We start from the raw sequence: 72,089 nt of genomic DNA, 5'->3' as shown, positions 1-72,089 counted from the left end.
AGGGGAAGGGGAGGGGGGGAGTGCAGCACAGGGGAAGTAGACCAAAAAACAAATACACAGGTCAGCTGGTGGCAACTGCAAAGGTAAGTGCAGACAAGTGCTGGGAAGGGGGGGCTGTAGGGATAGAGAGACAGTACCGCAGTGCAGGGGTTGCCAGGGAGCCAGTGCAAGTGGAGAGTGGCTGGGACAGGGACCGAGGTCGGTGAGAGTGGCCCAGTTGCAGATCCAGTGCAGTTCCAGTGAAGAATTCCGCAAGGGAGAGGCAGAGAGAAAGCAGAAGCAAAGAGGAAGGTCTTGAGGTGCTTCCCGAACCGGAGATGGTTCCCCTCAAGTTCAAGTGAGGCAGGAAGGCTGTTCCAGAGGGAGGGCCCTGCCGCGGAGAGAGATCTACCCCCAGCTAGTTGATCTGAGAAGCGGATGACCCTGACATGCAAGGTGTGCATCACACACACCTGCACAACAGGCCATGGCCATCACTGTTATGTCACTCAAACCCTCCCAAACCACAACATGACATAGCAAGCAATACCCATACACCAACACAGCAACAATAAGGTAACCATTGCCATGTCCAAAATGTACAGTGGCATCAGACAATGATGCCTGACCAGGAATCAGATGAAATGACAGACCAACAACCTCCCACCCAAAATAAGTCATTTCCAAATGCATTACAAGAGTTGTAGACGTAACATAACAATGAATGCCTGTCTACATGCACATTGTGCATTGCAAAATCAACACTGCAGCTTCTGTGTGCTGTGTCATACTCCTGCAACACACTGCTCAGCGCACAGCACAGTGAACAGCCATTGTGTGTGATGCACACCCTGAGCATCACATCTAAGCGACGGACCACATCAAAAAGCAAATTAGGCATGTACAGGATCCATAATTGGTCACAGAACATGTGCTGCAGGGACAGAGTGGCCACCAGAAGGCAAACAGTGTACACGTGGATATGCAAGGGTGGGAGTACATGTAGTGCATCAGAGTGCAAGTGTGTGGGTCTGCAAGGACATGCACTCAACATATGCATGTGCACTTAAGTGACCATCAGTGTTCTCTACACATCACATGTGAACATTCACCATGTGTACACCACAGCATGTCAAATCACAACTATCCCCTCGCACCTGAAAGGTAAACACAACACATGAACAGGCATTGATCAGCAGAACACAACATGTACATAGGATACCACCATTACAATGTCAGAGTTCCCATCACACTGCAGGGCAAGGCAACTATCAACAACAACCACCCCCCCTCACAAATGATCATGACCCACTGAACAACTGCACCTGGGTCATGGAGCCTTCAACCCTCAATTCCACCTGGCCACAGGATCACCTTTACCCTTTGTCACCATCTCCCACCTTGTGTGTAAAAAGATGCCTGCACCCTCAGAATCCACACTCATTTCCAAAATCGCAAAATCCAAGGCATAAAAATGAACCCGAACACCCTCCAGTAGATGACTTGACGTAGCAGTACCTCACAAAGGCCAAGTACTACCACAATGATGCAACAACCAAGGTAGCACAGTAAAACAATGTCACAACAGGATGTGAACCATGTGTGGTACATAACATAGGATGATGCATCATGAACGGATGTGTATTGTCACAGGTCCCGTGTACAGGCGCGGGAGTGTCACGAAACAACCACCCCCACCGTGTCCCGGGTACCTGCAAGGTCAAACTCACACAGGCCCCTGAGACCCTGGTGGGGAAGGAGGTTCAGGGATATGCAGTCGGGACAGGTGTTGGCACACTGGATAACTGGAATGAGTGGCAGGAGAGGGGAGGAGGAATGACACATGAAGGCAGGGAATGCACGAAAATGTACTACCTGCATGAACACATACACAATCCAAACAAACTTGGACATCATTGTCATGGCCTTCTGTAGTCCAGGCTGAGGAGTGGTACGAACCAACCACCCCCTCTAGGGTTTTGGCGCCTGCAAGTTCGGGGCTAACACAGGCATCCGCACCCCAGCAGGGAAAGAGGGTTAGGGAACGTTGCTTGGATAGGTACGGGAAGCAGGAAAACCTGGTAGAGGGTACAGGGTTCAAAATTGCATAGGATTCCGGGTGATTAGGGGGAGAAAAACATACCAAATTGAATCACACATACATCCATGCATTAGTGCACCCCCCAGCAAGCCTATGCAGAGCAGTCTGAAAGAAAAACAACAAGACACTTAGCTCTGGTTTTGAGTGCTGGCCTCCTGCCTGTGCACTCTCAGGTCCGGTTACAGGAGCACTGCAATGCTGCAAAGAGAGCCACAGTCAACAACCTGTACGTGCCAATTACACAAAAACACACTACCAAACATGCCCCATAGCAACAAACTACTCTACAAACAGACAATCTGGTGTAGATGCTTCGTACCCATATATAACATTACCCCTGTGACGGGTCATACACAGTCAATGCAGTAAGTCAGCCGCCGGTGGGTGCGTGGCAAATGGAACACCAATGTATCACAATTCACACAACATGCAATGTTCCCTGGGTAAGCAGACAGACCCATATAGCAAGCCATGACTTCAGAGCAAGTTGCGTACCACCATGACCGAAACAAAGTTGGCAGTGCATTTATCATAAAGTACATAGAAATGAAATGCACTGCACCCGAGTATGTCCCTTGCTGTATGTCCCTGTGAGCTGCCCCTTTCCATGTCTCGGAAGGCTACATGGTTGATACAAGTGCCTCAATGGACCTTGGTGTACCGGAGGGCATGTGCCACTGCCCCTGCAGGTGTCCCAGACAACCTTACAATCAACAGCCATCAGTCCACCAACACATCTGAGCTGCATTGTGTGCTTCAACACCAATATTCGTCCAAGCTCACCCTCAGTGCTGTGACTAAGCCTGCATGTGCAACTCGCCTGGTGCAAGCTTTGCTGTGTTGTGGCCCCCCTGTGCTGCTCACCTTGCCTGGAGTTCCTTGGAACACGTCAGCAGTTCTAGGATGTAGGTCTGCAATCCCTGTGCCTCTGCTTGTGCACACATGTGCATGTGGGCACCATCAAACGTGTCCAGAATCCTGTCGTCCAATGGGCCATGTCTGCTGGCTAAGGTGCTCTGGAGGCTCATCCCCCTGCAGAAAGGGCATGAAACACATGATTAATGCTTCAAAGTCATCTGTGTTTGTCTCTTCAGGCATCTCATTACTTGACCATGTCAGAGAGTCACAGCATAAATCACACCATCAGTCCGTCTTTCACATCCAAAGTGTGTAACACTATCTACAGCATGAATTGCAACAAGCACGTGTACAGTAAAGATAAGAAACATACTACACAATGCATAGCAATGAATGTACACATTAATCATGAAACACCCCATCTAGCAAAAGCTAGACAGTGGACAATAATACCAAAATCATCCCCACTAGGGGTGTAAACACAAGTCACACAGCACCAGACATGCCACAGATATGACAGTCCAAGGCCCTTGTGTAAATGTTTGTGACACCGAACCATCCTTGCGAGCCCATGGATAAGGGAGGCAGGAGTGGCATATGTGAGTCAAGGACCCCAAGCAGCAAACACATACACAAGACAAGCCTGAAGGGCCCAGCTGGAACAGACAGTGGATGCCTTCAAAAGCCACAAAGCACCACACCGTCACATGAAAGCACAATAGATGGGCAATTTTAAACTATAGTAACTATTAACTAATTACACTAACTATGGAAAACCTACATTACCTAATTAAACTAACTATCAAACAGAAACTTAACTAACTAAACTAAAAGAAAAATCAAAAATGGCCACATACGACCCGGGGGGGGGGGAGGGGAGGCACCCAGGAGGGGGGAGGTACAGGGTGCTGCTCAACATCCACATGCGATGATCTTGAGCCAAAAAAAAAACCTCCATGGGCTCAACGCCTGCACAGCCCGACCTATGTGGGAGATAGATGGTCGTCCGAGTCTGGCTCATCCTGTAAAGGAGGAAGTGGCACACGCCTGGCCACGCCTACCCGCAGCTTGCCCCTCGTCGGCAGCAAGTCTGCCAGACGGGTGAGCCTGGTTCTGTGTGGCGATGTGACGTAGGTCTGCATGCAGAACCTCACGTGATACACGTGCTTCCTCTTGCAAGGTAGCACGTGTAACACGGAGTTCCTTCTGCAAGGCCTGGCTGGACAACCGCTGCACCTCCCGGCAAGCCTGTAGCTCAGCCGAGATGGTACGCTCAAGCTGTGCAAACCTCTCCTCTGCCTGCTGCCTCTGGGACATCATAAGGACACCCAGAGTGGATCTGAGGGAAGCATGCTCCTCCCTCAGGGCATCCATGTGCGCCTCTGCGTGAGCATCAATTGCTGGACGCAGAGACGACATTTCAGCCTGGCGTGCCCTGTCTGAGGCCGCCATGCCCAGCTGGAGAAGCACCTGCCTAGCAGGGGGGAGCACAGATCGGGCCACACGCTCCATGCTCTCAGCGATGTTCTCCATTGCTGCCCCCTGCCGTTCTGAATTGGCAGTCATGTCTTGCTCCCACTCAGTATACTGCGGTTGCGCGTGGCGACCACGTTGCCGGGCTTGACCCCTGCTGGACCCAAGGACCCGGGGTCCTCGCTGTGTTGGCACCGCCCACGGCTGCACGACTACATGCCCCCGTCGACGTGATGTCCCAGGCACATCAGTGACTGGTGTGAAGGGTGACCCTGCGTCCCGATCCACCACAGGCGGAGGAACCAAGACTGTCTGATCCCTCAGTGCAGGTGTCGCAGACAGAGGAGTGTCCACATCAGAATCACTCACCCCTGACACATGGACTTGATGCTCATCCAACTCAACATGGACGTCAGAGTCGTCATCAAGGCTGGACTCATAGGCAGCCAGAGACAAGATGGACTGCAGCACTTGGGGGGTTTTCGTGGCGTACCACCCCACGACCCCCACTAGTTCCGAGTTGATGTAGCGGTACCAACCCTGTGTCTGGCATGACAACACCATCCTCCGCCTCCATTGCATCATCACCTGAAAAATAGAGAGACAAAAGGTCACTACACATGTCAGAAGCACACAACACACACACACATCGACAGCAAACACATCAGGCAGACATGTGACACACAACATATAACCTGCCATGCATGCTGGGTCAACTTTGAATTGCTTCTGTGATCAGACCTGTTGAAAGGTGGCAGTTTCCATGGAAGTGGGTCTATGCAGTGCAAAAAATGTGTACGCCACTCACTACCTACATGTACAAGGACTCCATGGTGTGTGCCAGGAAATGTGAAGGCAGTGCAATGTCAAATTCAGACATCACGTGCATTGTGCATTCAATGTGTACCATATCTAGAAGCCAAACACCCCTCCACCCCAGTACCAAAGCAGGGATGCCTAGCATGGTATCAAAAGGCTGACCATACACCTGTGTATTGACAGGCAGTGTTGACTGGCATCAACAGCAGAATGTGATTCAAGTGACAACACTGCAAATGATGCAGGGACAGTAAGCAGGACACATGATGACAACTCTGGATTCCGCCCATGTGTGAAGAAGACACAACAACAGTCGGACAGAGTCATTGGCCATTGAACAGGCTGAGGCCTGTGAGCCACACAGATTGTCAGACCCTAAACATGTGTGCAACTCAGGACTGAGCCACAGTTGACATGGGAAGGCTGATGAGATGGCAGGCAATGTATGTAACCAAGGACTTGTATTACAGTGATCATCCAGTCAAGGACACATAGGGGCATGCGTGCAATGCACATGGAGCATGAATGGGCACTCATGTCCCTGCGGGAGACCTATGCACAGTACAAGTGAGATACCCTGTATCAAGTACTAAGGCTGTACCACACGGCATATGTTTGGCAGATTCTACGCTGGAAGTTACCATCTACACAGGACGCATGAACAAGAAAGTACACATTGACAAGATTGAAGAACACCAGTGCAAAGGTGGAACTGGGGTGCAGAGTGGCGGAGGAGGGGCAAGGGAGCATGCCTACATGGAGACCCCGCATGCAGGCAGAGGAGACATGCATGACGGAAGCATTGCATTACTTACACATCAGAACCATGTACACGTCACATGTAGCGGCAATCATGCACAACACATCCCACAAGTGAAACACACACGTCCTCAACAAACACGCATCAACACTCACTGGACTGGGCATCAAAGTCCAGCATCTCTCCCACTCCTTCGACCAATTCAGGTGGTATGAACTCTGCAACGAGTGCCTCATGCGGAGTGAGCTCTTCCTCCTCTGGTGCAGGCCCACCACCAGTCACCAGAGTCAAGTTGTAATTAGAGGCATGCTTAGCCTTAGTGCTGCGTTTGATGTCATTCCAACGCTTTTTGCACTCTTGCGCCATGCGCACCTCATGGCCGAATGAACTGACATGTTCCGCAACATGCTTCCAGTGGGTGTCACGTTGGGCAGCCGTAGTCTGACTATTGGCACCCACTAGCATGTCACGGCTGTGGCCCGCACGTAGTCCACGAGGAAGTCCAGTTCCTGCTTACAGAAAGGCTTCTTCCTCGACGTGCAGGAGGTCGTGGCTGTGTCTGGGGTCCCAGCCTGTGCTGCAGGTGCAACCTTCCTCCTCTTGGACTTTGGCGCAGACCCTGGCTGGCTAATGCTGCCCTGACTAGTATGGCCAGTGGGTTCGGTGGATTGAGCCAAGGGAGTGGCAGGTGGAGGGATGACCAAAGGCCTGACTTCTGTCAGTGGCAGCTGGGTGCCCACTAATGGACCCTGCGCAGCAACACCAGCTGTGGCTGGGTCATTGACTGCAACGGTCCTGGTTGGCAGACTCACAACCGCGGTGCTGTTGGGTGCATCTGCCCATGCACTTGCCAACACCCGGCTGTTCGGGGCAGCAGATGACATGACTGCCCCAGGGACATGTGTCTTGGTCTGAGCTGCCCGGCCTGCCCCTATGGTTTCCCCCCTGGTCTGTTGGAGATCTACCAAGGGCTCTTCAAGTGCCAACGCAGCCTGCGCTAGCAGACCCTCAGCCTGGGTGGCGGTGTCCACAGCTGCACCTGCAGCTACCACTACCCTTCGGCCCGTGGCAGTCGATGTAACGGACTGCCGGGTCACACGGGTGCCAGTGCCAGATGCAGAAGCTACATCCCCCGGAACCACAGGGGGTGGTGGCATGACTGCACCGACACATGGCACAACATTGTGCTCAAGTGGCGCACCCCTGCCTCTTCCCCCTCTGTGGCCGCCCCGGACACCCTGGAATCCCCCTACTCCCTGGTCACCATGGCCACGTCCCCGACCACGCCCGCCACGAGGAGGATGCGCAGCTGAGGCGCCCCTCACCTTTGGTGGCCTCCAAACCATGGCACAGATGTAGTAGTGCCGGCACAGATGGAGTGGTGCCAATGGGAGGTGTACACCACAATTGACCTGGGCAATTTGGGTGAAGGGTGTGGGAAGCAAGATGTTAACAGCCTCCCTGCACCTGCAAGGCTGTATGTGACCCCGGTGATGTAGTGACGGGTCACGCAACGCTCAGGCACCCCAAAACTGCAGTAAAACCGTGCACACAACCCTGCAGCCTACGTGCGTGGATTCAACCTCCCGCAATACGCGGTGGCACCCAGTAACACGAATAACACGTACGCGTGGGACACGCAGGCTACTATGACATCGAAAATGGGTGCGATACACAGGGGCACCCGCAGTGGGAAAAAGAGCATGTGCGACTCACCGTCTGACTAGCGCGATGCAGAAAAACACACGTAGCCAATACCCCCGCCAAAAGAAGAGATACGTCCTTGATAGCTGTGAAGTTGTGATGGCGTGCGAAACAACAGGAAGCAGCAACACACGTTGGTCTCCACGAAAGGCGCGTACAGCAAACTGCTGGGCCCGCTCACCTTTAACCCGTGCTGAGGGAAAAGCTTGCGCGCGTCAAGTCACTTACGCGCATGGGCCCTTTCCTCGTATTACACGCGAACGTGCAGTTTTCCACACGTGCTGAAATGGCCATGCACGCCTGTGCGCATCACCTCACAGGGGCGCTTGCGCTTGAGGGGCCTTCTGTCCAATGAAATTGCGTGTGCGCGCAGACGCGCTTGCGCGCTAAGGGCCTTTCCTCGAATCATACGGTGACGTGCCGAATTTTCACGTGCCAAATCACTCTGTATCAAGCTGGCCACGCGTAAGCACACGGAAGACCACGCTGCTGCCCAGAAGGCCGAACTACTGCCCCCCAGAGCCCCGAGCACGCTCCCACCTGCCATCTGCTGCTACCTGACTGCCTGCTGCCCACGTGCCCTGCCATTTGCTGCCTGCACATCAGCCAGGGGTGCTGTTGCTGTGACCACCCCTGCTGGAACCGAAGACTCCCAACTGGGATTCCATCGCTCCACAGCCCAGCCCCAGGACCCAGTTGCCCACCCACTCCTGCCTCTGGGGTTGTCATGTCGGGCACTGCAACATCTGGCACCACTGACAACCCTCGGCCAGAGAGGCAGAGGGGCACCAGCTTCAGTGCCACCGAAGTTGGTGTCCTGGTGGAGCAAGTCCTGGGGCAGTATGATGCCCTCTTCGGAAGTTCCCGCGCCGACAAGGAAGGACGGACTTGGATCTGGACTGACATTGTGACTGCCATCAACACGGAGGGGGTGGCAGTCCGCGACTTCCAACATGTCAAGAAGCGCTGGGAGGACTTCAGGTCCAGGACCCTGAACAAGGCCCGGCACCTCTTGAAGGCAGCGGATGCCAAGGGGCGCCGGGGCCACTTGTCAGAAGAGCAGATGAGGGTCCTGGAACGCATATCCCCAGTGCTCCACGTCCAGGTCCTTGAGAGGCAGACCTGTCTGGAGTCGAGCGGTAAGTGTACATGCATCCTGATTGTGAGCTGTGCGTATGGTGATGTTTCAGTAGTGTGCAAGTTGCACATCTGTTTGTATGGGGTCGAGTATGGGTGGGGGTGTACAGGGCTGTGGGGCTAACACATGCGAGGGCTGTAATGTGTGAGACATGGATGGTGCTTGTGTGTGTAGGCTTGCATGCCAAATGCAGTTGTGTGGGCACACATGTTTGGATGAATGTGTATGTAAGTAGACATGTCCGTGATGTCACGCATGTATGTTATTTTCAGCTGCATGTATCAGCACTGTGTACATGTGCATTTGTGTGTATTTGACAAGGGTGCAACAGTGATGCAACATGGATGCATGTGACAGCGGGATGTGGAAGCCTGATTGGCAGATGTGACATGGATGCCCATCTGAACACTGCGACTCTTGGCAGAGGTGTACACATGCATGCAAGTGTGGTGGTGTGTGTACATGTGTGGTGCACTTCCTGTGTTGCATGTGATGTCTGGCTCAGCTTTGCCTGCTCATGCTGTTGTATGTGTATGGATGGTGCTGGCAGTTGCGATATGTCTGTGGTATGGCTCATGTGTGCGAGTTGATATGACATGTGTGTTGGGGATTGTGATGGCATGTCTGAGGTTTGACAATGCCACTCATGTACAACTGTCATGTGTGTATGTGTCCATTGTACAGTGCCCTGATGCCTGTGTTCTATTTCTCCCTGTCTGCAGCGTCAACTGATGAAGAGGGCGGAGAAGGTGCAGTGGAGCACAGCGGCGGGGATCCCACCGCCAGCCGGAGACGCAAGGCCCGGCTCCCCTCCCATGTTGTCATCTCGTCGGGGAGTGAGGAGTCCGGTGCCGCATCCCAGGCCGCAGCTGCCGGGGGGAGGTCCAAGAGGCGGAGGTTGGAGTTGGACTCCTCGGCAGCAGAAGGGGCAGCTGGAACCCCACAGGGCCCAACGGGGGAAGATGGCACGGAGTCATCCAGGTTGGTGGGGGTTTGGTGGAGGAGGAGGCCGTGCAAGCAACAGAGACGGGGTCTGGAGGTGGGGATCCCACTGGTGCTAGTGGTGCAGTGCAGGACCAGGGACAGGAGGCAGCACAGGCGGCCGCGGAGGTGCCTGTGTGCAATCCTGTCCCTGATCCTGTCCCTGCATCATCTTGCACCAGCAGGGATGCCTACGTCCAGACCCGTTTTCAGGCAGGGGTTGAGCAAACGACAACTGGCCTTCCTCTGCCTGCGGACGTGGCTATCCGTGTCCGGGTTGAGCCTGTCCTGACTGGTGTGGCGTTGCGTCAACGGGCCATGCGAGGTGACCTGCAGTCTTTTCATGAGGAGACTGCACGTCATCTCGAATGGCTCATTGAGCACGTCAGCCTGCTGGGACAAGTCACCCAGGCCGGATTCCTCCGTTTGATGGGGCTTGCTACGACCCCCTCCTCAACTGAACCCCCTACGCGCCAGTCGTCCTCCGTGCCATCTTCCTACCCATCAGTCACCTGGGTGCCCTGTGGAGCTGCCTCTGACGGTGCGGCCAGGCTGGTGGAGGAGGCATCCCTGCCACAGTCGGGAGTCGGACGTCCAGCAGGGGTGGCCACATCAACGACTGCACCCCATCCGGCGGAGGATGTGCAGGCAGCAGGAGGCAGTGCACGGGCAGAGGCACAGCAGCACCAGCAACGTGGTGGGATCCATGAAGACTCGGGGCCTTCAACATCGGAGGGGCAGGCATCGGCCGGAGGGCAGGGGGACCCAGGACAGAGAGTGTCTTCCGTGTGGCAGTGGTTGGGCCACGCCATAGATGCGGAGCGGCAGCGGGCGGAAGAGGCACGGCTACCAATGGTCAGGGCGGAGAACTCCATGCGGAGGGCCCTGAGGCGGGCCGAGTGCCTCGAGGCAATCCGCAGGGGGTTGGAGGTGGACACGTCGACGGCCCTGCGGACCCTCGGGGCCATGGAGGAGGACCGCCTCCGGGACATTGAGCAGGAGTTCGATGATGCCCTGGCCCGGGACATCCAAAAGTGAGCCGTCAGACTAGCCCGCTGCCCTTGTACATAGTTATGTAGGTAGTGTTAGGTTTCCTTTGTTTTTTGATTTATTTTGGACCTTTTGGACATTGGCCACATTTTTGTATATAGTTCATTTTATTAGTTAGTGTAGTTAGATAGGTTTCATTTCTTTTGTTGGGATAATGGACCCTGGCTTGTTCGTCTGTACATAGTTCACTGTTGGATTTTATTTTTCTTTCACAATTTACCCATGGAGCAATGGCTTTCAATTATTATTTCCCATTGGATTTTCTTTTGTGGACAGTGACTTTGGACACCATTACTTTGGATTATGATTTTTGGTTTTGCTTTTTTTAACTGACATGGTGGGAGACATGGGTGGGGGCCTGGTGGAGGGTGCCCCTGCACTGCTGGGGGGTGGGGGTGGTGGGAGACATGGGTGGGGGCCTGGTGGAGGCAGCCCCTGCACTGCTGGGTGGTGGGGGTGGTGGGAGACATGGGTGGGGGCCTGGTGGAGGCTGCCCCTGCACTGCTGGGGGGTGGGGGTGGTGGGAGACATGGGTGAGGGCCTGGTGGAGGCTGCCCCTGCACTGCTGGGGGGTGGGTGTGGTGGGAGACATGGGTGGGGGCCTGGTGGAGGGTGCCCCTGCACTGCTGGGGGGTGGGGGTGGTGGGAGACATGGGTGGGGGCCTGGTGGAGGGTACCCCTGCACTGCTGGGGGGTGGGGGTGGTGGGAGACATGGGTGGGGGCCTGGTGGAGGCTGCCCCTGCACTGCTGGGGGGTGGGGGTGGTGGGAGACATGGGTGGGGGCCTGGTGGAGGCTGCCCCTGCACTGCTGGGGGATGGGGGTGGTGGGAGGCATGGGTGGGGGCCTGGTGGAGGCTGCCCCTGCACTGCTGGGGGGTGGGTGTGGTGGGAGACATGGGTGGGGGCCTGGTGGAGGGTGCCCCTACACTGCTGGGGGGTGGGGGTGGCGGGAGACATGGGTGGGGGCCTGGTGTAGGGTGCCCCTGCACTGCTGGGGGGTGGGGGTGGTGGGAGACATGGGTGGGGACCTGGTGGAGGGTGCCCCTGCACTGTTGGGGGGTGGGGGTGGTGGGAGACATGGGTGGGGGCCTGGTAGAGGCTGCCCCACAGTGCTGGGGGGTGGGGGTGGTGGGGAACATGAGTTGGACATGGGTGGGGGCCTGCTGGCAGGTGCCCCACAGTGCTGGGGGGTGGGGGTGGTGGGGAACATGAGTTGGACATGGTTGGGGGCCTGCTGGCAGGTGCCCCACAGTGCTGGGGGGTAGGGGTGGTAGGGAACATGAGTTGGACATGGGTGGGGGCCTGCTGGCAGGTGCCCCACAGTGCTGGGGGGTGGGGGTGGTGGGGAACATGAGTTGGTGGGCAGTTGTGCAAGTTGACATGTGGGTTGGCTGGGGGGCATGGCCATGGTGGATGGGGTGCCTGCAGGACATGTGCAGGGTAGGCCCCTGTGGTGTGAGCCACCTGAGGGGCCGTGGAGGGTGTAGAGGGAACACCTGGGAGGACCCACACGTGCAATTCACGTGTGGTGCTCCCCGCGCACCCCTGTAATACACGTACCCTGATAGAATCGCATGTGTGACTTCCCACGCACCCCTGACATGCACGTACCCTGCTGATATCGCGTGTGAAACTTTCCGCGCAACCCGAAATACACGTAGCCAGGACATTCGCGTGTGGAACTTCCCGCGCACCCCTGATATACACGTACCCTGCTGACTTCGCGTGTGTGACTTCCCACGCACCCCTGGAATACACGTACCCTGCTGATATCGTGTGTGTGACTTCCCACGCACCCCTGGAATACACATACCCTGCTGATATCGCGTGTGAAACTTTCCGCGCACCCCGAAATACACGTAGCCAGGACATTCGCGTGTGGAACTTCCCGTGCACCCCTGATATACACGTACCCTGCTGACTTTGCGTGTGTGACTTCCCACGCACCCCTGGAATACACGTACCCTGCTGATATTGCGTGTGTGACTTCCCACGCTCCCCTGGAATACACGTACCCTGCTGATATTTTGTGTGAAACTTTCCGCGCACCCCGAAATACACGTAGCCAGGACATTCGCGTGTGGAACTTCCCGCGCACCCCTGATATACACGTACCCTGCTGATTTCACGTGTGAAAATTCCAGCGCATCCCTGATGTACACGTACCCTGATGGAATCGCGTGTGGAAGTTCAAGCGCACCCCGTAATACACGTACCCTGCTGAAATCGCGTGTGGAAGTTCAGGCGCACCCCTGGAATACACGTACAATGCTGAAAATGTGTGTGAAACTTCCCGCGCATCCCGAAATACACGTAGCCTGGGCATTCGCGTGTGGAAATTCCCGCGCACCCCTGGAATACACGTACCCTGCTGATATCGCGTGTGAAACTTCCAGCGCACCCCGAAATACAAGTAGCCTGGACATTAGCGTGTGGAACTTCACACGCACCCCTGATATACACGTACCCTGCTGATTTCACGTGTGAAAATTCCCGCGCACCGCTGATGTATACGTACCCTGATGGAATCGCGTGTGGAAGTTCAAGCGCACCCCTGTAATACTCGTACCCTGCTGAAATCGCGTGTGGAAGTTCAGGCGCACCCCTGGAATACACATACCCTGCTGAAATCGTGTGTGGAACTTCCCACGCACCCCAAAATACACGTAGCCTGGACATTCGTGTGTGGAAATTCCCGCGCACCCCTGGAATACACATACCCTGGTGATATCGCGTGTGAAACATCCCGCTCACCCCGAAATACACGTAGCCTGGACATTTGCCTGTGGAACTTCCCACGCACCCCTGGAATACACGTACCCTGCTGAATTCACGTGTGAAAATTCCCGCGCACTCCTGATGTACACGTACCCTGATGGAATCGCGTGTGGAACTTTAAGCGCACCCCTGTAATACACGTACCCTGCTGAAATCGCGTGTGGAACTTCCCGCGCACCGCTGAAATACACGTACCCTGATGGAATCGCGTGTGAAACTTCCTGCGCACCCCTGAAATGCACGTACCCAGCTGAAATGACGTGAGGTACTTCCCGCGCACCCCAGTGATACACGTAGCCCGCTTGCCGTGCTGGTACATGGTTAGCGCAGCCCTTTGCGCTGGATTGGGGATTTTGATGGCTTTTCCCTGCGCGAGAGGCGTTCTTGGGGGCGTAACTGGCGCTGCTGCAGGGTCGCTGCGCCACTGTGCGCCACAGCTGGTTTTGGTAGCTGGAATCCATGAATACGCTGTGCGTGGAAATGGGTTTTGGCGCACGCGGCTGGTGCAGGGATTCACACGCGCACACTGTGCGCCAGCCGCGTGCGCCACTTGTGCGCTGAATTCTATGAATTACCCCCTTAATGTCAAATAAATGTACTTTACCAAATTTACCGTGTTGCTGTTTGATTTTAAAGTACAGTTTCATATTCCGAATTGTGGCGCGCTGTGTTGTGAGCTGATCTGTGTTGGTTTCCGGGTTCTGTGTGAAGTCGCGTAAAAGATGACTGGGCGCGTTTGCCTACGCAGCACAGTAACGTCACGGAGAGAGGCGGGGAATATGAATGTTTTGATAATGTCAGGCTCAGGGGCGGGGGATATGATTAAGTGCCGCAAAAGCAGGTCAGCCAGGGCGATGGGGGAAATGATAGGATTATCACAAAATGGCAGCTTCCTGGTGCCTGTTTTCGCGTGCGTTTAATGGACGAAAACTCAGGTAAGGTCCATAGGAAATTTTTCTAAAATCGAGCGACTTAGGCTTAAAAACACATGGCCGACCCGTAGTGGCAATACAAAATGTTGACCGAGCTTAACATTGTTCTGTTCAGCCGTGAAAGATGTGAGTACTGAACTTCTGGGAGATGAGATTAAGAAATATGGTTCAATGACAGCGGGTGATTGGTGTAGGGGGTAAACTGCAGAGAAAAAGATCCCAATCACTCTAGCATTGATCAAGCTGTTGACAATCATTGAGCAAAATGAAGCTACTGAACTCTGATTTACGGATGGAAGAAAGTCTATGAGGAAGGGTGGGAGTCCCTTGATCAAAGTTACCAACAGCGAACAGTTGATTTAACTAAAGATATGTCCAAGTGAAGAAGGACTGGTGAAAACTGTGAAAACGTAGTGTTCTAAACTGATGAGATGGCAAAAGGTTTTCGATGCTGTAAAACCATACAAAGCCGAATACATTTTTTAAAAAAAAAAAACATCTTAAATAGTAAACTAATTCATGAGCTATAAGGATGAAACACATCTGCTCTTAATGTCATGGAACAATTAACTCAACAAAATCTAAAATGTATGTCCTAAATTCCAACCCATCCAATCTGAAGTCAATTCAACGAGACCATGTTGAAAAAGGAAAGGCAACCCATACTGCATATCAGCTCCACAGACAAACTAAAAGTGCATGGCATGACACTTCCTATGTGTCAACAAGCAACAACACAACTAAATAGCTTAGAAAAAGGTGTCTGTGCCCCCATCCCTTCAAGCACACAGGTGTTGCCTGTTTTGCTTGATTCTTCTATGCTGCTCTCCCTCTGCCCTGTCTCCCCTCTGGCCTACTTCTGCAGGAGTCTGTGCTGATACATTCTGGTTTCACCATCACCGTCTTGTGGCCAATGCTGGATTTGACTTTTATGGACTTCAATGATTCACAGTGCGTCACCCTTTCTCAACTCTCATGTTGGATTTACTTTGCATCTTGTACTCATGGTTGCCCTGAATCATGCTGTTTCCATCTTCGTCTTGTATCCTGGCTAGCAGAATGATGTGTTCCTACTGACTTCTGCAATTGTATTCACTCTCCTCTCTTGATTCTTCACTCTTTTTGACTGCTTACTCTCTGTTCTCTCCTCCTCTCCCTTTTCCTATGTCCTCCCCTTACTTTCTTCTATGCACTTACTGTATAAGAATTGTCCCTGGACCTAGTTTGATAGCAACCTCGTCTGTATCCTCCCTCCTCCCCTTACTTGCCCCCCAGCACTATCTGAAATGTCTTCAGGCCTAGTATGATAGTCTCTTGTTTTGTTGTTACTTCCCTCGCTTTCTGCACCTCTCTCCCTCACCTTTTGTTTCTCTCCAGCTCTCCAGAAATGTTGTCAGGGCTAGTACGGTAGTCGCCAGTCTGTTTCCATTTCCTTCCCACTCTCTGCCGTTCCTTATCTATGTATTAGCTTTTGCACTATCTGAAATGTTGTCAGGCTGAGTATGATAGTTAATTTCACATCCTTACTGTTCATGGCCTGTAATAATGTAATTGTATTTTCCCTTGTTCCCTCCCTTGCCTTGAAGCGCTTTGAAACACATTGTGTGTAGGCGCTATATAAATAGACTATCATGTTATATCATATTTCCAACACAGCTGGATTGAAGAAAATATTCACTTTGTGTCTAAACTGCAGACTAATTGTAAAACGTAACTTTGACGTGGAACAAGGTTTAGTCAATGGAGCAATTGGTACAGTTGTTGCTTTCCAAACATATCCACATGATAAGAACATTCAGTTTGTCAGCATCCACTTTCACAAAATTGCAGAAGTTAAAAAGATTGGCTGGACAATAGCATGTTTCCTTCCTTTCAAAGACAAGTAAGTATGCAGAGAACAATTTTCTCTTGCATATGTTGGCACTATTCACAAATCGCAAGGTCTCACTCTAGATCAAGTATTGATTGACATGGCAGCACAGTTGTTAACCCCCTAACTGATGAGGTTTTCCCCTCCTATTGCTGAGCCCTTCTTTGGAGATGTTTATATGTCACCATTCAATCCCTTGTAACTCTTTTGTTAGATGTGATATCTTGACCAGATGTGTCTCCTTTTCTTCCCCCAAATAGATGGTCATAATGCCACCAAGGAATACTCGTATGGGGTGAGAGAAAATTAGAAGTGAGCACAATTTGTGTTTTATCATAAAATGACAAACAAAAGATGTACAAAGAAGCCTGTGTTTTTGTCCTTGTAAGATCTAGGAACAAATGGTTTGCTGTTCTGAATTTGACATTTTCCAGGATTTCAAGAACAGGTTGAGTGGAAACAAAAAAAACGTATTTGTATAAGGTTACTATCAGTTTTGTGAGAGGTAGGCAATTTATCCAATTTTTTCCAATAGGATATGCATAGACGGAGTGGAAGAGGAGGGTAAGAAAGCTGAGTGGGAAGACAGAAAGGAACACATTTCTGAAAAGTAGACAACATTCCAAGTCTAGGAAGGGGCCATTTGCAAAGGTCAGGCAACAACTACGTAGGCAAAACTATAGTTTGGGAAACAATTGGAAACATGACAGAAAAAAGGTATGTGCTGGAGATGTTTGGACCTGTAAGGTTATGGCTTCTGTGCATGTTCAGAAAGCAATTCACCCCTACCTTGCCCCTACTCTTCTAGTTAGGAAATCACAAATGTTTTTTTAATGTTTCACAAAACAAGCAGTACCACAAGCCAAAAATGGAGCCTTGGTTCATAGGATGTTTATGCAGATGGCTTAAACAGACGTACCTAGCATGTGAAAATATGGAAAACAAATGTTGTGAGGAATGGCAAGCATACATTTTTTGAAAGAGCACAGGCAGACCTTTTGAAGGATAGGTGACTTCTGCAGGTTACAAAAGCATACAATGCCTAAAGCAGTGACTAAATGTAGGTTACATTTGGGAAATGAAAGGGTTGTGTTGCAAAGAGCAGTAGCAAATGTATGAACACATTATCAAAAACAAGAGAAAACAACAAATGTCCTACCTTCCCACATTCCCACAGGTGTCCCAGTGAAAAAGGTACCTCACATGTGTGGGTACACCTACCTGGGTGCAAAGGGTGAAGGTTAAACCACTGGTACATCAAATGCCCTGGGGAAGACTGGAATTGACTTTGTGGATACCCCACATATTTAGACTTTGGGTGTCACAGCCACCGAGGAAAACAGGGAACAACATGCATTTTTGAAAAGAAGACACACGTGGGAATCCACATAGATCTGACTTGCACAAATCACCCTCGAATGTATTACCCACATCGCCCGGCAAAGTCCATAATTAAGGGGGGGAAACAAAATGTTCAGACATTGCCACCAGGAAAACATTGAAACACACCACCAACAACATATGTCCTATCTTCCCATATTCCCACAGGTGTCCTAACAAAAACGGTATATCATCCTTGACCATTCTGGAGCTCTGGCTGGTCTGCGTTACAGAATGTCCCTCCAGGAATTCATGGGGACCCTGCCAGTGCTTCCTGGAACTGCCTCTGTGCTTGAGGATGGTCAACCCACATGGGAGATGGGTGCTCAAGGCCAGGACCATCACCATGGACCATCCTGGAGCTCTAACTGGGCTGTGTTACAGAATGACCATCATGGGCTCCCTGGAACCACTGCTGGGCTTATGCACGGTCAACCCACATGAGGGACAGCTGTCCAAGTCAGGGACAGGATGGGGACCCTGCCGGTGCTCCCTGCGACTGATGCTGCACTTGGGGATGGTCGACCCACATGGGAGACAACCTCCCAAAAGACGGGAACATTACCCCCAACTGTCCTGGAGCTCTGGCTGGTCTGTGTTATAGGTTCTCTCTATAAGAAATGATGGGGACCATGCTTGGGCCCACTGAGACTGCCGCTGTGCTTGGAGACAGTAGCACCAAATGAAGAAATGGATGCCCAAGGCTGGGGACATCACTTCCAGCCGTCCTGGAGTTCTGGCTGGGCTGCATAACAGCTTTTCCCTCTTGGGAGGTATTGGCACACTGTCAACAGATTTTTGGAAGACTGTCAACTTGGCGAATCACTCACAATGTGAGATAGTGGGCACATCTGTGGAGTCCTGGACCTCAAATATCACAAACACTTTAGATAAAGATGCCAGTCAGTCTCTGAATAACCTGTGGGCCACAGCCAAATCGTTGTACAATGGTACTATTAGCCAGTTTGTCGAGCTGATTAGTAATAGCAAGGGTCTATGCGTACCGTGTCCCAATGGTATTTGTACAGAACGGATGAAACACATTCGTTTGAGATGGGCAGAAATTTTAAATCAACTCTTCAAGGGCTTAAATATCACAGGCCAATTACCAGGAACCTGGGAACAAAGCATTGTACTAGTGTACAAGCATGGTCCCCATACAGAGCTGGGCAGTTATAGAGTCCTTGCGATGCTGGGTGCTCCCGCAAATATTATTGCAAGGGTGCTCCAGAAGGAACTGGAGGACTGGCCAGAATCAAAACAGATCCTACCGTACAACCAATTAGGATTTCGAAAATATTGTTCCAAGGTTGATAACCTTATGTTGCTGACCACATTTTTGGAGTCTGCTTTGATGACATGCATGCAAGCTGTATAATGCGACATTTGTGGATTTCAGTGCTGCCTTTGACACAGTAAGCAGAGCCACGTTATGGAAGAAGCTAGATACATGGTGCTGTCAGCGAGGTTTACTTAACATCATCATTAGTCTATACAGAGAGACAGCAGTCAAAGTAAGAGTTAGCAGCCCGGGCATTTTAAAATCTGCAATTAATATATCTACCACATTGAAAGATGACTGTGTCCTTGCTATACGTTACTATTCAACCTATATATGGCTGACGTCAACCTAATGCTGACAAGAAAACACACTTATCACAGAGAATTGGAAATATTTCCTTTCATTGGATAGGATATGCAGACAACGTAGTGCTGCTAAACGTGACCCCAATTGTAACTACAGGGGTTACTGAACTTACTTCTATCATTTGCCATAGAACATGCCCTGGGCATCTATTTTAATAAAACCAAGACAATAGCTTTCATGGTACGCAAGAGCAGGCCTAAGAAAAAGTTTGGCTGGTCCCTGCAAGGGACCAACATTGAAGAAGGCAGAGAATATAAATATCTGGGGATTATCTGTGATTCACAACTAAATTGGTCCACACATATCAAGCTGATGGAGAGAGGTATGCATCAAAGCTGGGGGCAATTTCAAAATGTTCACTCCACTCGTGATATACCCTTGAGGCATTTAGTATTGTATATAAATTAAATTGCAACCAAAAATGATGTACAGTAGCATGGTCTGGGGATGGAAAAAAGACAAAGCATATTAGTTGTCTTTGTCCATGTGGCCCCTAATAAGTAGAAACCATATATCCACTAAATCACTGGTTAATAAACATGTTGTTATCTCTTATTATACAACGAAAATCACTGTAAACATACTGGTGGAAGACACATTTACTTACCAAAAGGGAAACAGGGAGATCCCACTAATTATAGATCATTAGCCCCTTTGGACATTGTCAAACATTTTCTCAACATTTCTGTTGAAAGAAGTGGTGTCATGGGCTGATAAAAATATACTCCTAAGTCCTTTTCAGACAAGTGAGAGAAGTTGGATCAGAAGCTACAGGCCTGGAGGAATGTTTCTATTGGGTAATTCAGAATTGAACTGAATTCCCTGACACATTGAAGAATAAAGCACACATAGAAGGTAACACTATAAGTGAGGTAACATGTACAGGGTAATTCATAGAATTTCGCAGAAAAGTGTCGCAAGCGGCTGGCGCAGAGCTTCCGCGTGCGATTGTCTGCGCCAGGCACGTGCGCTAAAACCGATTTCCGCGCACAGCGTATTCATGGATTTTAGGCTCCAAAACCAGCCGTGGCGCAGAGTATCGCAGCGACCCTGCAGCAGCGCCAGTAACGCCCCCAAGAACGCCCTCGAGCAAGGAAAAGCCATCAAAATCGCTAAATCATCGCAAAGGGCTGCGCTAACCCTGGACCAGTCTACAGGGCTGCCAAACAAGGAACGCAAAGCGGGTAACGTGCATATCAGGGGTACGCGTGAAGTTATACACGCGATTAGCCAGGGTACGTGTATTACAGGGGTACGCGGGAAGTTCTAAACGCGATTGGCCAGGGTACGTGTATTACAGGGGTACGCGTGAAGTTTAACACGCGATTAGCCAGGGCACGTGTATCACAGGGGTACGCAGGAATTATCACACGCGATTTGGCTGGGTACGTGTATTACAGGGGTACACGGGAAGTTCTACACGCGATTTGGCTGGGTACGTGTATTACAGGGGTGCGCGGGAATTCTCACATGCGATTTGGCCAGGTACGTGTATTACAGGGGTGCGCGGGAATTATCACACGCGATTTGGCTTGGTACGTGTATTACAGGGGTGCGTGGGAAGTTCTACACGCGATTGGCCAGGGTACGTGTATTACAGGGGTACGTGGGAATTATCACACGCGATTTGGCTGGGTACGTGTATTACAGGGGTACACGGGAAGTTCTACACGCGATTCGGCTGGGTACGTGTATTACAGGGGTGCGCGGGAATTCTCACATGCGATTTGGCCAGGAACGTGTATTACAGGGGTGTGCGGGAATTATCACACGCAATTAGGCTGGGTGGGTCCTCACAGGTGTTCCCTGTACACCCTCCACGGCCCCTGCAGGCAGCCCACAAAACAGGGGACTACCCTGCACACCTGCTCATGTCCCCCTGCACCCCCACCCCCCAGCAGTGCAGGGGCAGCCTCCACCAGGCCCCCAACCATGTCTCCCAACACCCCCACCCCCCAGCAGTGCAGGGGCAGCCTCCACCAGGCCCCCATTCATGTCTCCCACCACCCCCACCCCCCAGCCACCAGGGGCACCCTCCACCAGGCCCCCACCCATGTCTCCCACCACCCCCACCCCCCAGCCACCAGGGGCACCCTCCACCAGGCCCCCACCCATGTCCCCTATCACCCCCACCCCCCAGCAGTGCAGGGGCACCCTCCACCAGGCCCCCACTCATGTCCCCTATCACACCCACCCCCCAGCCACCAGGGGCATCCTCCACCAGGCCCCCACCCATGTCTCCCACCACCCCCACCCCCCAGCCACCAGGGGCACCCTCCACCAGGCCCCCACCCATGTCCCCTATCACCCCCACCCCCCAGCCACCAGGGGCACCCTCCACCAGGCCCCCACCCATGTCTCCCACCACCCCCACCCCCCAGCCACCAGGAGCACCCTCCACCAGGCCCCCACCCATGTCCCCTATCACCCCCACCCCCCAGCAGTGCAGGGGCACCCTCCACCAGGCCCCCACTCATGTCCCCTATAACCCCCACCCCCCAGCCACCAGGGGCACCCTCCACCAGGCCCCCACCCATGTCCCCTATCACCCCCACCCCCCAGCAGTGCAGGGGCACCCTCCACCAGGCCCCCACTCATGTCCCCTATCACCCCCACCCCCCAGCCACCAGGGGCACCCTCCACCAGGCCCCCACCCATGTCTCCCACCACCCCCACCCCCCAGCCACCAGGGGCACCCTCCACCAGGCCCCCACCCATGTCTCCCAACACCCCCACCCCCCAGCCACCAGGGGCACCCTCCACCAGGCCCCCACTCATGTCTCCTATCACCCCCACCCCCCAGCCACCAGGGGCACCCTCGACCAGGCCCCCACCCATGTCCCCTATCACCCCCACCCCCCAGCAGTGCAGGGGCACCCTCCACCAGGCCCCCACTCATGTCCCCTATCACCCCCACCCCCCGGCCATCAGGGGCACCCTCCACCAGGACCCCACCCATGTCTCCCACCACCCCCACCCCCCAGCCACCAGGGGCACCCTCCACCAGGCCCCCACCCATGTCTCCCAACACCCCCACCCCCCAGCCACCAGGGGCACCCTCCACCAGGCCCCCACTCATGTCTCCCACCACCCCCACCCCCCAGCAGTGTAGGGGCACCCTCCACCAGGCCCCCACCCATGTCCCCTATCACCCCCACCCCCCAGCAGTGCAGGGGCACCCTCCACCAGGCCCCCACTCATGTCCCCTATCACCCTCACCCCCCAGCAGTGCAGGGGCACCCTCCACCAGGCCCCCACCCATGTCCCCTATCACCCCCACCCCCCAGCAGTGCAGGGGCAGCAGGCAGTCAGGCAGCAGCAGGTGGGAGCGTGCTCGGGGCTCTGGGGGGCAGTAGTTCGGCCTTCCGGGCAGGAGCGTGGTATTCCGTGTGCGTACGCGTGGCCAGCTTGGTACGGAGTGATTTGGCACGTAAAAATCCTGCACGTCAGCGTGAAAACCGAAGAAAGGCCCTCAGCGCGTAAGCGCGTCTGTGACGTGACCCGCACGGGTGTTTCCCACACAGCACGTGATGACAGAGCACACATGGAAAGACTGCACGTCAGAGTGTAATCGCGTGTGATTGGTGGAAATGGCCCTACACGCAGAAGTGACAAAGCGTGTGATTGGTGGAAATGGCCCTACACGCAGAAGTGACAAAGCGTGTGATTGGTGGAAATGGCCCTACACGCAGAAGTGACAAAGCATGTAATTGGTGGAAATGGCCCTAGCGCGTACACGCCGCGTAAGTGACGCTGGACGTGTGGGCCTGTATAAAAGGTACGTGTAGAACACGTTTTCCTTGTACGTGCTTTTCGTGGAGAGCGAGTGGGTGAATTCTGTACTTCTTGTCGTTTCACACGCGATTTACTTCACGGCATTTCAAGTTCGTATTCCCTGTTACCTCTGACAGCTTTTTCTCTTTTTTCGCTTTTACTGGTTTACCTGGGCCTGTTCCCTCAAACAGTGTTCCCTTCTACTGTTGTCCTGTCTCCTCAGACAGCGTACAAATCTTCTTTTGGCGGGGGTGTTGCCAACCAAACGTGCTCCTTTTACACGCTCGTTTACCAGGCAGACGGTGAGTCACGCACGTATCTAACATCTGTGCTTGCCCCGTGTGTAGCCTACCCCTTCAGAGGTCATTCTAGGCTGCGTGTGACACGCATACGTTCATTCTTGTGTTACTGGGTGCCACAGCGTAGTGCAGGTTTTTCTTTCTGCACACATGGTCTAGGAGGGGTTGCGTGCACGTCATCTCCCTTTTTTGGGGGCTCCTGTGCGTAGCGTGACCCGTCATCTTTCCCCAGGGGTTACAATCAGCCTTGCAAGAGCACTAGGGTACAATTACCATCTGGTACCCAACCCCTTTGACCCCCAATTGTCCAGGACAATAGTTTACAGCCACTCCCATACGCACATTTACATCAGTGCCATGGCTGGGAGGCGAGGATTCCGTAAGGGTGGCAAAGGTGGAAGAGCCACAAGTGGTGGCCGTGGTGGATCCGGTAGGGGACGTGGTTGTTACTTGCAGGGTGAGCCTGTCCCCCCATGTGTGGAGGACCAGTCAAGGGCACCCATAATCCCCCCCACCTCCCGTTGAGGCTGATGTGGCTGACACCATCCATGCTCAGCCCTTGTTGGACCAGCCCATTGTGGCACCAGATCTGGCTGACTCCATGGCTGACTTCCAGGTCAGCAGGCCTATGACACGTGCGCTGGTGTACGTTGATGTCACCATGCCACGTGCATCTGGGCCAGCAAGGTCATCTGCTGCACCAAGGAGGCAGGGCGGAGAGGCTGCAGGGGCAGCTGCGGCTCCATCCACCCCAGCCCTCACACACCCAGCCAGGACAGTGTCGGTCCTAGTCCATGCTGCTGACATTCCCCCTGACACCATCACACTAGAGCCAATGCCTGCACCAACTACCATGCTGAGTGTGCAATCCCACACTCCTGATACAGAGTCCACCAGGGCTCCTGCCCCTAGTGTCCAGAGCGGCGCAGGACACTCAGGATCACCACCACCTTCCAAGCGGAAGAGGAAGAGTGCTAGTCCGGCACAGGCTGATGCCCCAGACACGGCTACACAGTCCGGCCCGTCCAGGAAGCCCAGCTTCACGGATGACGAACTGAATGCACTTGTCGAGTATGTGTCCGGACATGACAACGAGATGGTCATTGTTGCAGGATCCAAGACCACACCTGCACAACGCCAGGCACACTGGCAGACCGTTGCGGACATCGTAAGTGCCCTTGGAATCGTGAGGTGCACAGCCAATGATTGCTATAAGCGCTGGAATGACCTAAAGCGCAGGGCAAAGAGTAAGCTGGCCTCAAGTCATGCCGCAACTCTAGTGACTGGAGGTGGGTCTCCAGTAGTAGACATGGAACTCACTCCACATGAGTCAGTCGCTGGGACCTACGTCACGGAGGAACAGATCCAAGGCGTGGGAGATCTGGCTGATTACGAGGCATTGTCCGGTGAGTGCACATGCATGTGTGTGTCATCCATGTGCATGGTGTGTGTGTGAGGGCTTCTGTTTGTGTGCCAGGTGAGAGTGTGTGCGCCTGAGTCGTATGGGTCAGCCATGTGCTTCATGCAATACTTCCTGCACAGCTGCATTTGGCCATAGCAGTATCCCTTCTGCCAACAGTAGACATCTAGCCCAACTGCACGCCAGTTGCCCTTGAAGTGTCACCTTGCCACAACATAGTTGCTTATTTTTCACTGTTCATTCAGTCAGATTGTTTGCATTCCCCCACTTTTACTAGGCATGTCGCTGTCCACTAGTCACATGTCTGACATGGCTATGGTAAGGTGGAGTGACTTTGTTACCTGGAAATCATTTGTACACACATGTCCCTGTGCAATTGGACCATTTCAGACTGGCAGCTCCAGGTGAAAAATCTGACCTGTTAGAATTAGAAAAGCGATTACATGCGGGAACTGGACTGAATGAATAGGTGCTGCCCTCCTCTCCATCTTCACTCAATAGCAATGGTACATGCCATCTGTGTGATGGCATGTGTGTTTCACCTGGCAATCACAGGCCAATGTGTGATGCCACTGCCAGGCAGCATGCAGAAAATGTGTTCATCTTCCATCTTGGTGTCATCAGTGTGTGCCATTTGCCTGCACTTCATACGCAGTGAGGGTGCATGCATGGGAGGGTTTTAGTCATGTGGGACATGTGTCAATCAAGTACTGGTTCTCTTGCTTCTCAGCCCTCATTGTGTGCCATGGTGCTAATGCCTGTTTCCATTTCTTTGTTTTCATGTCTTTGCAGGGGAAGACGCACCTGATACTGCTGGGGTTGTGGAGATGGTGCAGACCCAGGAGGGGTCCGAGGGCCGACCAACCACCAGTGAGGGACGTGGTGTGGTGGTGGGGGAGAACCCACAAGTGCTGCAGGTCGTGCTCTCAAGGGGTGTCCCTGGCTGCACCTCCCCCGAGCTGTACTCAGGTGTTGATTCGGATGAGACCTACGTGCCGTCGCAGGTGAGTGTTCCAGGGAGGGATTCTGTTCTGTCTCACCCACCTGCACCAGGGTCAGAACCCTCCATGGGGATGTCAGTGTTGGCAGCTACGCCTTTGGTGGTTACGGATGCAGGGTCACACTCCGCGACATCTGATCCTGTTCCTGGGCTAGCAGATCAGAGGGGGAATGCAGTCCTGCAGCCTCAGGCAGTGCCGGCACAGCAAGGCGCAGTTCGCCTTGCCCCAGACAGGTGTGGTGCCCGCCGACGTGGTGGCCGTACGCCACCTGGCAATACCGCATGGGAGCAATCCATTTACGGTATGGCAACCCAACAGGCTGCATCATCCGAGATGATGGCTCAGGCCATGGATAGGGTGGCCACTTCCATTGTACCCCCAGAAAGGCTGATGGAGCGACTAGAGCAGGCAACCGACTCCATCTGCCAGTCACACAGGGAGGACATGTTGGGGTCCAACAGGGACAGGCGGGCGGCACTGGCGACTCTGCAGGAGGCCATCTCCATTGAGTCCCAGGGCCACAGGGAAGCCCTGAGGCAGGAGCTCCTTCACCTCAGGACGACTCTTGTTGAGCTTGAGGCTTCAACACACCAAAGGACAGAACAGCAGCTGGAGCGTCTCACCCGTACGCTCTCAGCTGAGATGCAGGCAACGAGGGCGGAGGTCCGGGCATCCCGTGAGTTGTTGCATGGGGACCTCCGCACACTCATCCTCCAGAACCAGACCTACCACACCCGCATGCTTGCAGCCATGGAGGAGCAGACTAGGGCCTTGCGTGGGCTGCCTCCCATAGTGCAACCACCTCCGGATGCAGCTGCACAGGGTGACAATAGCGACAGCAGTGATACTCCCACAACAGGGTAGCCGTGTGGGCCATGAGCCCATGGAGGTGTTTTATTTTCCCAGGATCCACGCAGGTGGGTTCTGGTGTGCATCCTGTCCTTGGACCTCCTGGGTGGCCTACCCAACCCCCCCGGGCCCATCAATGGCCATTTTTGATTGTTTCTTATTTTTATTTTTATTTTTATTTATTTTATTCCCTATTTTTTTGGGACGATTTGTTGGCTTCCGTGGTTCCTGCGGGCATACGCTGCATTGTGGCTGGGCACATGCAGGCTTGTAATGTATTTGGTTCAGATGCTTGGGTTTGAGTCACACACACCCCTCCTGCTTCCCGTTTCCATGGGCTTGCAAAGGGTGTGCCCAAGTGACAGTGAATTACACATTGACGTTGGACTCCCATGAGCTGTGTGGGCAGTCTGTAGTCAATACTGTGTATACATTCCTAGTGCATATTGCTGTTGTGTTGTACACTGCATGTTGCATTGATGTGTAACTCATCTTCTGTGTCTACCTCCCAATTTGCAGGTCCCTTCCTCATGTCTACACAAGGACCTCTAGTCTGGAGATGGGGTCCATGTTGGCAGCAGTGCACCTACAACTCTACATGGCGCCAACACTGCACAGTGGGTAGTGGTGGGAGTGCAGGCATTTCCAGGTGGTGAGACTACTAATATGTAACATTTGTGATGTCATGTTAATGGTAGTACGTGCTCAAGTATGTTGTTGGTCCGGCATTGCTATGAGCATTTCAGGTGTTGCAGGTTTCTAATAGGGACACTGTACATAGTGACACTAGTGTCATGTTGTGGGGATTACTTTGTTTACCTGCAAATAGCATGACATGGCACGGTGTGTCGTGTGGCGGTGCTGGGGTTGAGTTGGCTGACATGGCACTGTCCTCTTGTTGCATTTTGCAAGTGGGTATTCATTTTAGCTGCTTGAATGTGTAACTTCACAAAACTGCATTGGTGGTGTCTGTGTGGGTAGGGATGCACACATTGTGACACTTCCAGGTGAACAATCTCAGGCTGATATGGTATTCACAGTTCATTCTCCAGACATTCAGGATCAGTGTCAGGTTGAGTCATCATTGATTGTCAGATGGAATGTGCCAGGGCAGTGTGCACTCCACAGGGGTGTGATTTCTATGTGAAGTAATTAGCCACTAGCTGTGTACGGGCTGCCTCCCCCCGTGCCCTTTCCCCTCCCATGCGCAGCGGCTGTGCATGTGGTTGGGGATGTGGGGCCACCACCATGTCCACGTCCAGGCCCCGGCGTGTTGCAACGTTGTGCAGGACACATGGTGCCACTATGATCCTGCACACTACTGGGGGAGCGTATAACAGCTGCCCGCCCGAACGGTCAAGGGAGCGAAAGCGTGACTTTAGCACTCCGAATGTGCGCTCCACTATGCCCCGGGTCGTAATGTGGGCTGTGTTATATCTTACCTCGGGTGGCGTGGTGGGGTTCCGAATTGGCGTCATCATGTGGGGGCTGAGAGGGTAGGCACTGTCCCCTGTGGAGGTGGTGATTGGTATCATTGGTGGGGTTGTGACCTTGCTCAGTATCCAACATGCATGCATGTGCAGTGGCATACATACTCACCAAGCAGCCATGTATCGCCATGCCGCCCAGCTTCTAGGTCCCGGCTTAGGGTGGACATTCGGTAAATGAAGCTGTCGTGGGTGGACACGGGATAGTTGGCATATACTGAGGTGATGATTCCCTTGGCATTACATGCTACCTGCACGTTGATGGAATGCCAGTGCTTGCGGTTCCTATAGATGTGCTCAGATGCCCTGGGGGGACGTAGAGCCACATGGGTGCAGTCGATGGCACCTAGCACTTTTGGGAATCGTGCCACACCGTAAAAATCCAGGGCGGCAGCATGCCTTTCTGCAGGTGTTCTGGGCAGGTATATGTGCCTGCGGACTGATGGGCGTGCAGTGATGATGTTCAAGACGTGGTGTAGGCAGCGTGACTGGGTGGCCTGTGACACCCCACCCACTATGGCACTTGTCCGCTGAAATGATCCAGTGGCTAAGAAGTGCAGTACATTGAGGACCTTCTCCAGGGGGCTGAGTGCTTGGGAGCACAGGGTGGGTGATGTGAGGTCATCCTCCCACTCACTCACCAGGTCCAGTATTATGTGTGGTGGAAACCTGTACCTCCCATACACCTGGTCATCAGGCATCCCGAAAAGGCTGGTTCTGGGTGTGAATATTCTGGCCCTGACTATCCTCCTCCTCCTCCTTTGGTAGCCCACTGCCACTGCTGCTAGGAACGGTATGTTCATCCTGGCGTCTGAGCTTGTTATTGTGAAAGTGCGCAAATTAATGCTTTGCGCGTGTTCTAGGCGAGCGTGTGACCCGCGCACCCCTGGAATCCAGTTCCCAGTCCAATAGCGTGTGGAAATTCCCACGCACCACGGGATACAGGTGCGCTGACGTACTTGCGTGTGTAAGTGCCCGCGCACCCATGAAATACACGTACATAGGCCAATCGCGTGTACGCGCACTTTTGTCCAATTACACGCGATGACACTCTGACGTGCAGTATTTCCACGTGTGCTCCGTCATCACGTGCTGAGTGGGGAACACCCGTGCGGGTCACGTCACAGACGCGCTTACGCGCTGAGGGACTCTGGTCCAATAGAATCGCGTATGCGTGCTGACGCGCTTACGCGCTAAGGGCCTTTCCTCGGATTTCACGCTGACGTGCAGGATTTTCACGTGCCAAATCACTCCGTATCAAGCTGGCCACGCGAAAACACATGGAAGACAACGCTCCTGCCCAGAAGGCCGAGTTACTGCCCCCCAGTGCCCCGAGCAGCCTCCCACGTGCCATCTGCTGCTGCCTGCCTGCCTGCCTGCCTGCTGCCACCGTGCCCTGCCATTTGGTGCCTGCACATCAGCCATCTGCAGGGGTCCAGTTGCTGTGTCCACCCCTGCTGGAACTGAAGACTCCCGACTGCGATTACATCGCTCCACAGCCCAGCCCCAGGACCCAGTTGCCCACCCACACCTGCCTCTGGGGTTGCCATGTCGGGCACTTCCACATCTGGCACCAGTGGCAACCCCAGGCCAGAGGGGCAGAGGGGCACCAGCTTCACTGCCACCGAAGTTGGTGTCCTGGTGGAGCATGTCCTGGGGCAGTATGATGCCCTCTTTGGATCGTATCGCGCCAGCAAGGAAGGACGGGAGAGGATCTGGGCCGACTGTGTGGTTGCCATCAACGCGGAGGGGGTGGCAACCCGCAACGTCCTGAAGATCAAGAAGCGCTGGGAGGACTTGAGGTCCAGGACCCTTGTGAAGGCCCGGCGCCTCGTGGAGGGGGGCCGGGGCCGCATGAGTTCCATCCAGATGAGGGTCCTGGAACGCGTACGCCCAGCGCTCCACGCCCAGATCCTTGAGAGGGAGGCCCGTCTGGAGTTGAGCTGTAAGTGTCCAAGCATTACTGTGTGAGACAGGGCATGTTGCGGTGTGCTGGTTCTATGATACTTGCCTGTATGTGTGCCATAGGCCATGTATGCATGTATGTGTGCAGGGACATCATGGTAATGCATGTGCGACCAGTGATGTGTGACCCACATGGTTGTTGCATGTGTTCAAATGCCGCATGGGGAGCCCTATGCAGATTTTGAACATGAGAGCATGCCAGTCTCTGTACCTGGACATGGGTGGGGGTGAGGGATGGGTGCTGATGCCAGGTACATATATGGTAGCCATGTCTGTGTGCCTGACCTGCGTGTCTGTGACTTGTGCATGTCATGGATGCATGACACGTGTGTGACAATGCACAGATTCAGTGAAGCAGCCAAATTACCCTTGTATCCGCTGTGTTTGGTGTGTTGGGGCCAGATGGATGTGACTGAGGTGAAGTGTGTGCATGTGATAGCCATGAGCCATGATGCATGTGAGTTACATATCATTGAATGTTTCAAGAGTCCATTGGACATGCATGGAAATGTCCATGGCATGCACCATGCCTGTTACTGTGTGTGTTTTGCCTGGACTGACCCATGTGTTGTGGAGGGACATGATGGAAGTGTACTTTGACAGTGGTGCTCATCTGCTATTGCTTCCTGTCTAGGGGACCATTGTACAGTGCCCTGATGCTTGTGTTCTTTGTCTCCCTCTACGCAGCGGCTAATGAAGAAGAGGGCGGAGACGGCGCTGTGGAGCAAGGCGGCGGGGATGCCCCCACGGCTGCAGCGGAAGGGGTGGGTGAGCCCCCACAGGGGCCTGCTACGGTGGGAGACGGTGAGGAGCCATCCAGGTTGGTGGTTTGCACAGAGGAGGAGGAGGCCGCCACTGGGGCACACATGGGGCCTGGTGGGGGCATCCCTGCTGGTGCAAGTGGTGCAGTCCAGGGCCAGGGGCAGGAGGCAGCACAGGTCACCGTGGAGGGGCCTGTGCATGTCGCTGTCCCTGACCCTGTGAGTGCACCACCATGCACCAGCAGGGATGCCCCGTCCCAGGCCCGTCCGCAGGTAGAGGGGATGTCCATGTCACCTGACTCCCCTCCACCTGCGGACGTGGGAACCCCTGGCCGTCTGGAGAAGGTCCTGATTGGGGTCGCGATGTGCACGGCTGTGATTCGTGATGCCGTGCGTGCTTCCCAGGAGGAGCACGCACGTCATCACGAAGTGCACCGTGCCGACGTGGCCCAATTGGGATCGGCCATGTTCGGGGGTTTCCTGCATGTGTTGGCCAATCTGGCGGCCCTCTCCTCCTCTGTGCAGGCTATACACCAGTCGTTCTCCTTGCCGTCTTCCGGCCCAGATGCCACCAGGGCCCCCTGTGGACCTGCCCCGACCAATGCAGCCAGCTCGGTGGGGATCCCATCCCTGCCACAGTTGGGAGTCGGAGGTCCAGCAGGGGTGGACAACACAGCAACTTCACCCCAGCAGATGGAAGATGTGACAGCATCATCGGGCAGGGCACGTGCACGACGGCGTCGGTGGTTTCCATCAGCCTGGATGCCGTCGTGCTGGCAGAGGCAGTGGCGTCGGAGGCAGCAGCAGGCTCGACGTGGGAGGCATCATGGCTCGGGGTCATCAAGATCAGAGGGGCAGGCATCGGCCGGAGGGCAGGGCAACCCTGGGATGGTGGTGTCTTCCGTGTGGGAGCAGTTGGTCCAGCGGATAGGTGCGGAGCGGCGGCGGGCGGAAGAGGAGCGGCTCACCATGGTCAGGGCGGAGTTCTCCATGCGTCGGGCGTTGAGGCGGGCTGAGTGCCTCGAGGAAGCTCGCAGGGAGTTTGAGCTGAACATGGGGTTATCCCTGCGAGACCTCGGGGCCAGGACAGAGTCCCGCCTCCAGGACATCGACATGGAGTTCGATGATGCCCTGGCCAGCAACATCACCGAGTGAGCCGCAGGACTTGCCCGCTGCCTTTGTATATAGTTATTTAGTTAGTTAGTGTTATGTTTCCTTTATTCATTTTTATTTTTTTGGACCGCTCGGACAATGGCCACTTTTTTGTAGATATTTTTTTCATTAGGTAGTAGTAGGTTTCATTTATGGTGTTGGGCTCATGGACCCTGGAATATTCGTGTATATAGTTTGCTTTTTGAAGAAACATTTTTTTTATTGATTATTGTGTTCACCATGAGGAAATGGTTTTTCATTATTTTCCTTCCACATGACATTGCTTTGGACAACATTTGTTTTTGGATTACTTTGTTTTTTTTATTTTTACATTTGTTCTCGGACATGGACCATTTATTTTGTTATCCCCATTGTTGTATGTTCGATTTGTTTACTTATTTTTCATCTTTAATACATGTTTTTTTAACTTTCACTTGTGGTATTTTCTCATTGGTTTCATACATGTCATGATATGGGTTTTGACATTCACTTGCACCCGTTGTGTATGTGTGTGTGACGGACATGTGTTCATTTACATACTTGCCATTGGGGTTGTATCATGTAATTGCATTCACTATGTGGGTGGATGCAATCCTTGCCTGGGTGTTTGTGCTGGGTATGCTGCCCATTACTGCCATGATTGAGTATCGTCAGGACCTGGGGGCAGGGGGACATGTGTGGGTGCCTGGTGGAGGATGCCCCTGCACTGCTGGGGGGTGGGGGTGGTGGGAGACATGAGTGGGGGCCTGGTGGAGGGTGCCCATGGTGGCAGGGGGGTGGGGGTTGTGGGTCGAGACATGAGTGGGGGCCTGGTGGAGGCTGCCCCTACACTGCTGGGGGGTGGGGGTGGTGGGAGACATGAGTGGGGGCCTGGTGGAGGCTGCCCCTGCACTGCTGGGGGGTGGGGGTGGTGGGAGACATGAGTGGGGGCCTGGTGGAGGCTGCCCCTGGATGGTGGGGGGTGGGGGTTGTGGGAGACATGAGTGGGGGCCTGGTGGAGGCTGCCCCTGGTGACTGGGGGGGTGGGGGTGGTGGGAGACATGGGTGGGGGCCTGGTGGAGGCTGCCCCTGCACTGCTGGGGGGTGGGGGTGGTGGGAGACATGAGTGGGGGCCTGGTGGAGGCTGCCCCTGGATGGTGGGGGGTGGGGGTTGTGGGAGACATGAGTGGGGGCCTGGTGGAGGCTGCCCCTGGTGACTGGGGGGGGTGGGGGTGGTGGGAGACATGGGTGGGGGCCTGGTGGAGGCTGCCCCTGCACTGCTGGGGGGTGGGGGTGGTGGGAGACATGAGTGGGGGCCTGGTGGAGGGTGCCCATGGTGGCAGGGGGGTGGGGGTGGTGGGAGACATGAGTGGGGGCCTGGTGGAGGCTGCCCCTGCACTGCTGGGGGGTGGGGGTGGTGGGAGACATGAGTGGGGGCGTGGTGGAGGCTGCCCCTGCACTGCTGGGGGGTAGGGGTGGTGGGAGACATGAGTGGGGGCCTGGTGGAGGCTGGCCCTGGATGGTGGGGGGTGAGGGTTGTGGGAGACATGAGTGGGGGCCTGGTGGAGGCTGCCCCTGGTGACTGGGGGGGGTGGGGGTGGTGGGAGACATGAGTGGGGGCCTGGTGGAGGGTGCCCCTGGTGGCGGGGGGGTAGGGGTGATAGGGGACATGAGTGGGGGCCTGGTGGAGGCTGCCCCTGCACTGCTGGGGGGTGGGGGTGGTGGGAGACATGAGTGGGGGCCTGGTGGAGGCTGCCCCTGGATGGTGGGGGGTGGGGGTTGTGGGAGACATGAGTGGGGGCCTGGTGGAGGCTGCCCCTGGTGACTGGGGGGGTGGGGGTGGTGGGAGACATGAGTGGGGGCCTGGTGGAGGGTGCCCCTGGTGGCGGGGGGGTGGGGGTGATAGGGGACATGAGTGGGGGCCTGGTGGGGGCTGCCCCTGCACTGCTGGGGGGTGGGGGTGGTGGGAGACATGGGTGGGGGCCTGGTGGAGACTGCCCCTGCACTGCTGGGGGGTGGGGGTGGTGGGAGACATGAGTGGGGGCCTGGTGGAGGGTGCCCATGGTGGCAGGGGGGTGGGGGTGGTGGGAGACATGAGTGGGGGCCTGGTGGAGGCTGCCCCTGCACTGCTGGGGGGTGGGGGTGGTGGGAGACATGGGTGGGGGCCTGGTGGAGGCTGCCCCTGCACTGCTGGGGGGTGGGGGTGGTGGGAGACATGAGTGGGGGCCTGGTGGAGGGTGCCCATGGTGGCAGGGGGGTGGGGGTGGTGGGAGACATGAGTGGGGGCCTGGTGGAGGCTGCCCCTGGATGGTGGGGGGTGGGGGTGGTGGGAGACATGAGTGGGGGCATGGTGGAGGCTGCCCCTGCACTGCTGGGGGGTGGGGGTGGTGGGAGACATGAGTGGGGGCCTGGTGGAGGCTGCCCCTGGATGGTGGGGGGTGGGGGTGGTGGGAGACACGAGTGGGGGCCTGGTGGAGGCTGCCCCTGCACTGCTGGGGGGTGGGGGTGTTGGGAGACATGAGTGGGGGCCTGGTGGAGGCTGCCCCTGCACTGCTGGGGGTTGGGGGTGGTGGGAGACATGAGTGGGGGCCTGGTGGAGGCTGTCCCTGCACTGCTGGGGGGTGGGGGTGGTGGGAGACATGAGTGGGGGCCTGGTGGAGGGTGCCCATGGTGGCAGGGGGGTGGGGGTGGTGGGAGACATGAGTGGGGGCCTGGTGGAGGCTGCCCCTGGATGGTGGGGGGTGGGGGTGGTGGGAGACATGAGTGGGGGCCTGGTGGAGGCTGCCCCTGCACTGCTGGGGGGTGGGGGTGGTGGGAGACATGAGTGGGGGCCTGGTGGAGGCTGCCCCTGGATGGTGGGGGGTGGGGGTGGTGGGAGACATGAGTGGGGGCCTGGTGGAGGCTGCCCCTGCACTGCTGGGGGGTGGGGGTGGTGGGAGACATGAGTGGGGGCCTGGTGGAGGCTGCCCCTGCACTGCTGGGGGGTGGGGGTGGTGGGAGACATGGGTGGGGGCCTGGTGGAGGCTGCCCCTGCACTGCTGGGGGGTGGGGGTGGTGGGAGACATGAGTGGGGGCCTGGTGGAGGGTTCCCATGGTGGCAGGGGGGTGGGGGTGGTGGGAGACATGAGTGGGGGCCTGGTGGAGGCTGCCCCTGGATGGTGTGGGGTGGGGGTGGTGGGAGACATGAGTGGGGGCCTGGTGGAGGCTGTCCCTGGTGACTGGGGGGTGGGGGTGGTGGGAGACATGAGTGGGGGCCTGGTGGAGGGTGCCCCTGGTGGCGGGGGGGTGGGGGTGATAGGGGACATGAGTGGGGGCCTGGTGGGGGCTGCCCCTGCACTGCTGGGGGGTGGGGGTGGTGGGAGACATGGGTGGGGGCCTGGTGGAGGCTGCCCCTGCACTGCTGGGGGGTGGGGGTGGTGGGAGACATGAGTGGGGGCCTGGTGGAGGGTGCCCATGGTGGCGGGGGGGTGGGGGTGATAGGGCACATGAGTGGGGGCCTGGTGGAGGCTGCCCCTGCACTGCTGGGGGGTGGGGGTGGTGGGAGACATGAGTGGGGGCCTGGTGGAGGCTGCCCCTGGATGGTGGGGGGTGGGGGTTGTGGGAGACATGAGTGGGGGCCTGGTGGAGGCTGCCCCTGGTGACTGGGGGGGTGGGGGTGGTGGGAGACATGAGTGGGGGCCTGGTGGAGGGTGCCCGTGGTGGCGGGGGGTGGGGGGTGATAGGGGACATGAGTGGGGGCCTGGTGGGGGCTGCCCCTGCACTGCTGGGGGGTGGGGGTGGTGGGAGACATGAGTGGGGGCCTGGTGGAGGCTGCCCCTGGATGGTGGGGGGTGGGGGTTGTGGGAGACATGAGTGGGGGCCTGGTGGAGGCTGCCCCTGGTGACTGGGGGGGTGGGGGTGGTGGGAGACATGAGTGGGGGCCTGGTGGAGGGTGCCCGTGGTGGCGGGGGGTGGGGGGTGATAGGGGACATGAGTGGGGGCCTGGTGGGGGCTGCCCCTGCACTGCTGGGGGGTGGGGGTGGTGGGAGACATGGGTGGGGGCCTGGTGGAGTCTGCCCCTGCACTGCTGGGGGGTGGGGGTGGTGGGAGACATGAGTGGGGGCCTGGTGGAGGGTGCCCATGGTGGCAGGGGGGTGGGGGTGGTGGGAGACATGAGTGGGGGCCTGGTGGAGGCTGCCCCTGCACTGCTGGGGGGTGGGGGTGGTGGGAGACATGGGTGGGGGCCTGGTGGAGGCTGCCCCTGCACTGCTGGGGGGTGGGGGTGGTGGGAGACATGAGTGGGGGCCTGGTGGAGGGTGCCCATGGTGGCAGGGGGGAGGGGGTGGTGGGAGACATGAGTGGGGGCCTGGTGGAGGCTGCCCCTGGATGGTGGGGGGTGGGGGTGGTGGGAGACATGAGTGGGGGCCTGGTGGAGGCTGCCCCTGCACTGCTGGGGGGTGGGGTGGTGGGAGACATGAGTGGGGGCCTGGTGGAGGCTTCCCCTGCACTGCTGGGGGGTGGGGGTGGTGGGAGACATGGGTGGGGGCCTGGTGGAGGCTGCCCCTGCACTGCTGGGGGGTGGGGGTGGTGGGAGACATGAGTGGGGGCCTGGTGGAGGGTGCCCATGGTGGCAGGGGGATGGGGTGGTGGGAGACATGAGTGGGGGCCTGGTGGAGGCTGCCCCTGGATGGTGGGGGGTGGGGGTGGTGGGAGACATGAGTGGGGGCCTGGTGGAGGGTGCCCCTGGTGACTGGGGGGGTGGGGGTGGTGGGAGACATGAGTGGGGGCCTGGTGGAGGGTGCCCCTGGTGGCGGGGGGGTGGGGGTGATAGGGGACATGAGTGGGGGCCTGGTGGAGGCTGCCCCTGCACTGCTGGGGGGTGGGGGTGGTGGGAGACATGAGTGGGGGCCTGGTGGAGCGTGCCCCTGGATGGTGGGGGGTGGGGGTGGTGGGAGACATGAACAGGTGTGCAGGGTAGTCCCCTGTTTTGTGGGCTGCCTGCAGGGGCCGTCGAGGGTGTACAGGGAACACCTGTGAGGACCCACCCAGCCTAATCGCGTGTGTAACTTCCCACGCACCCCTGTAATACACGTACCAAGCCAAATCACGTGTGATAATTTCCGCGCACCCCTGAAATACACGCGCCCAGGCTATTCGCGTGTGGAAATTCCCGCGCACCCCTGAAATACACGTACCCTGCTGAAATCGCGTGTTGAACTTCCCGCGCACCCCTGAAATACACGCGCCCAGGCTATTCGCGTGTGGAACTTCCCGCGCACCCCTGAAATACACGCGCCCAGGCTATTCGCGTGTGGAACTTCCCGCGCACCCCTGAAATACACGCGCCCAGGCTATTCGCGTGTGGAACTTCCCGCGCACCCCTGAAATACACGCGCCCAGGCTATTCGCGTGTGGAACTTCCCACGCACCCCTGAAATACACGTACCCTGCTGTAATCGCGTGTGGGACTTCCCGCGCACCCCTGAAATACACGCGCCCAGGCTATTCGCGTGTGGAACTTCCCGCGCACCCCTGAAATACACGCGCCCAGGCTATTCGCGTGTGGAATTTCCCGCGCACCCCTGAAATACACGTACCCTGCTGAAATCGCGTGTTAAACTTCCCGCGCACCCGTGAAATACACGCGCCCAGGCTATTCGCGTGTGGAACTTCCCGCGCACCCCTGAAATACACGCGCCCAGGCTATTCGCGTGTGGAACTTCCCGCGCACCCCTGAAATACACGCGCCCAGGCTATTCGCGTGTGGAACTTCCCGCGCACCCCTGAAATACACGTACCCTGCTGTAATCGCGTGTGGGACTTCCCGCGCACCCCTGAAATACACGCGCCCAGGCTATTCGCGTGTGGAACTTCCCGCGCACCCCTGAAATACACGCGCCCAGGCTATTCGCGTGTGGAACTTCCCGCGCACCCCTGAAATACACGCGCCCAGGCTATTCGCGTGTGGAACTTCCCGAGCACCCCTGAAATACACGCGCCCAGGCTATTCGCGTGTGGAACTTCCCGCGCACCCCTGAAATACACGTACCCTGCTGTAATCGCGTGTGGGACTTCCCGCGCACCCCTGAAATACACGTACCCTGATGGAATCGCGTGTGGAACTTCCTGCGCACCCCTGAAATACACCTACCCTGATGGAATCGCGTGTGGAACTTCCCGCGCACCCCTGAAATCCACGTACCCGGCCAAATCGCGTGTGAGACTTCCCGCGCACCCCGGTATACACGCACACATATTTTTTGTCGGCGTATCCGTGTTTGTGGGTACCCCTTTGCACGTCATTTGTCCTGGAGGGCCAGAGTATAGGACATTCATCATGGCAGTATATGGGTGCTATTTGTTGGCGCACCTTTTGGCGCACATTTCTTACAGCCGCAGAGACGCTACCGCCTGCTTTCTTGTGGCGGTCGTGTTTGTGCCTGTGCGCTGGTTTGAGCGTGCGCTTTTTTGCCCTATTCTATTCCATGAATACGTGTTGTAGGCGAGCGTGTGGGCGTTCCGCGCACTTGTGCCCTGTACTTCCCCCGTGACGCCCACGTTTTTGCAAGTTGTTCCCCATTCCGAGTGTTACGCCTGTGTTCCGCCTACTTTTGTTGCGTGCGCCGCGCTATGTGCGAATTTCGCTGTGGCCTGTGCGATTTTCGCTGTGACCTGGCGCACGCTGTTAGATGGCCTGTGCGCCAACGTGCGCGGCGCACTTTTTATCGCACATCCGCTGGTTTTCTCGTGCACGGACTTCCATGAATCGACGTGCGCTGCTTTTCGTGCGATTTTCGCACTTGCACTGCGATTTTCGCTATTCCACTGCGATTCGCACGTTTTTGCCCACTTGCGCCGCGCTAATTATTCCATGAATCGGCCTGCTATTCTCTTGGACTGGGGATTTAGCCCAGACATTATGGCTAGACTTCTCAAAATGATGGCAGGTCCACAAATGAGATTTGCACATGGTTGGTAATATTCTTCAATGAAAACGACAGGAAAAAAAACAAATACATCACATATTCACAGAGTAATACCAGTGGTTACAATTATTACAACTGTTGGTGACAGATGCAATACATTGTAAAAGGATGGTAAAAATGACCAGGGCACCACAGATTATAAAAGGCCCTAGACAGCCAACTGAATTGGATAACCAGAGGCATATGTACCATCCTGTATATGTGTTTTATCTGTGTAATATAGAAACATGTTTTCTGCAAAGTCTCTTTCTCTCAGATTGCCACACAGATGTCCCGGGTGGCCGTGCAGTGCTACCTGGGGAAAGGATGCCAGGGAGGGGGAAGCACACGCACGACAGTTGGATGAGGACCGAGAGAGGGTCAAGTGCTGTCCACAAGACAGGCCCAGAAACCTTCAGCAGAGCCTCACCAGCTACTAAACCAACAGAAACCTTTTTCATGCACTGCACCCCTCATGGTGACCCCTCACTTCAAATCAACCCCTCCATCTGGAACTCAATTCCTCTTAGCATGCAATGCATAGAGGATCAGATGGATTTCCCGGGGGGCCCTCAAGACATGGCTCTTTCCCCTAGCACCCTGAATATCCCTGCCTTCATTAGGTTAGGTAAACACTTTACAGGTAGGGCTAGGGAGCAATTAGCTTACATCTAATCAACAAATGAGGGTGAGCATAATCCAAAAATCTCCAGCGGACCACAGAACAGAATCCATGCCACATCTACGAAACCAAGGTGCCAGTCAGAACACAGGGGTATGTATGATACTCCATGCTTATAGAAAATAGCTGAAGGCAAGGCCACCCATCCGCATGCATCTGCAATCATACACCGTTTTCAATGACACACCTTGCAACACCTTTACTGTTGGAAAACAGTTTTTCCCCAAAACAATAATTTGGTCTAGCTTGACCCATAATTGGGTCTCTAACTCTTGTATACTCTCCAAATGACTTGAAAACACCCATCCACCTGCTAGCTCGATATGGATAGCTATTAGGGACCTGGCCAACCCTACCCAACTTCACATTGGATAAAATGCACCCATGGTATCTAAACTCCTGTGATCAATTTTCCCACACCTTGGACTTCGGTCCCCCAGTGGGGTTCACCTACAGAGCTTTGAGACCCTACCAATGGGAAAAGGCACTATACAAAGGACAAATTGCACTACATTACATTACAATATAGTGTGAACTATATCTGATAATTTGTCAGACCCAAAGTCAGACACTTCAACAATTCTTGCTCGATTTTTCCAAATGCCTCTTTTACTTTGGAGGACCATGGAAGGGATTGAGGAGTTGAGTGATGGGTAAGGTTCTGTAGGGATTTTATAACTGAATCATATCCAACTATCTACTTACAGCAGTAGAAAGATATTCCAAGAAATCCTCAAATTTTCTTTCAGGTTTGTGGATTGTGTACTTGCAGATTCGGGTATGACGCAAACAAAGTTTTTCTTTAAAAGACGTTATGTCCTTTCATTACAAGCACAGATAGTAAATTATGAGAATCGTGTGTACAAGCTTCCAAAGAGGGAGTTGCAAATAAAAGGTCAAAAACAAATTCAATCAAAACAGACCACCCTTTGAACACTAACATTGGTATTGTATTAATGAAAGTGAATAGATTCTGACTGGCAGGATGTACTGATATAGAAAAGAATGCAGAACACACAACCCACTGCTGTAAAATGTGTTATGGTTGCTGGAACACAACATTAAATTCTTGCAGGATTAGAAATGACTGAACAAGTGGGCAGAAATGCTCTACTGTCAGCTCAGAGATCTTTCACAAATTGATATGTTTATTTTGCGGGTTTATTTACAGGTAAAAGGGCAGTACTGCAAAGACTTCAGGTAGGCAAAATAATGCTGTGCTTAAGAAATACCTTAAGGATATGGTTTAGTCCTGCTCCCACTTCTTTTAAAATTAGGTATTGTGGGATGCACGGAAGAGGTTTGGATGTTTTCAGGCTAACATACTCTGGTTTCAGATTTATCCAGCTTTGTTTGCTGGAGTGAACAATAATTGCAGAGGAACCTGGTCTAACAAACCAAGGGAGTTACATTCCACAGCTCCTTTTTTTAAAAAAGTTCGGCACTTGCAACACAGCCACACATTCTAGTTCCCTATAGATAAGAACACCTAATAAATACCATCAGGGGAACAATAGATAGTACATCAGATAAATGTAATTCAAAAAATTCCCTGGCATAGAGGGTCTCAATAGAAATACCTGATGTTAACATGAAACGCAGGCAAAAGTCAACCAAAATGGTGAATCTCCATGTTATTTCATTTATAATCTGCTGTCGTCAACGACTGTCCCAACATTGTGACTGCCCAATATTCTCATTCAAATTGTGCCGCCTTGTGTTATTAGAATAATCACTGCACATTCAAAAGGGTAAACAGCATAATCTTTAGTTCAGTTCATTGATTTTTTGTGAAAAATTAATTTCTCCAATATATGTTTTACTCCAATTGTTTCAATTGACAGTACACATGAGTAAAGTTGCTCCAGCTGTTTGAATCCAATATACACAGAATCTACCAATCACTGCTTGAAAATAAATTATTTTCTTGACCGATTTTTAGTCTTAGTTTCTCATTTGTTCTGACTATAGAAAAATTAAATATGTTTAACCCCAGCACGTGTTTCACCACTGTATCTCCAGTGGGTCATCAGTAGGTTATTATGCTCAGAGTTCTTTTTAGATCGAAACAATATATTTTGCTCCGAAATAATCATTCTAAGTGAGCGGGATCTAAAGGATAAAAGAAAAGGACAAAAAATAAAGAAAATGTATCTGTGATCGCAATTCACATATTATATATTTTAGATAGCAAATATTAAGTGAGCACTCACACTTGTTGTGCTTTTTATAGTGTTCAAAGCAAGATCGTTGTATCTTCTAGTGTCTTCATAATTAGGTCTGATAGTCATAAATATTCATAATGTTTTTTTTAGAAGTGTCTCATTGGATTATCCCAAAGTGTAAACATACAGCAAATGGGGATGCACATGCTAAAAAGAAAATATGTACCAAATTTGGTGTATTACCTGCTTCTTTGGTAAGTAAGGTAGGATTTGATTGTCCTTCCCAAACAACACTGATCTGGGGGACCAGCATTTCAAAATGGCCGCTATTTGTTTATGTGTGTGCCAAAGCCATCACGTTAATGTTCAGTGTAATGGTGTGTACACAAAAAAAGGGCCATTATACCCTTATTTACACATGGTGAGTCTAATCATAATTCAATTGAGGATAACATCTATAGTGAATTACAACCAATCCGGCTATATTTCAAATCACTATAAGTGCACATTGAATCATAAGTATCATTATCATAGTTTAGGCCTGAGGCACATTTGTCCATGAAAATAATCCATCTAGCCTCCTTCTGTCTAAGGAAAAGTTCTCTGTTTCCACCCCTGGATGGTAAATCCACTTTTTCAAATCCCAAAAACTAGATTTCTTCGAATGGTTTGTTTGGGTGTTCTGTGCAAAAATGGATTGCCATAGTATATATTTTTTTAAGATTCTGGTTCTTGATCGCTCTGAAGTGCTCCATTATCCTAAGTTTTAATGAGCGATGTATACTTCCATTGTTGAATTGCTTATACACAAATTGTAACTCATATATAACAGTTAATAAAATGAAGTATTTGTTTGGTTTTCCAATTTGGTAACATTTGTACTTGCCATTCATCATTTGTGGGAATATTCTGCAGTTACCACACTTAAGATTGCCCTTCATTGGTTTCAAGTTCCACATTGTATGTAGTTCCTTAAGTTCTGCTAAAGGTTTGAGGAAACATGCACTGATCACATTTGTAAGAGTGGGCAAAACTATTGAATGTAAATGATGGTTCATCGTCCATAAATGTGATTAAGGGCCTCATTACAACTCAGGCGGTAAGGGGTTTACGGCAGCGTTAACAGCGCCGACCCTTACCGCCTGAGTACGAGGTCTCCTAGCGCCATGGTGCTTTTAACACCTGCTTTTAGCAGGTGTTAAAATCCATGGCGCTAAGGGACCATGGAATTAATTACGCCACCGTAATTTACGGTGGCATAATTAACGCCTTCCCCACTCCCATTATGCCCTATGGGGCAAAAATGGGAATGGGGAAGGGTAAATGGGGATTGGGGACTTACCGCCCCGCCTAGGTCGGAATGGGGGGTAAGTCCGCCAACCACCGTGGCGTAAACGTAGTTTACGCCATGGTGGTAAAGTCACGGCCCAGGCGGTAACTTACCGCCTGGGTCGTAATGAGGCCCTAAGTCTTGATCCAACTGCGGTATATTTCAGTGCTTTTTGAAGATGTTACGAACCTTGTTTGTATCCAAGTTGCATGTTGTGATACATTTTAGTTTCTCTATTTGGCCCTCATTACAACCCTGGCGTTAAGGGGTTAACGGCGCCGTGAAAGGTGGCGGCGCCATTAACGGCTTAACGCCTGATTGCGAGGTCCCTTTGTGGGTTGGCGATTTTAACACCTGCTTTTTGCAGGCGATAAAAACCAACCCACAAAGGGACCTTGGTGTTAAGTATGGTGCCGCAATTTGCCCTATGGGGCAAAAATGGGAATGGGGAAGGGCCATGGCGGCATGGGGAATTACCGCCCTGCCAACCTCGGAATGGGGCGGTAATTCCCCATTCCGCCATGACGGAGTCGGTAAGTTACCGGCATGGAACTGTAAGGTTATTTAGCGTGTGTATGTAAGGTTATTTAGCGTGTTACAACACAGAGTACAGCACAGAGTACAGCACTACTGCACAGGATCAATGTGTAGCATGTTTTTTTTTTATGCAGTACCACTGCATGGGTTTGGTGCATTGCTATGATGCAATTGTTTCAAGCTATGTGTTGCCAGTGTAACATGGACATATAAGTGAGGGCAGGTTATTCAGTCAAAAACGATTTTTACATATAAAGTGCAAATCATTTTTTTCACAGTTAAAAGCACACATTTGTACATTCAAAATGTGCACTATTTTTACCTGAAATTCCTCTGTTGCAGGAGACACATTTGAGGATTAATGAACTAACCTCATTAACAAAAAACTAACACGCTAACTCATTAATAACATAATGTGTTCTCCAGTGCAAAATGAATGGAAAATGACAGACTCTGAAAGTCATTTAAACGCACATTCAGATTTTTTTTTGCTTCTAGCTGCGCTCTGTCCACAGTAACTGCAGGAAGCAAAGACCTCGAATAAGCAGAAAATCAGTTTGGTTACAGTTGCAACTGTATAAGCCAAGCCATTGTGTGCAGAGGGTGGTTAGGGCATGATAGAATTTTATTGGTTAGGATCCTTTGGTAGGAGGTAACCAGAGTTTTCTGGTATAATCTCGAGGAAGAAGCTGAGGAGAGACATCTTGACACAGCTCGGAGAAGGACTGAGTTGATAGCTGGGGATGCCTGATTCCTAAAGCAGATTCAACTTGGTTGCAGAGACTGGGATTTCCAGTCAACAAGTCCAGTTTGAGTGACAGCAAATGCTTGTCCTTGCTGGGTGAACCCCTCTAGAAGGCGACCAGCCAAAGAAGTTACATGCTGAACAAGCCTGGTAATTATCTCGCTGAAGTGTGGGGGCTGAGTGTGTGCGAAAATATTCAGTCAGTGTAGGAAAGGAGATTACTGTGCTTGACCCACGTGTTTAATGTTGCAAATTGAATTCTTGTTCCCCGCCACTCTCTTCTCAGTGTATCACAAATAATGCTGTTACTGTGCTATTTCATTTATTTCTGTAAAAGAGTGAGATCGTGTTTAGATGCAACTTTTATAATACACAAAAATATCTGAAAGCAGACGGGTGGTGTGTTTTATTTTCACTTTCCTTTGTGCATTTACCAATACAGTGCTGATGATGTGGGGAGATGTTTAGACAGTGCAATTGTCATTTTTAAGGTAGCTAAAAATAAGATTTGGCTGCAGCTGTGTGCACAATGTCATTCAGTATGAGCAATTATAACTAACTGTGTGTGTTGTAGTCTGCCGGAGGTCTATGAGTCGGCAGAAAGGGAGGCCCTGGACATAGCTCACCAGACGTAAATAAGTTGGTGATAAATACTGCATGATAGCTCGCTGCCTTAGATAAGACAGCGAGAAATTGCCCATGGTGGCACACTAAAAATGAAAATGTGGTGTTCCTGAAATGCAAGCCTGAGGTCTCTCTAGTGATTACACGAAAAATCTAAACAAAAATAAGGGGTTCTGTATATTGGGGCCACAAATAAAACAAAGGAATTATGCTCACCAAAAATACCACCAACCACGCATACCAACCACGCATACCAACCACGCATGTCTGTGTACTGAAATAATGCATATCCACTGTATTATTATTATACATTACCCAATCTGAATACAAGGAGTGATTGTTGCTAAATTATTTTTCGGCGGTAAGAAAATACCGCCAGGCCCCAAATCTACACAAAATACCCAACAGACCAGGTGCTTTTAGCACCATGGTCCAACGCCAGGGTCGTAATGAGGGCCTTTGTCTTTTAATTGGGTCCTGAACTTTCTTCATACTACATTTTCTCTTTCCAGTAGGATCAAACAACATCATTAATGTAACAATATTACTGTACGCCTGGCTCTCATATTGTATATTTAATGTAGTATGTGGGGGAGGTTTGGAAATGACAGTGAACAAGAAGTAGGATGATGCATTGGTCACTGTGATTGCTGAGCCTGTCGATATGGGCATTTGAACTTCCAGTGTCGATATTCTTAACAATAATTACACTGATTGTTGAAAACATCTTAAAATCCTCTTTGCCCTAGATTAACAGGAACATCTCTTTCTCTGCCCATTCGTCTTCTGTTAAATCTGTTTCCTGCTCAGTGCCCAGCCCTTCCTTGCAAAGCCTGCAGGTTAGTGCATTACTCTATCCCTAGCAGATTATTTCTGTCTTGCTGCCTTTCATGAACATTCTGTGCAGTTAATAACACATCTGCCAAATTGTTGCATTCCCATCTAATGAGTCCTCCTTGAATTCATTTTGCAAACGTGAACTGCAGCCCCATTACGAATGTGAAAATCATGGCTTGTAGTCATTTGTTGCCAATTGGGGATGCCCAAAGACTGATCAAACTATTGCTTAAGCCTCTCAAGATACTAGCCTGGGTGACCCCATTTACTTTGCTTACATTAATTTTGTCTTAGTCAAGTCTGTCTTCTCTGAGCACATTTATATAATGGAGTGTGTTAGCCAGTCAATAATATCTTTTAAAGTATCTCTAGGAGGTTCTTGCAATGAACAGTTACTTCTTTATTTCTAAGTATCGAATAGCAGCTGTTAACAATTGATTGAAATCAACACAATTGGGATTGTAACAGGAATACTAACATGTTACTCTTCTTGCAACTTAACATGATATTAACAGATCATATGAAGTCTTTGTACAATAATGGGTAAACCATTGGAGCTCCATGTTGGATGCACAGTCACTATCGTATTTCATGCCTGAGGAAACTGTTCAAAGGGTGCCCTGCAGTGTAAGCTTGGGAGGAAGTATGTGGGATCCCTTTGAAGGTTACAGATGCATTGGATGCAGAGAGGGCGCCCAAAGTATAAGAAATCATCATTCTACCATGCAGTGCACCAAGAGCTGAAACGGATTGCGATGCGTCCCGGTGAACACATAGCAGTATACTGACTAAATGCTGCCGGTTCACTGAGGAATTTATCTCGGCTCTTAAATGAAATCTGTCCACCCGTTGGAGATGGCAAAGCACATGTTTGGAGTTGATCTAGTGCCTGATCAGGTGTAGGGTTCATCATCATCACCATCATCCGTATCATACGTTTATTCATATAAAATATCGTTCAAGGAACATACAAATCAATAGAGTGCAAAAAATAAAGAAAATCACATATACATTTCCCATACAAAATCCTTTACAATCTAATGTAATACAATTAAAAATCACAGCTACAAAAAGGCCCATAAAAAGTACATTAATCAGCCTCTATTACTCTTCAAGCTCCAGGGGTCTGCAACCTGTGGCTCTCCAGATGTTTCGGACTACAACTCCCATGATCTCCTGACATTGACTATGCTGTACAGGCCGGATGGGAATGGTAGTCCAAACACATCTGGGAGCCAAAGGTTGCAGACCCCTGCTTGCCTTTCTCACCAAAATACATGGTGCATTCTGTAAAGTATTGCCGTGCCCATGTTACCTCTTTACTGTTGGCCATCCATTAGTACCGCAAAACGGGCCTCCGTTGCCTTTTCCCCAATATATGTCAAATGTCCAATAATTCCCTTTGTGTAATATTCTGATATACCAGACTAAAGAATACAAAATACATTAGGGATTGTATCAGATGTGCCAAAAAGGGCAATGGGGAAAATAAGCAAAGGTATTGTAATTGCAAGAACCTGATATTGAAATAAATTGCAGGAGATTAAATCTCGGGTTCTTAATAAATAAAAAGCGTCGTTTCACTTTTTTACAGCATAATAAATACGGTTGCAATGTGCCCATGTCTTACTTTTGGGAATGTGGCATTCTCTCCATTTGAATGTATCTCCACTAGTAGTAGTAAGTGCTTTGCAGTTGCCTAGGCATCCTTTGGTATTTTTTTATAGACAAGAAAACCAATTTAAGCTGTTCATTGTGGACAAATCGTTCTTGATTTGTGTAAGCCAAGCAACACTGTACGATTGGGTACTCTCTCAACAGACTGTGCACAAGAAATCTAGAGTGTGTTACATGCTCATAACTATACAGGGATAACGTGGAGAATGTGGACTGAATTCCCACAGAGTCGTGTATATAACCTAGACCTAGTTCCGTGTACATTATGTGGATTTGTGCAGACTATGGAAAAGCTAATCATGTCCTTCAATAAGTATTATCAACATCAGAGTAGGCAATATGATGTTTGAAACCACATTGTATCATGCAATAGATTGCTCCTTTGCCCTGTATGCCTTAAGTATGATATCTGCTGGTTTAAATGGAAGTTGTTTCTTTAGTAGGCATAACCCACCTATAATTTCATCGTTTTTGCATGCCTCCTTCATATTATGCCCCTTCCCATTAAAATCTTGATTAAAAATGGGTTTCCAGGTTAACATATTATTCAACATTTCACTAATCATGTATGATGTGACTAATTTGTAGGGCAACTGATTTCCTGACATTCATTTTAAACATTCAGTCCTTTATAAAGGCAGCACCACCATCAAGTAAATGCGTTTGTGATTCTGGGGTTCTCTCCATTAAAACCGCATTGTCTGCAATATAGCAGGATTGTATGATTCTAAGATATCTTCTGGCATTGATGAAGTTGCAGGGGTCTACTGTAAGATTATATGTGTTACAGATAGTCAATCGTGCTTGATCTGCTTTTATTTTGTTTAACAGCTAATACAGTTTCCCTTGGCCAACTTTCAGAGCTCTGCTGTTTCAATTGGAATGCCTTTTGGTGGCCCCCTGTTTACCCACCAAATAAGTAATCCCGCTGCTTTTGGTGGACCTTAGGTCTCAGGCTCTCTAGAGTTCTTCTTAGGTAAACATTCCTAGTAAGATCAAAAGTACCTTCTTCAGGGAAATGCCTTGGGATGTCATTACAGGTATAATTAGTGCAATGTATCTAGAAGTGTACAGGTGTTAGGAAAAATGAGTAATCCATGTACATAAAAGCTGGATTTGTTTTACGGGGGAGGGGACACTTGCCGTGTTCCCATTCTCACAGATAATGGATGGCTTGCAAAGTGCTCTGTTGCTTCCCATAGCTATGTCCATGAAAAATAAATACCCTAATGTTAAAAATAATAAAAAACATCAGGTCTATGTTTGCACAAATGAATTCGGTGCTTAACGTGTAAACTGACAAACAACAAACTCTTTCCCACAGTGACCTTTTGGCATCCATACAGTTTACTCTGCCACACGCCATAAAGCAACAAACTGATTCTGGTTATAACATCTTGTGGGGCACATGGAATAGGTAGACTTGTTGTTTGATGTTTTTGAACTCCTCACAGACCTCTTTTTTTACATTCATTCAAGAGCCGTTCATACAAGAATACTAACTTTTGATATCCCCTTAAAATTAGTGCCTAGTTGCAAGTGATTGTACTACTACCATCCAGCGGTCACTAGAAAATGTGGGGATTTTAAGAGCACTCTTTCTGACAGATCAAGGATGTATAACACCAACCAGGGGCCAGATTACAGAAAAGTGGCACTGGTGCAAATGCCAGGTTTGCACAGTATTAGCACTTTGGTAAAGTTTTGTCCTATTTGTAAAAACATTGAACACATTTAAATACAATTTCACTTCGAAATGTGCAGTTTGGCATATTAAAAAGCAACAGGGCTAAAAAGGCCCTAGTGCTAAAAAGATACATTTTGGATGCATTTTTGAATCAGGGCAAAGTTTACCCTAGTGTTATTACCATTCCGTATTAGCACTAGGTCAAGCTTTTCCCGGTGCAAAAATGTAGTGAAAATGCATCTTTTTTGCAATAGGGCAATTTTTGACCTGGTGCTTTTAATATGACAAACTGTACTTGTCGAGGTGCAATGTTTTTTTAATGTGTCCAGTGTTTTAAAAAATAGGGCACACTTTGCCCTAGTGCAATACCATGCAAACTTTGCACTTGCACTGGTGCAACGTTTTTGTAATCTGGCCCCAGAAACAAACACAATAAACAAATACAAGCAAACACAACATTCAGACCTTCATTTTTTTACCAAACTGTCCTCTGACTAAAACCGCCTCTTTCGTCTGTTGGCCAAAGGCTGCTCAACCCATAGACTTGCCCCTTAGAGAGAACCAAATTAAGAAAAGGGATCTTACCTTCTTTAGTAGGCCTGGAGCGTCTCTGAAAGATTCATCCACAGCTTCTTTTGCGGTGCCCTTCATGCAATGAATCGCAAGCCAAAGGGCACCAAATGTGTCATGGAAATCCAACACTGGACTTGAATCTCGGGTGAGGTTAGTACATCTTTAAGAACAGTGCTGCAGGATGAATACAGCAATGATTCAGAATGTAGACAATCCCTAGGCAATCCCAAGACAGAAATTCCCTATCCCTTCTTCAGCAACTTTTATGTTTTCAGTACAATGAGTAGACGTTTTTATGGCTACACTACAGAGGATGTCACTCCTTCCAATTAGTGCAATGGTCATCTATAAGTAGGCGGGCAAGCCTGGCCTCCCCAGTTCCTGGGACACAAGCAGCAGTAGCGATCTGTACCCTAAATACAATTAATACTCACATTCACTTACCATTATTTGTTTGATGCTGCTTTGGTTAGTAATGCATGGGTATGCTTCTGGTATTGTAATCAAGGTTATGTATAATTGTGCTAAGTCAGCAGAACACAAATGTATGAATACATACCACATGTTTTTGCCAAGATTCATCTCTCCTTCCTGACTGTATGTATAATTTAAACTGGAGTTTTCTTTCTACGCTATGTTGGAAGGCTCTATGTTTAGCACCAGGCCAGGTGCTGAACATAGAGCCCGAGTATTTGCTGAATTGACATACCCTTCTCATTTTCATTTGTATTCACCTATAATGGTATCTCTCATTATCATTCTTTAGGTAACCAATTACACATATATGCATTTTCTCCCATAGCGGGGTGGGACAAAATACAAAGGGGGATTAGGACAAACTAAACGTGGAAGTGCTTACACGTTAGCTCCTACCTTAGCCATAAGTGTTTTTATATTGAATGCTAACATTTCTATTTTAGGAGTTTGGGGAATGTGTCTGGCAAAATCAAAGTTACTCATATTATGGAGGTCTAAGTAAGAAGTGGAAGTTGATTTCTCAATGCTTTTGTTTTCAGATGGCGAATATGTATTGAATGATGGAAGTTGAGGTAATCAGAAATCCATTTTTGGAATGGTGATCTCCTTATAGAAGGCCTAATTCTTTCACTGGTATCTTCAGATGCATGACTAATTCTAGGAAAGTGTTAATGTTTGCAGCACTTAGAAATAAGGTGCTCTTCAAGATCATATTAGGAGTGCATGCACACACACGAATTTGACAAGTAAGTAACAAAGGCTACAAAGACATTGCACTTGCAGACTGAAAACATAAGCTATGTAACAAACGTATGCTCCCCACATCTTGAGCTGTCCTCCAAATGGACGATACACTGAAAACAGCAGCCGACATCCATTGCATTCAGTATAACATTAAAAAAGCTTAAGAATTGCACAACTCCTTATGTCCATAAACGTAATCAAACAATTGAAAAATGCGTACCAGTAACAGCTGCCCAAACCTTCGCCATACTGCGGGCAAAACGTGATTAATTCAAATGAAATGCATACAAAAAGTCTTACATTATTTAGTTGAAGGTTACCCACATAGCATGCCATATGACTGTGCCTACCTATTTGGGCACATCATTGTGTCCAAACTTGCATGGGAAGAAAACGGGAACACAATGCCTGTCTAAATCTACAATTAAGAAAATATATAATACAATCTAGAACGTATAGAATATGCCCAATGTGCGATAACAACAACTGAGAAGATGCAATACGCACAATCTAGTTTTCATTTCATGGTTAATACTTGCTAACATTTCGAGGTGTCTCCCTGACACAGTAGGGGATATTACAAGACACTATTTTAATGTCAGTAATGCTAAAGGCGTCTGGGACTACTAATCTGAGTTGCTTTGATTTAGGCAGGGCAGGTGCAGCACATAAAACGGTGGCATTACACATACCACCCTTCAAGAATGCATGTGAATATTTGAAAGCGGGGGATGAGTGTCTAACATTGCCACAGGCAATAAACTCGACAAACGGCGACCTTAGGTGCATTTTAATAGGCTGGAACCTGGGATGAAAGAATGCACAGATTGTGCTGCTCGTAGTCTCTGCGATATCACTCCGAAACCACTGGACACGCATTTTCCAAATAGGAAAATCAATTCGCAAAATGTCACATGTGTCATATGGATTTTGACACGTGTGACAAGACTGGAGTCCGAAGAAAGTGTAGAAAGTGCAACAATTAGTTGATTAAGCAGACAGGAAGTCATATGACAGACTAGACTGCTTAACTGAGAATGCCTTTAAACACATGCCACGTGCTAGACTTGCACCAAAAACCAATCTAGCAACGTTACAACAAATACCATACTTCGTTTATTGTAAATGCCCATGAAAAAATGTCATGCCACAGTAAGAAAGGGCTAGACTGGCTACTCCAATATGCTAGTCTAGCCAAGTAATAACATTTTAAATGCTTGGTAATCAAAAATGCCCTGTAAAAAACAACATGCCACAGTATAAAAGGGCTAGACGGTCTGTCCGAAAATTCCAGTCTAGCCAAATAATGACACTTAATATGCTTGCGAGATATACAGTAAAAAATGCCATTTCACAGTAAGAGAAGGCTAGACCGGCTGCCCACGTAGCCACGTAATAACACATCTTCCTTTCTTTAATCAGCTGCCAGTTGCTAAAAGATAGGATGATGATTTTTTATTGGGCATCTATGAAAGATACCCAGCACAAATGTGTTGCTGCACCGCCCCTACTCACTCCCAAACACAGCACAAAACACAGGTGTGCAGTCATTCACACAGCATTCACTCACACATTCTTTTCACACACAGCATTCACTCGCTAATTCACACGCACGCCCTCACATCATATACTCACTGATTCACACACATGTAATACGTACAAAATTAAAATCTTTCCTGCATGCAGCTCCGATTCTCATGTAGCTCTGCCCCCATTGTCAGAAAGCCCTCTGGTTCCCATAGCACAAACAGGAATCAGCAAGCAAAGAGTGCTTCCGGCATATGCGCGCCACTGCGCTTCTGACTCTGCACCCCATTCTGCTTGTATGTGCGTGGAAGCACAGGTGTGCCCCATCGCACATACACATGTGAATTACCCCAGCCTGCATTCTCAATGGAAAATGCAAGTTTTCCAGGGCTGTGCCTGGCCCATTGGACATGTCTGGCTGGTGTACGAACTGCCAAAGGGAAACCATTGTTCCCGTTTACAGTTCAAGCCGCCTAACTCCTGAGCACAGCGGCTCCTTCATGCTATACGAGGGTTCTGGGGGGTCTGTGTTGATGATGAGACCAGGGAAACATTGAGGAACATGTGACACTGTTTCATAACACAATAAAGGCTTTAACAGACATTGAAGGCACTGATGATGAGGGAAATATTTTTTAACATTAAACGTGTAAAATCTAATAGCATAATCAGTATAAAACGTGTAGAATCTAATAGCATAATCAGTATAGTTGATTCAGAATTGAGAGAGCTCGGGGGAACGGAGGTTTCCAGTCCAGAAGTGTTGAATGCGAAATAGGGCATGTTAGGCAAGATTGTATGCAGAACCCTGTGGGAGACTGCACCACCTTGTCCCACTTGGAAATAGTTAACCCAACCTTTATATAAGCATGTACTACAAAAGTTGGTAGAGTGACTGAGCAGCCAGGCTTATCTCAAGAGGGGTCAATGTGAGCTGTAGGGTTATAACATAGAGATTCACAGTGACAGATATTCAAATAAACACTTCCTCTCAAGGTTTCTTGATTCAACAATTATTTATTTATTTAAAAGTCAGTTGAATAAGCTTTCTTTAGAAGGGAGCAAATATATGTAACTCTTAAATCTCAAATATACTTCAAAATACTCTCTGTTTCACTAAATCAGTAGATACCCATTTGGGATGGCACACAGACACTTCTAACCCCTGAGGTGACTTAAATAACTCAGACACTGTGGACATTGATATATCACTGGCACATTTAGAGCAATACTGAGATTGATCTCAAAAGGAAACGGTTTGGGAATAAAACAATGGTTAACAAATATCCGTAAGCAGCTAAGTACTTATGAACCCCCCCAATGCAAAGTAAATTAACCCTGTTCCAGCTACACAAGTTATAGAATGTCTGACCATTGTTGAGGGATAGTTAAAGCACAAAGTCAGAGTTTAGAAAAGTCTTCCAGGGAACAAGCACAGCCAATGTCACTTGAGCAAAGTCAAGGTGAGCTAAAGCACTTCTTGAAGGTATCTAAAAAGAGTTGCACAATGTTTTAGAAATCTTTGTAGAAAATGAAATCACTTTACGGCCACAAGCTGGGAGGTTTGTGAGGGGCAAAGCTGCAACCAACTCTGCAAAATGCAACCAATACACGTCTCAACTGAGAGCTAGCAAGGCTACACGACAAGAGGTAAGTACCCATTAAGTTACAGTACCTTAGGTCTGAAGAAATTGGTTCCAGCTGGCTTCTGTTCCAGTTGTAGTAGGACAGATCCTGTTGTTCCTGGGCCTCAGTAGTGGGGACAAGAGGGAGGACATCTGAGGACTCCTGCACTATGGTTTGAAGGTTGGCGGCAGCAATGGGCAAACCTCAGATCAGCGGCACTTCGCGTTTTCAACTTCTCGCGAATAGCACCACCGTGGTTCTCGGATACCGTATGGGCTTTCCTTGCATCTAAGGTCCAGCACTCTGTTGAGGTGGCTCAGGCTCGGTCAGTCCTGTTTCATGAGAGTCCAGTGGATCTTCCTGTAGCTCGGGTCCGACTTTAAAACAAGACAATCGATCCTATTGTTACTCTACCTGGCAATTGGTTCCTGCAGCAGCAATGGAAGTAAAGCCAGTTTCGAGTTCGCTTTAGGGTTGATTGGTCCCACCAACCCAAGGGGAGAAGTTGTCCTTCACAGGGCTTCTCTAATCAAGGCAAATTCGGAGATTCAGCACTGCAGCAGTGCTTCACCGGGCAAACCAACGGTCCAGGAGTTGCAGCAGGTGTCTCTTCCATGTTCTTCTTTGGATTCATTCGTCCAGTGGACAACACTGCCTTCCAAAAAAAAGACCTTGCCGTGTATGCAGGTTTCTCCCATTCATTCACAGCCTAGCTGTCACTCACACAGCAGGGTGGCTGTCCTTCAAGGACAGCCATCCAGCCAATCACCTTTGGGTGCATTCTTGTAACAAAGGGGATTAAGCACAGGGAGTTTCGAGCACCTCCCTCACGTCCTGCCCCGCAATACACGCTGGAGCTTAAGGCAAGCTTCAGCAGTGAAACCCACCAAAGACAAAATTAACAAAGGGACCAAATCTGGTTAGGCACACAGAGTAAATCTCTAGAAGGACCTTTCCAACAAGAAAGGGCAAAAAAAGAAGACCGGGCCATTTTGACATAGTGGGCACCCATGGATGCTTTACCGCAGCTGCAATTACATTCTGTGATAGAAAGAAACAATGGTAGGAAAAAGTAAACCGCTGCCATCAGCCATTAATTGTAGAAAGGCTAACATAAAAATGTTACACAAGAAACCAGACAAAGGGGATACTAAGTAACCCCTCTAGCACCCTATTGTAAGATAGTGTGTGCTGGGTCTAGAAAGTTACACATGTAAGTAAAGTCAATTTCACTTCACTGCTCTTGGAAACAGTAGTTTATCCAAGAGAAAGTGTTTAAATCGAGAGGACTTCCCAGTGCCACTGCACTGAAGGTGCTGTGTGACGAGATGTAAAAAGATTATGACTATGGAGTTTGTCAAACTCCAAAACCAAAAGAAAAACAGTATTCAAATTAATGAAAAATAAATGAGAGAGTGGGAAACAGATCCCACTCTCTCCAGGATTGAAATTAAAAGTCCCAAAGTCCAGAAAAAAATGATGGTGGTCTCTAAGGTAGAAGGTAATTATCACATTTCTGAGAATTCTCCCTAACAGGGCACTGAGTATCTCCTCCTCAACACCTAGGTCATCATGCCACCCCTCACCACCTGACTCACTAGACGCCATCCATCCCTTGTCTCCCTGCCACACTGTACAGCTGTACCCCTCTTCTGTGCCCATCTGTATCCAATCCCCCACTGTGTATTTGTTCTGTTACTACCTCTGAAAAGCAATCCGTAATTCATCTGTACTGTTGTATACCTCTAAAAAGCGCTCTTTTGCTTCTCGAAGCTGGTTCCCCACTCAATAAATACAATAATAATGATAATAATAATAATAATAATAATAATAATAATTACCCTAAACCACCCCCCTCTTTAGTCTATGGGCATATTAAGGAAGAGGGCAGTTTTATGGGAGGGACTTCAACAGCCAGGTTCCCTCCAGTTTAATGTGATGCCAACCTAGAGATTTCAACATTTAAACATCATATTGCTCACATGACCATTTTACTGATTGGTTTATTAGATTGCTCTCACTCAGACGTATCAAATAATGCAATCTTCATCCCAGCATGACATGCTATGTGTGTGCTTCCGATTGTTGTCTTTTACGCACTGATACTTTTACACATAAATTCCATTCCGAACTCAGAATAATGGGCATACTGTCACAAACACTAGGATATGTGAATCAGGGATGCACAATTTTTCTGCTTGAAAATATCCACATTCATCAAATTTAAATAATGAAATAAACATCAAAAGTACAGTAACATTCAGCTGATAGAGCTTTGTAACCTGAACAGTAACCAACAATAAGTCTCTAGGACCTTTCCTTCAAATGTTACAAGAGATTCCAAAAGTAAAATTCTAAACATCGTCTTTTACTTTACAAAATATTAAATGGCATCTCCAGTTCCTCTGCCCGGTATGATAACATGTGGGATCATATGATGTTAGTTAATTTGCATCCGAGAGCTGGACCGTATGATTCCTGAGAATGCTTGTTGCCATGTTGCAAGTTTGTTGCAACAAGTTTGTCTCCTCTCTGCAAATCATGGACCTTTCCAAGAAAGCCCACTACCAGCTGCACCTCCTCAGAGTTACTCTTCCTTTTCTCTCTTTCCCCCAGAAGCTCACTGTCTCCAGAGTCCTAGTTCCCTCTAGGTTGGACTAATGTACAGACTGTTTCTCAATCTGCCTTCCTCCACTCTCCGCCCTCTGCAACTAAGCCATAACAGACTGTGAGACTAATCCTTGGCCTCAAGTATATCTCTCCAGCCCTGAAGTCTCTCCATTGGCTTCTGGTGGCAGCAAGGATACATGTGAAGACCGTCTGCATCATCCACGAGGTTGTCTGAGGCCAAGGCCTGCACTACATGCAACACTCTCTTCAAAAATACCCTCCTGCCCCAAGTCGCGGGCAGATCACATTCCTCTGCAGGTTCCTCCCTCTGGAACGGCCTCCCTGCCCCTCTCAAATTTGAGCCAGACCACCTGATATTCTGGAAGCAGCCCAAGACCTTCCTTTTCTCCTCTGCCTTCTCTCTCTCCCTCCCTCCCCTACTGACCTACCTATATGCTGTACCAACTGGTTGCTTGGTAACCTCAGAGTCTCACTGGGTCTCAGGCTCCTCTATGATCAGTATCTCCTGCACTGATTCGGGGCCTACTGCACACTTTGGGTCTTTAACTCTAACCTCTACACTGCCCTGCCTCCTTGCACCTACCCAGAGCCACACTGATTGGCTGCACCTATTCAGAGAAATGCTGCTTTGTTTGCACTCCCCCCTCCATCTCCTTGGCACTTTCCCTTCCTCCTTTCCCCTGCAATCTGCATTGTAGCACTTGCACGATCTGAATAACACAAGGACTAGTAAGATTGTTGTTCTTGTCCTCCCTCTGTCTTCCCTCCCTAGTCTTGTTGTGCCTAGAAACACTTGTGTACAGGCGCGGTATAAATGACATATCATATCATCCTCCTCTCCAATCTAGCTACTATATTCGGTTTCTCTGGCTCTCTCTTTCAAGTGTTGTATTCCTATCTTGACTATCATTATTTCACTGTTTTTGGGGCCTAAAGCCAATCTCCTGTCTTTCCTTTACTACACAGGATTCTTCAAAGGTTCTGTCATCGGCCCTTTTGTTTTTTCAAGTCATACCACCCATGTCTCTGCTATAATTTCTTCTTTTGGACTTGGAACCCACTTCTACAATGATGACTCTCAGTACTTTCTTTCATTCTGGTCCTTAATCAGTACACTCCATAACTCTGTTCCGTTGTGTTTTACAGCTGTTCAATCATGGATGCATTATCCCTTCCTACACTTAAATACTTACAAAAAAGAAATCCTGTTTATTCTTTCTACCTCTATTCCCCCCTTGCCTCCTACTTCTATGTCTTTTCCTCCTTTATCTCTCCCTCTGTTGCTCTCTGACCACAATATTGGTGTCATATTCCTACTCCTTTATCCTGCACCTTTTCTACATTGCCTCTTACTGTATATTACAGCTGTTCAACATCCAGAAAACTCACCCCTTCCTCACGTTCATGCTACCAAACTTCTCATTTTCACACTTGTCTTTTCCCATCTCGAATATTGCTCCTCTCTTCTTGTTGGTCTTCCTGTCTGCCATCTTGCCCCTCTTCACTCTCTCTTTAATGCTACAGTCCATATTCTGTGCTGCTAGTCTCCTCACACATCTATTACTCCTTCTCTTTAATCCCCTTTCTTGGCTTTCATTTGAATGTAGCCTACTCTACCATTTCCTTTATATCATCTATAAATGTATTTATTTATTTTATTTATTCGCATTTGTATAGCGCACTTGCAGCCCATGGACATCGAGGCGCTGTTACAAGTAAGTGTTGGATTCTTAATTCAGCAGATATGCATGAGACCAGAGGTCTTATGGATACAAAATTACGGGCATAGTTGCAGGTGAGGCATGATAGCCATGTAGCCATGGTCTTGCACCCCCTATCTCTCCTCTCTACTTGCTATACTCCACAACGTTCTCTCCACTCAGAATCTCAGTGCAATTCACTACCCCTCGACTTTCGATCATCTCCCACCTTTCATCTAGTTCACTTCTGTCTTAAATCCTTTTTTTCTCAACTTCAGTTTTAAGTTTATTCAGCTGTAGGGCCATGACAGTACTAAGTACAAAGTACAACATACCGTTACTCAGATACATTCACGTTAACTTAAACTGCTATCCCATTTCTTAACTGTAAGAAAGCAATGTCTTCAAATCAAAATAGACCCCAGGCCTAGTTGGTTATCAGTGAGGGACCAGTGAGTTGGTCGTGTAAATTGCCATCCCACTTCCGTTGAAAACCCCCCGGATCTTTTCCCCAGTGGGACTATATTAGCTCCAGAGAGCAAAGGTTGCGGGGACCTTGTTTCAATGGGAACATCATTGTTGAAGTAGGGGAGGGCACTGATTGCAATAGAACTACACAGTGACAGACTACATCTCGTGGCCATTTCCAGTATTCCAATTACCACCATTTTGTCCCTTAAATAAATTCAGAGGGGCACCCTATTTATAATGAGATCTTGTACAGTTTAGGTTAACTTCTTTTTGAGGACTGAAACCCTAATAACTCATATTGTTAGAGGCCAATATTGGGGCTGCATGGCCTGTCCATCCACCTGGATTGCCACCCGAAGATGTGCTTCTCAAAACCCAATCTGCCTGCTCATGCACTGCCCGTTGTAAAGTATGAACAAGCTTGTGCTCCTGGTTGCAGAATTCAAGGTGAATAGAGGGTGCAGCTTGCGTCAAGGGAACCTTCTCTGGCAGAGAAATACTGGCACCAATAATTTGCTTTGGGTTTGGATCAGTTTACTGTATGCTATGAGGTTTCACACAAACTGGTTCAGGTGACCTTGTAAAGTCCTCCATTCTTCGTTGTCGCTCCCCCCTAGCTCTGCCTCCCTGGCAATTTTCAAGACTGGACAATAGCAGCTTATGTATGCCTGCCAGTTCACTTAGGACCAGGTTGCATTTGCAGACCATTGAGGAAGCCTCATTGACTTGAGTCGAGGAGGGGGTGGGCAAGACCCGAATTCCAATGAGGGCTGGTGTGGAGAAATATTGGGCATTCGACTAGTGACCCTTTTCAGCACACGTGCCCTGCGCCTCGTAGTTAGAAACTTTGGACTCACTTGTTAATGGAATGGGTGGGGTGTTCCTGAGTGATAAGACCCCTCCCCCCTGCTCCCTGTTCTACAGGGAACCAGGCACTACATCCTTGGGGCAGCACCTCTCTCAGGGTTAGAAGAAGTAAGAGGGTTTGGAGCTACAGATCTATCAGGATCTGTGTCTGTAAAGGTAACAATACCTAGTTCATAATACCCTGCATTAAACATACGAGGGTCGGGCTCTCCTTTACTCACTAGTTCCTCCAGAGTGGTGCAATGTTTGACCTCTTCATGTAGATCAGTGGCCTTAAACCCCCTTAACATCTATGGTTCTCCTGAAAACATTGTTCATTTCTTTTATTAACTGATAGGCATCGTCCAAGAGCTTGATAGGGCTGTGTGGCTGTGCCTTGAGGTCAGCACCTGGTACTGGAGGCAGTGCTAAGATTTTCCTTTCACCAGTTAAGATTTGAGGAAGCTTTGTGGGGATGGAGCGGGGGGACAACCATACAGTACATTGCAGTTATAGTTGACATGCTGAAATCTATGGGTAGAGACAAGAATTGTCGTTCAATATTAATTTAGCAGTTCAAATGGGCCCCACACTATTGCTTCTCCTCACCTTGGCTGTATGGAATCCTCCCCACTTTCCTTGTTGAGCAGTACATTCCTTGTTTAGTGGGATGCTCTGGGACCACAACCACATGATTCTCCCTGCCCCAACAGGAGCCGAACATCCTGCGAGAGCCCAACACCCACACCCTTGTCCCGTGGGCTTTACTCTGAGGGGCTAGGACCACAGCAGAAGAAGGAGTTGGGGGTGTGTACACAGGCAATTCGGTATGGCGGCCCTCCTGGGCCAAAACGCAACAGTATGCAGAGGCGGGAGCAGGCGCTTAACAGCTGCACCCTTGTCCCGGCGGCTTTTTTTCTTAACTCTGATCCATAGTCTTCTATCCTTCATGATTTATTTGATGCTCATTGACTGCCCTATATCTTAATCAGTGTTTTATTATTTTCCAATTTACCACCACATTTTATTGTACCATTTTATTGGTGTGAAAGTGTTTTATAAATTAAACAAATACAAAGAGAATCATTTATTTGAAAGTTGTTTCTGGGCTTTGCTCAGTAAGCTAAATCAGTGAAGAATGATTGAATTAAAAAGCTTATTTGTTGCAATGGTAACAGGAAGTACTATGAATCATTGGCCCAGAGTGAGAACAATGTACCAATAGACAAAACAAAGTCAGTTATAGGCGGAGATACACATGTTCCTGTCTGTGATGAGACAGTTCTATATCGTAGGTTGAGAGTGCAAAGATGTGTTGTTTCTCGGAATATCACAAAGAGCTGGGCAGATAGTTCAAATGAAATATTCTCACCTTGGGAACAGCACAATCCTGTGGGACAGGGGTTTGATACCAAGGTCAGACTGACTCCTCCCCCTCCCTGGTACCACGCAAACTCTGCTGCCACTAGTAAAAAGGACAGCCCAACTAATACTAGAGTCAACACCACTAGCTGCAGTTCCAGTACCCTTTAGTGCAGCATAGGGTTGTGTTCTGGAGTCAGTCATGATGCTGCCTTCAATAAAGAAATAGATAATCATATAAATGTTATCCAAACCACCGTCCTCAATGCAATAGATAACAACCATAGCAATCTTAATCTTGCCTCTCCTAGCTTCTTCATAGCCTGTGAATGGTACATGACCTTACCATATGTGCCATGCTTCTACATAATTCACAAAGAACAGGTACCCAGAATGTAATCTTCAAGATGTACTTTCATATTGACCTCTGTGTCCTGATTTCTTTAGAAAGTAGTTCACTAAGGGTCTAATTCACAAAAAGATTATGTGGCAGCTGCAATCACCCAGCACCGAAGTCGCTTATTTCAGAACTGTGACTTTTGGGAAGGCAGGGGAATGGCTGCAGCACACAGTCATCATTTCCATACAAATGTATGCACTGGGACAATCATGGTGGTGATTGCCTGGAACAGTCTTTCCCCAAATTGATTTCTGTGTATGCACTGTCAGTGACTGCCTTTTATAAGGCCTTCACTGCCATTATTTTAGCATTTAAGCTAAAATCAAGGTTTGGAAAAAATTGAAACAGGTTTATCAAGCTTCACCATTTTAATGTAGGACACACATATATAGTTGGGAGCTTGTAAAATAAATCCTGTTTTCAATGTTCATTCTAATGAACTCAGTCAAGGACAGTGGAGGCCATGACATATGGGAATGGTGCAGCAGAGGCAGCGATGACCCTCATTATGAGTTTGCCGGTAAGAAGGCAGTGGCTCACCAGCAAATTCGACTTACCGTTTCTGCCGCCTGATAACCCAGTGATTCCACAATATTATTGATTGTGGCAGAATGGTAAGTTCCATGGGAATGGAATCACTGAAGCACCGGCTCCATTAGTAATGGGGCCAGTGCTTCAGTACAAAGTCTGCCAGTAGGGGCCTGAAGTACCACGAGTCCGGCCTGCCAGTAGTTCACTGTCTCAGAGTAACCTAGTCCGGGAACGATGCCGGTTCCGGTTGTACTGGTTGTACCGGTTGTACTGGCCAATTTGTCAGCATTTTTCCCAGACCGGCTTACTCGTAATGACCCCCGATTGTGTATAGCATTTGGACAGGCAGACTGCCTTTTGTGGATAATGCCACGCGCACATATGTTTGATTTTCTCCAATTTATTGCTCAGTGGCCAAAAATAAGTGGTGAATCTGTCCTGTCTGCTTGTAGTGTTACTGTCTGCATTTGCAATCTTTATCTCCTTGTTAATGTATGCTTTTTTAACAGATCATAATACCTGCTAATGCAGCCAACAATGCTAGAATTGATGCACCATTGGTGTCCCACACATTGTTTAGTTGTAGTGATGTGTGCAATTTGAGGACAGATAGTACAACCTTAAAAAAACATTATGTTTCTACTGTAGCAAATGGTAAATCGGATCATTGTTAGAGATCCTGTAGAAAGTTACTGAAATGCTACCTTTGAAAATGTTCTCTGGAGGACACAGGCACATCAGCTCTCTTCGGATTTTAGAGAAAGGAACACACCACCTGAACCTGCACTGAACCACATTGTGGAGGAAATGCCCAGGCTTGCAGTACAGCAGGCCCTTTGTGTATCCTTGTTGCATGTGTGCGTGTGTACGTATGTATGTGTGTGTATTGTGTGTGTGTGTTGTGTGTATTACTAGACAGCTAGGGAGTCAGCAAAAGTAACATTCAGTGGTAGTTCTAGCAGTCAGATTTCAGGATGAATTTCTTAAATAATCCCAGCCGTTTTCAGCTCAGTCCTAAATGAAACACGAATAGCAGAAGTTATTTTCAATACAGGGTGCTTTTATCACAGATCAAAGTGAAAATTAGACATTATAACACTAGTTTCATAGGGGGACCATCATGGGAAAGAACTATCATATATCAAGAAGAATCAGAGATGAGTACTGGGAACTGAAATGTGTTTCATCAATTGCATTCCCTGGATTACTTTTTGGTGGAGGTCCCCCGGTGCTTTGTGTAGGCGCCAATGAGATCCTCAGTTCCCTTGCTGAGCTGAGGGCATTCTTTCCGCACTCCTGGGAATATGGAGCAGGTGGGCTGAGACCAGTTCCAAGTGCACTAACAAGAGGCCCAGCAGACTCAAAGTGATATCGCGGGAAGCGATGGAACACAACCTTTCACCCGTTGAAAAACCAGGAAGAGGCATCACATAGCATTGTACAGTACGAAAACTATGGTTACGATATCATTATAATGTGATGTATACATTTCATACGAGAATGTATCACCATATGTATCGTTAAGATCAGTGTATAGGTCCATATTTCCAAATTACTGTGAATGCAAGCAGACGTCCATGACCAAATGATAATGATGTGTTATTATATGCATAAGCGCATTATATAGAGAAAATATACACCCAATATTATCCAACCTGTGTTGGTACTCATTTATCAACCTCAGAAGGATGAAAGGCTGAGTTGAGGCGATTAAGAACAGACTAAATCAGTGACTAACCCCTCTGAGGTGTGGCTGAAATAAACCCTTAATGTGTCTAGCAATTACTGTATAGAATTCCAGAAAGACACATTATTTGGTATTCCTATTCTTTCTTATGTTCTTGTTTTTCTTCATTCTTTTTAAGGGGCCTGAAAAAGAAAGCCAGCCACTCCAGAAGTGAAGAGCCACATGGTGCTGGCCACAGCCTAGCAGATTGCATTACAAAAAAAAAAAACATATTTTTTTTTTAGAGGTCAGAGGTCGCAGGGGAGAGCACAGAGGTCGCAAGGGAGATGCCAGAGGTCTCAGTTGCGACCTCTGGTGACCCCTAAACGACGTCCCTGAGAGGACTCGAGGAACTCTAGAGCATGTGAGTGTACCCTTGCATGAACGTGCAGTACCGTAAATTTGCGGACTAGTCATAGATATTATTTCCACCCTTCCGACAGGGAGAGGGTTTGTGCCGGGCACATCTGTAGTGAAACCGAGGAGTGTGTAGATGGTGGCAGACTTCCATTAGATGGGAGTGGTGCAAAGTGCAGGTGATTGTATAGTTGCGTCATTATTTATGGGGTTTGAGAGAAGGTAATCACTGATTTATTGATTTATTGGTGTGGGGCAAGCACAGTAGAAATATTGTGATATATTGTGTCAGCGAGGTGGAAGGGCTGGTGCAAGAGTGTTGCTGTAAATAGTATTGCCTAGTGAATTATTGAAGTAGTTTAGAGGCCGGAGGAGGAGGGGCCAGGTATTTGTATATTCATTATAGAGTAGCAGATAGTTAGTATTGTGTAGGCCAGCAGAGAGGTCTATAAAGTTTGTTAAACAATAATTGGGTGGGCCTGTGGAAAGGGCTAGTGAGGTTGATAAGACAAATAAGGTGGGCCTGTGGAGAAAGCCATTGAATGTTGCTTTTGTGTGATTGATTGATGTGAATATGAAATGTGAAAGTGTGAGGGAGGTATGGAGGATGTGTATTGGGTATGGGTTGTTAAAGTTTTAGGATTTGTGTAAGTAATGAATATTGATTGGGGTTTTATATATATAAAAGGGAGGGAAGCTAAATTGCATCAAAATAAGATAAGGGAAGGGAACTCTTGGCTGTGGTAAGTGAGTCAGAGGGATATATTGGGTGGAGGATGATGTGTAATGGAATAATGAACATGCACATGGACCACTTATGTAATACATTGCCCTAGTATTGTGATAAAATATCTAAATATCACATCCAGTGGGGCAGGATACTGCTGGGCAGTGCTTTCGAGAATGGCCAGGAGAAGTAACATTCAATGCTGACACCATAGAAACCATGTACTTATATAGAGGCATTAAATAAAAAAAGAGTAGGCAAAACATTTTAGACCTATGAAACCTCTATTAAGAGAAAATGCAGGAACCCTCCAAAGAGGTCAGGATAGGTAGTGACAATACAGTACCACCGACCACACCGTCCCCACCCTACGGGCTGTACACTATGCTGAAGCCTGCAGCGGGGTACACAAACCCACAAAGAGAATTCCCAAGTGGGGACAAATCAGAAATCAGAAGTAGGGAAGGGAATGCCAGAGGCTAGAGTCCCTACTTATGAGAGAGCAGCTGCCAGTAACAAGAAGTACTTGACAGACGTAGAAAAAACATGTGTGGCGGCAGTTAGAAACTGTTTTGAAAACAGCTTCAAGTGTGATAGAGAAGGCAGTCTGTAAAAAAACAGGAAGAGCAAGGGTAGGCAGAAACATCAGGTGGCTGGACGTCTGGGAAAATATTGTTTAAATTAGAAAAAAGTGTCACCCGAAGAGGAAGAGGAGAGCTTTGAGGGCTCCTATGTGGACCCCAATGACATTGATGAGGACGGAGGAGCAGTGCCTGAATGTGGGGAAATATGGTACAACCAGCAATGGGATGAAGACAGAGAGAAGGAAAGAGAAGAAAGGAGAAGGCAGACGAAAGAGAAAAGGAGAAAGGAAGGGAGATAGAGTGGGCGAGCAGTAGGGACTGGTCCAGCTTGCCATCCCTCGCAGCGGGTGTGGGCAAATGCATATATACTCTCAAGAAAGTGACAGCCGGGGTCACCCTGGCGACTTGCGACATGAAGATCCTATTTGCAGTCATAATGGGTGAAGGGTGGACAACATATGGGAGCAGGAAGGTGGTAAGGGAGTAAAATTGAGTAGTTACATACACAAAGTTGCGCCCTTTAACAACTGCTGCATACATATGTGGAAAGTATTAAGGATCGTGTACCCAGATACTTCAGACATGTGGACCATTTTGACACTCAAAATGAAACCAGATAAGGACCCCACAGAATACATGAAACCGATACAGGAGATGTGGGCACTAGAGATGAGACAATCATGGGACATAAACATTCCAGTATTTTATCACATACTGGTCCAAGGTCTTCCCTCAGATGTGCAGACATCCATAGAAAAGGTGGTTGTGATTGAGGCAAAGGGATGGCCTTACAAACAGACCACTAAAGTCCACGTTTGTAAGCAGAAACAGAAAAGAGAGAAGGATACAGCACACAATGCAGATAAGACCGAGGCAAAATTGGTGCAAAAGAAACTAGCAAAAATATCCATGGAAGAGGCTGTACTTACCAACATTGTACCAGGACAAATCAAGTGCATGCCACAGGGAGGATTGTATCCACAGAAAGGAGTTTTCCAGCAGCAGGGATGGTTCCCCAACAGGGGGTGTATCAGCAACAGGGATATTATGAGAAAGGGGAGCTTTATCTACAGACGGGATATCACCAACAGGGTAGAGGATACTTACAGAGAGGGCAGGGGTTTGGATATGGTGGAGCGGGACCCAGATGCATACACAACCAGCTCAATCAGTGAACTTGAAGAAAATGTGCAGGGACAGTAATTACTGGTTGCAAACATCAGTGGACAGAGTGGCTGCTATTCCACCGGATTATAGACTGTTAAGCAAGCATTAACATTTTCTGCATCTTTGTTTCTTCCAAGAATCCAGACCGCAGCCAATTGGAAATGACTGCAAATCACTCATTATGAAGTGTTAACTTGGCAAACTCAATGAAGAAAGGCTTAATGCTGTGAGGGAAGAGCTGAGGGCAGTCAGATTAGTTTCATTCAAAATTGATACATGTTGGACTTGTTAACAGCAATATAGGCAGCGTCTGTCAGAAGATTGGAAGGAGCTGTTGTGCTTTCAAGCCTGCGAATGACCAGCAAATGCACGCATGCTATTGAGGAGCAGCACACGCTCCATGAGACCATGACAAAGGAAATGACAACAACATCTGACAACTGGTTGGAAAGAATATTTGTCTGGGTTCCCATGTGGTTGGTGAACATTTTCAAAATCACTGTCCCAAAACTTGCTTTCATGCACATCACCTTCTGTGCATGTCAATTAGAATTGAGAATTTGAAAGGAAAGTGGGGTGATGCCCCTGAATGTAACTGGGGCGGGAAAATTGCACCCTGTAAAAGACACACACAAACACAAACACAAATTACTGAATCTGGTCAACCAGGAATACTCAGAATGCGACCCGTAGATATAGAAGAACTATGAGGACATTTGGGTAGATTGTTCATCTGATGGGGATGCACACATTGTATTTGGGGGCTCGCTGGAGGAGTATGAGGCTCAAGGGGAGAGTTTGAGATGGGTAAAAAGGGTATAGATGCCAAAAGAAATTAGCGAAGAGCTTCTGGCCCAAAATATGTCATTCGTAACATTGATCGAAAGGGGAGATGTCATAAAGGTCCAGATCCAATGCTGCCAAGGGGAGCACACATACCAGTTGTACAAATAACATGGTGATGTCAAGGGTAACGTGGTTGTTGGCATCATGGGGGTATGACATTTAATGTGGTGCTGCTTGCACAAAGTGACATTAAAGAGGTGCAGCGTCAGATGTCCTATAGTGGTACTCTGTGAAGGGTGGGTGCTTTTTGGCATAGTGGGGGGGTAGTTATATACAGTGGGCACCAGGTGGGGGTGCAAGATGTTGTAGGGGGTGTATCATAGGGGGTATTTTGAGAAATATGTGAACAATAGAGAAGCCATTTTGGTTGTAGGCCCGCATTTGGGAGCATTTCCCGCAGACGGTTCATAAGAAAAAAGCTGCAGTCATTTGTGTGACAAGCAGTATGTATTTCTTGAACTTTCAGCAGAAACAGTGTGTTGGAATTTTGCTCGGCTGAAGGGTTGTGGGAAAATGCTGTGAAAGAGAAGGCACTGTAAGACATCCTTTCGAAGCCAATGAGCTAGACACCTGGGTGAACATGGAGAATTGGCAGAGAAATAGAAATTCAATACTATTAATTGAATTCCGGCCACAGTGAGGTATCGTTTTTGCAGACTACACTTGGCAGCAAGGTGTGAGAACTGAGCTGGGATGCAGAGCATTGAGGTTGAGGCTATGTGGCAGGGAACTAATAGCTAATCAGTGGGGAGAGGTTTTGGTGTCCCTAGGTTTAACATTGTACAGTGTGCTCACTGATGTCCGTGGAGCAAACCATTGGTCCTACTCTGTGTGAATGTCCCACCACATGCCATCTCAAGCTTTTTTGTAAATTGGACATTGCCAATCAAGGGCAAACAAGTGTTTTTGACTGATCATCATGATCGCGTAATTGAGGGGTGGTGTGGGAAGGTTTGTGATGTTACGAAGCATATTTATGTAACTGTGGCCAAAAAGTGTATCACCCAATTAGGAGCATTCAACTTATATCTGGATATAGGGCACTGACATAGTCCCACCAATCAGCTCTTTGACCTGCCTCAAAAATATAACTAAAATGTATGGCCATTTGGCAAATTATATATAAAATGTTCAGGCACAGTGTGTGAGATCACTTCATTCAGTTCAATTCCATGGGACTGTATCAATCATGTTTCCAAACAGTTTGGGTACAATAAATATGATTTACTTCTTGATATGATATTTTATTTATAGCGTGCCCATTCAAAGGTTTTTCAAAGCGCCACAGTATACGCTCGATTTCCATTGGAGTACTTTAATCCCTTGAGTTACTTTTTGGTGGAGGTCCCCTGGAACAGTATGATCAATTATAGTCAGTCTAAAAGAAAAATGAATTACCACTAACGCCACAGCAAATAATACAAAGGCAGAGTCCAGCCTACCACAATTATCAATCCTTAATGTATATGACAATATTAGAATTCAATTAGTCTCGGCTTGCATCTGAATTAGCCAAATCCTTAATTGTCAACTTTGTTTATTTACCCCTAAACATAGATGTCACTAGGAGTGAGATGAGCCATTGAAAATTCAATATTGGTGAGTTCTAAACAAATGTTCCAACTTCAAAGTAAATATATTTAGCAAAAGCTAATAGACCTCCACCAAGTTCATGAGGCACTAACATACTTAATAGAACAAAGTGGCAACTAAATTGACATAAATATAAAACCGAAGATGGAGTGAAAGTAACCACAAAAGAATGTTCACGTGGAATACAGTATTCAACCCATCAAATTCACTTCTGTGATGTAATTGTTGACTCTATAGAAATATAGCAAATGGGACAAATTAAAGGGACACTGATAAGCATCTGGAAAACCATTTCGAGGAAAAATTAATTCCACAATTATTCTTCACATGCTCATCAATAAGGGCATCCAATGGGTCATGTCAGGAGATGCATTTCCGTCATAAGAGAAGACCTGTGGGAGAGGGACTATGCCTAGCAGAAAACATGATTACTTCAGTGTTATGCAGATGACACTCAACTTTTCATCAGGCTCCCTTCGGTCCCCTCTCCTCTCTCGCTCATTTCTGACTGTCTATCCATGAGGCTGGACTACTGCAACAGCCTCTTTCTCAATCTGCGTTCCTCTACTCTCCGTCCTCGGACACTAATCCACTGGCTACCCGTGGCTGCAGGGATCAAGTTCAAGACCCTTTGCATTGTCCACAAGGCTTTCTGTGGCTGGGGCCCACACTGCTTCCACACTGCTTCCAACATTCTCTTCCAAAATACCTTCCTTCTCATTCGCTTAGCTCAGTTACCTCCAACTATATACGGGTTAGACACTTCTCCTTGCAGAGAGTGCAGGTAGATCTCTCTTCTCTGCAGACACCTCCCTCTTTAATTGCCTCCCCGCCCCTCTCAAACTTTAGCCGGACCACCTGAAGTTCTGGGTGCAGCTCAAAACATTCCTCTTCTCCTCTGCTTTCTCTCTCTCCCTCCCCTGCTTACCTATCTGGCCTACCTGTCTGCAGTAGTGGCTAGTTGCCTGGCTACCCTAAGAGTCTCACTGGGTACAAGGCTTTTTCTTGATCAGTCACCCTTGCACTGCCTCCGGGCCTACCACACACTTAGGGGCTATAACTGTAACCCTACTGTCCCTTGTTCTCCTTGCACTACCCAGAGCAGTGCTGCCCTGGCTGCACTTACTCAGAGCATTGCTGACCTGTGTTCCCCTCCCCTCTCCCTTGCACTTCCCCCCTCCCTTTCCCCTTGCACTTCTCGTTCTCGCACTTGGATGACTTGAATGACACAATGCCTAATAAGATAATTTGTCTTGTCCTCCCACTGTCTTCCCTCCCTTGTCTTCATCATACCTAGAAACACTTGTGCACTGGCACGTTATAAATGACTTATATCATATCATATCATGTCATTCAACTTGCATTGAAGTACAAAGCACTGGTTGAGGGCTTAATGGAAATGTAGTCAAGATCCTATCCTCCGCCCGGTAAATCACTATCACTAAGGCCCCTCCCATATAGCAGGTGGCAACAGAGAATCCCTTGGCCAACACCACTTGGAGGCAGACGTAAGCCATCCTCAATATATTTGGACCTAGAAGGGGTGTATTGACATCTCCCCCCCCCACCCGGGAAGCACCGATTCCGGAAGCCCTGATAAAGCCAAAAGGAATAGGGGTGCTTTCCTGGAATATTGCAGGGATTGAATGGCACTTGTCAGACCTAGACTGAATTCCTTTAATACAGGATAGTGAGAATGTATGCATCCAGGAAACCTGGGCCGCAGCTATGGTCGATATTCAGGGGTTCAAGGCATTCAATACCTCTGTGACTAAAGGTGCTAGAGGGAGGCCATGGGGGGGTGGTCAGCCCCGATATTGCAAGGGTTTAATCTAAGGGCATGCAACGTTAGGTGTAGTGGTGACCACCCAGTAAGGTGTCAGTTTTTGGGGGCTGACTGCTCTTCACTGATTGATTATGTTCTTGTGCTATTGAGTGATTGCGAATTTGTTGAAGAGTTTACTGTCATAGACAGTAGAGAAAGTGATCATAAAACACTTTTGTTACTCATGAGTTTAAGACATAAACTAGAACATATACTGATGCCAACTGCACCGATTAGGATCTCTGGGAATGCCAGACATGCTCTAAATGGCACCATACAGAGATGGAGGGCTAAAACCTGTCACTTATCTAACAGTATTAGCAAATATTGCGCGCATTTGTGGTAGTAATCTTAGCGATAAGAAGGTTCTGGTTCATTTTGATCATCTGGTTACAGGTCTTTTTCCGGTAAAAGACATAAAAAAGAAAGGAATGGCAAAGTCTAACTGGTTCGATGTTGAATGCAGGATGGCTAAGAATGTTTAGATAATTTGCCTTGCAACAGATATTAAACTCAACAAAGAGGAGTAACGTTTGTGCAGAACCAAGTACAAGAACAAAATCCTCGAGAAAAAGAGGGATATTATAAAGCCGAAAGGAGGAGACTTTGTAGAGGGAGCAACCAGGAGGGACATCAAGAAACGTTGGTCCCTGGTTTCTAATAAAAAGGGAATAAACGATAATGGATTCCATTCTCATATCCTTGAGGATTGACTCAATTACTTCTGTGGGTATTATAACGAGGGATTGGTTAACAAAGGTGTGATTACAGAGGGTCTTATAAATAAAGGTCTTGAGATGACTGGATGTAACCAACCACTAATGGATGTTAATCGACTAGTGGTAAAGAGTGCAAGTGTAAATTCGAAGAGCGATAAAGCTCCAGGTCCCGTTAGGATCCCAGCAGACCTACTGAAATAGAACCAAGACATTTGGGCTCCAATTTTATTGTTTTTAGCAGTTGTTAAACTTAATCAAATCCCCAACTCG

This window comes from Ambystoma mexicanum, chromosome 1q (assembly GCF_040938575.1).
Source record: "Ambystoma mexicanum isolate Mex_15411 chromosome 1q, UKY_AmexF1_1, whole genome shotgun sequence".
Taxonomy (NCBI): Eukaryota; Metazoa; Chordata; class Amphibia; order Caudata; family Ambystomatidae; genus Ambystoma; species Ambystoma mexicanum.
The sequence above is the reverse complement of the archived record's forward strand: the minus strand, read 5'-3'. Positions refer to the sequence as shown.